Source organism: Prionailurus bengalensis, chromosome A1, assembly GCF_016509475.1.
Source record: "Prionailurus bengalensis isolate Pbe53 chromosome A1, Fcat_Pben_1.1_paternal_pri, whole genome shotgun sequence".
Taxonomy (NCBI): domain Eukaryota; kingdom Metazoa; phylum Chordata; class Mammalia; order Carnivora; family Felidae; genus Prionailurus; species Prionailurus bengalensis.
The window spans coordinates 54,295,607-54,367,695 of record NC_057343.1 but is presented as its reverse complement, the minus strand read 5'-3'; the positions used below and the strand labels follow the sequence as shown (position 1 = coordinate 54,367,695).

The following is a 72,089-nucleotide window of genomic DNA, read 5'->3' as shown; positions in this document are numbered from 1 at the left end:
CATTACACAAAAAAAGTAAGGCTTTTACTGTGAGAAGAGGGTATATGAATAACAATACTGATAGCTCAGAATGTTATGAACGTTGACATTTTAAGCAGTATTCTGTTTTCTTCTATTTTTTTATATCAGAAAAACTAAGAATTAGATATTTCAAAGAAACCTGAACTGATGATATATTTTAGCATAATGCTTTAAGATTTGCATTCCATTTAAGAAGTGAGGAATCCAATGGAATACAAATCAAAGGTAATATTCATAAACTCATGGCTCCCTCTCTTATAAATATTCGTAGCAAAGCTGGTTGAGAATTTGTAGTTGTAGCAATTGAATCCAGATTCAAGGAGAGGTGGCAAAAATCACTGTGCTGATAATCGAAACCCTCTTGCATAGTCTATTAAATAATGGACTGTTAAGAACTCTTCTTAAACTCTCTTGCTTCTCCAGGGGTTAATTAACCTTGCTCTCGTGTTATTTGTGAACAAGTGCATTGATGAGAATAGAGTTGGTGTGGTCTTTCAAGATGCCTGTAGGAGAAAGCATGGGCATCTTCTGGTCGTTTTTAGCTTGACCATATTTGTGTTTAATTTCCTTTTTTATCTCTTTGAAGCAGCCAAGCAGGAAATCCTTCTTTAACACCTATATCTTCAAAGAGTATAACTTCCAGCAAAAATTTTCAGTACTTTTCAGTGGCTCAGCTCCTTATAGAAGGGAATTGATTTTGTTTCCCTTTTGTGGTAGAGTCATTTATAAAGACCAGCAGCAGATCAAGTGCAAGGAGCCTGATTAGCAAGAATGCTTGGTGAAAACTTGGTGAAGGAGGTTCATTAGACAGAAATGTGGATCTGGCTTTGAATGTGCACTTACCTAGTTTACTGCAAAGAGGACTAAATCACAAGACAGGAGATCTTGTTCCTGGTTCTAGCCTTATTGATTGGTGAACACTATAGTTCTCCAGAACCAGACTGCCTGTCTTTGAATCCTGGCTCTGCCACTTACCAGCTGTGTGACTTGTGCTAGTTTCCTAACTTCTCTGAGCCTCACCTCTCTCATCTTAAAATTGGAATAACAAAGAATACTCTGGTCGTCAGACTGTAATTTATCTAGCACATAATAACACTACACAAGTGTTTGTTCAATGAACTAAATTATTCTGCTATTGATAACAAAGTTCAGTACTTGCAGGGTTTTTTTTGGTAAATAGAGATAATTGGTGCTTCTCACATCATAGAGGTCTCCAATAAGTAAATTATCTTATCTTTGCCCCATCCTGCTTCCAGATACAGGAAACACAGCCACGAAGGAAACACACTAAACATGGAATTTAAAGTGGTTGCAACAAAATTCTATCAGCAACTGCTTCAGATCATAGACAGTTGAGTATTATTTGCTGCTGACGAGAGGTTTGTACCTAAGAGAAAGAATTCATTAGAGGACCAAAGAAGCTTTCTCTCTAAATGCCCAAAAGATACATCATTAACCTCTTCCCTGTGGCAGATCAAGCAGTAGGGGCTAATGATGAGCATTTCAAAGAGAGTTTCTTATAAAGACTAACATCAAATCAAGTGTAGGAAGTTTAATTTGTGACTGCAGGTAGATAACTTCCTTTTGAAAGAAGATTGCTCTCTTTTTTTTATCATTTTTTTAAGTTTATTTATTCATTTTGAGATAGAGTGTGAGTGGGGGAGGAGCAGAGAGAGAGGGAGAGTCTCAAGCAGGCACCGTGCCACCAATGTAGAACCCGATGCGTGCCTCAAACCTACAAAACTGTGAGGTCATGACCTGAGCCAAGATCAAGAGTTGGACACTCAGCTGACTGAGCCACTCAGGTGCCCCAGAAGAAAACTGCTTTCTAATAAAAGAAATCATTCGTTTAGTGGGGTTTTTTCAAATTGCCTTCCATCACAATTCTCTGCTGTTACTCATTTGAACAGCAATGAAAAGTTTATTCTTCTTAAGAAATCTCCCATAAATAAAAAATAGACACATTTAAGTTCCCTTCTAAACTCACCTTTTTCCTGAACTTCAAATTTGAAAGAGGTCTTTCAAAATCTTGTTTTAATTTAAAAAAATTTTTTAAGTAATCTCTCTACTCAATATGGGGCTCAAACTCACACCCTGAGATCAAGTCGCATTTCCTCCTGCCTGAGCCAGGCAGGCAACCCCAAAAGAATTCTTAAAACATTTTCCAAATTCAACCCATTTGAAACTTGACATCTACAATAAGGCCAGTAGTCAGTATATGGTCCCCACTCTAGAAACAGCAAACCAGTACATTTCTAGACAGTTCTGATTATTATAAAAACCTTTCATAGTACTAATGGTTAAAAAATTTGGCAAAAAAAATGTATAAATATAGTTCACATTATGCAGAAAAGTATTTTCTGTTGGATCAGTACGTTGCTTTTTATAAATCTAGTCAAATCATGGAAAACCAAAAGAGAAATTCACATTTAACAATTCTTCAAGAAGGTGTTGACTTCTTACAGTTAACATATAATAGAAACAACAAAAGAAAATAATTAACAGATTTAACTACACAAAAACTTAATGACAAGGCAGTTAATTGACCAAAAATATGGATGAGCAATTAACATAAAAGTTAATACAATGAGGGGGCACCTGAGTGGCTCAGCTGATTAAGCATCCAACACTTGATTTCAGCTCAGGTCATGATCTCATGGTTTGTGAGTTCAAGCCCCACATCAGGCTCTGACATCACTGACATCACGGAGCCTCCTTGGGATTCTGTCTCCTTCTCTCTGCCCCTCCTCCTCTTGATCTCTATCTCTCTCTCAAAATAAATAATTTTTTATAAAGTTAATACAATGAGTACATAAATAAAATATTCAAGTCCTTACCAGTAACCAAAAAATATGCAATATTTTAAAGCAATAAGATATAATTTTATGCCCAATAATAATTGCCTTTAAAATTATATAATAGCTTTTGCCTAGTAATAATTATTAATTATTGCCTTTAAAATTAGGTAATGCAATGCTGACAAAATATATGCACACAGTGTTGCTGGCAACATACATTATACAGTCCTTTGGAGAGCAGTTTGCCAATACGCAGCAAAAAATATATATATTCATTATTATACCCGGTAGCCCCTCCTTGTGGGAATTTTATTCTATGTTAAAATACAAGAGAAAAAGGACCTATCCATATCTATATACTCATAACAGTATTATTTTAAATGGCTAAATATTAAAAACCACTCAGTACCCAACTACTTATCCTGTCAAAAGAAAAGTATGGGAGGGACGCCTGGGTGGCTCAGTCAGTTAAGCGTCCCACTCTTGGTTTCAGCTCAGGTCATGTTCTCATGGTTCATGAGATGGCGCCCCATGTCAGGTTCTGCACTAGCAGTGTGGATCCCGCTTGGGATTCTGTCTCTCTCTTCTCTCTCTCTCTCTCTCTCTGCCCCTCCCTACTTGTATTCTCTCTCTCTCTCAAAATAAATAAATAAACATTAAAAAATTTTTTTAAATGTTAAATGTGGGGACTATGTAACAATATAAAAAAGTGCTTGTGTTACTGATGAAGTAGAAAACAACTAATTTAAAGCTATAGCCACATAAAAAATATAAATCCACAAACAATGATAAGGAAAGGACTAAAACATTCCAATAACTGCCCTAAGGTTATAAGATTATGGCTAATTGTTTACTTTTCCATTTAATTTTTTTAAAATATTGTTATATGATTTTGTATAATATTGAGTAAAAAGCCATCTCCCTAGCTAGTGGCAGCCTGGTTCCCTACCTCATGGACATAGACTGAGTCCAGGATGTAGAAATGAGAGACAGAGATCTGCTCCCTGTTCTAACTATCCCCAAGGACAGTGTCAATACCACTCTCCCCACAGTTTGGGTGTGCATGCTAGTAAATTGTTGTTATTTTTCTTTAAGCTACTTTCTGTGCTTTGCCCCGAGGATACTGATTTCCATAAACTTTACCACCCTAAATACCAGGTTCATGATCTGATAGTTATAATGCTTCTTGTCTTCATGCTTTCTCCCTCTCTGACCTCAGCCACAACAATTTCTTACTTGACACATCTCCAAAGGCAAGGGAATTAAAAGCAAAAATGAACTCTTGGGACCTCATCAAGATAAAAAGCTTCTGCACTGCAAAGGAAACAATCAACAAAACTAAAAGGCAACCGACGGAATGGGAAAAGATATTTGTAAAAGACATGTCGACAAAGGGCTAGTATCCAAAATCTATAAAGAACTCACCAAACTCCACACCCGAAAAATAACCCAGTGAAGAAATGGGCAGAAAACATGAATCGACACTTCTCTAAAGAAGACATGCAGATCTCCAACAGGCACATGAAAAGATGCTCAACAACGCTCCTCATCATGGAAATACAAACCAAAACCACACTCAGATACCACCTCATGCCATCAGAGTGGCTAAAATGAACACATCAGGAGACTATAGATGCTGGCGAGGATGTGGAGAAATGGGAACCTTCTTGCACTGTTGGTGGGAATGCAAACTGGTGCAGCCACTCTGGAAAACAGTGTGGAGGTTCCTCAGAAAATTAAAAATAGATCTACCCTATGACCCAGCAATAGCACTGCTAGGAATTGACCCAAGGGATACAGGAATGCTGATGCATAGGGGCACTTGTACCCCAATATTTATAGCAGCACTTTCAACAATAGCCAAATTATGGAAAGAGCCTAAATGCCCATCAACTGACGAATGGATAAAGAAATTGTGGTTTATATACACAATGGAATACTACATGGCAATGAGAAAGAATGAAATCTGGCCTTTTGTAGCAACGTGGATGGAACTGGAGAGTGTTATGCTAAGTGAAATAAGTCATACAGAGAAAGACAGATACCATATGTTTTCACTTCTGTGTGGATCCTGAGAAACTTAACAGAAGACCATGGTGTAGGGGAAGGGGGAAAAAAAAGTTACAGAGAGAGAGGGAGGCAAACCATAAGAGACCCTTAAAAACTGAGAATAAACTGAAGGTTGATGGGGGCTGGGAGGGAGGGGAGGGTGGGTGATGGGCATTGAGGAAGGCACCTGTTGGGATGAGCACTGGGTGTTGTATGGAAACCAATTTGACAATAAATTTCATATTGAAAAAAAAACATTCAGTTTAACTAGCACTCTCTTATACATTGTCTTATTTTTGGAAATTGAAACTTATTTTCCCCATTTTGTAAATAGCCCTTAGAATCTAATATTAGCCTGCAATTCTAACACATGAGTGAATTATAGTTTTGTAGAGAGTACTGGATTGGCGGAGCTTGGAGTCATCCTTAGATTAGAAGAAGAGAGAGGGATTCCTTTTTCCTAAAATTCAGGATTCTAAAATCTGAGATAAATTTCTGAAACTCATTAAGTTCATCTTTGTCACTGTCCCAATCATTTTTTAGCACCCCTCCCTAACATGCTGGAGGCTGTGTCTTTAGAAATTCAGTGTTTACAGGCCTCCTAAGTCCCCCTCCCTCCCACTGAAGCTACACAGTCAGGTATGCCCTATGAAAATTCCTAACTGTTCAGGTCTGAGGTGTCACTGGCTAAAAAATCAGGTCCAATATGTAAAAGAAATTTATTTCTGGGGTCAATATTTTCCTCCTGCTGAAATCTCTGTATCAATGAACAGAACCACCCAGTTATTCAAGCCAGACATCTAGGAATTATCTTTATTCTTCTGTTTCCCTCATCTCCCCATTCAATTGATCAGGATCTACAGAAATGATCTCATCTCACTTCTATATCTGGACTGTACTCAAATATCAGCAAAACAACATACAAGAGGAGTCTGCAAAAAAATTAATTTAGTGCTAAAATAACATGATTATAGAACTAAAAAAATAGAAACAGAAATAGAAGCATGCTAAACATATAATTTCCAACATTAAGGAAAATCCTAAAAAATAATCATGAATGAAAAGGATAAAACAAACAGATCAGAGCAATTAGAGAAAAGAACATAAATACTGACGGTGAAGACATTCCAACAAGGCTAACTGGAATTTCTGAAATAGAAAACTCAACTGTTGAATTCTCTGAGAAAAACCTGCTTAATCATTCCCATCTGAAAAAACTGAGAAATAAAGTAGATCAGTGATAAAGAATCAAAATATCACCACCATTGTTTATAAAAGCTAAGTATATAGCTTAGCTGTGCAGCTAAATAGACCTGCTATCTAAATCACAGTGTTTGGCATCCTTACCTTATCCATTAGGCAATTCTGACTCAGAACAGACCATTTCTCCCAAAAGCTATGAGGATAGGGTACCTAATCAGGTGAATGGCTGCTCCCCAAAAGTATATTGTACCCACTCCCACAGGGAAGAGAGACAGAAGTGACATAAGCATCCCCAACTTATTTTCCAAAATTATCAATGATAAGTAATTCTATCTGAGGATAGAATGAGGCAAGAGGCGGACAGAGGATGTGAATTACACTAATGGAACACACACTACAAGAGGGACAGTGTTCGCCCACAGTGAACAGGCTCTCAAAATGTCTATGTCGTCGATTTTAGAATTCTTCTACTGTGTGTCTCCCAACTACTGTCTTTCTGAGTGGGAAAGTTTGTACGGTTTCTCCACCCAATACCATCATTGTACATTGGATATGTAGAGAAAACTTACCACATTAGCCCTAAAGTCTCTGGACCAAAAGGCACCATTTCTAGACCTGATGTAGAGACTACAGCACATCACCTGATAGCCTCAATATTGAATTTGGTGTCATTACTCTATGCGGCTTTGTATAGTTCCCCCCCCCCCTTAGGGTTGGAACAAGTGTATTTGCACATAAAAAGGAGCCTGAACCAAATATTTTGTTGCACAGAAAGATTGTAGGAGATATTAAGGTTATGTTCTGCTTCCCTCTCCTTCCAGGCAAACAGATGGATTGTATTTCCCTCTCTTACATGACTTGCTTAGACCAGTAAAATGTAAATAGAAGTGCCATATGTTTCTTCCAAGCAATAGCTTTAAGAACCAGTATGCAGAGGCACCTGGGTGGCTAGGTCAGTTGAGCATCTGACTCTTAGGTCATGATCTCATGGTTCGTGGGTGTGAGCCCCTCATCAGTCTCTGGTGCTGGCAATGTGGGGCCTGCTTGGGACTCTCTCTCCCTTTCTCTCTGCCCCTCCCCAGCTCATGCACTCTCTCTCTCTCAAAATAAATACATAAAAACTTAAAAACAAAAAAAAAAAAGCCAGTATGCAACTCACCACATTCCTCCTTTCATTTTTTTTGCCTTGGCAATTATGAAAGCATGGGTTGAGATGGGGTATCTATCAGCCTGTGTCCTTGAAAGACTACAATGAATAGAGGCCCTCCAACCAATGGAGAACACTGTCAAGTGAAAGCTATAAAGTTATATTGTGTTGTGCTAAGAGCCACTGAGATTTGGAAGTTGTTTATTACCGCAGCACCATCTAGTACATCCTGACATGTATGCTACTTTCTTGCAAAGATTAGAAATTTGTGGTGGAGGCAGCTCTGTTCACCTGGTCTTATTCAAGGGCCCCCTTTTTTTTCCTCCAAGATTTTTCCTCAAAATCTCTCTTTTATTCACTCCATTGTTCAACTTGATATGGCTTCTACCTGGTAACATAGCATCCACAAATTCCTATGACTGGGCATTTTCAGCACTATACCTCTATGGGTATTGTCTCTTGTTATAGAATGGCTTAGGTATTTAAAAAAGAAAAAAAGTCTCACAATTAAGTTTTCATCTTGTCTCCACATTTAACTGGAAAAATCATCTTTAACACATTCCTAATTGGAAGCAGATATTTCTTAAGACTGAGAGCCCAGGAAACCCCCAAAGGGCAACATCCATGCAATGTTCCAGATTCTGTGAGGCATTTCTTTCTTTATTATGTGGGGGTTTTTTTCAATTATATTTTTTCCCTCTACTCCTGTCAGGAAAATTCAGCTGTATTTGTGTCAGTCTATCTGGTATTGACTACTTGGGCCTGAGAGTAAGAATATAAAACCAAAATCTCAGCTGCCTTATAGTTCAAGTGAAGCGACTGCAGGGCAGAGAGATGGCCAAACATGCTTAAACGGCCTCTAAAGAATCTCTTTTCTCTATTTTCGGAACTTTGATTCCTGTATCAGTTAGTTATTGCTGTATAGCCAATCATCTTAAAACTTCAAGGCTTTTACTTGAAATACACAAAATACACAAAAATAAACTCAAAATGTGAGACTTGTAGCCATAAAAATCCTAGAGGAGAACACAGACAGTAATTTCTCTGACAACTCTGGAACAACATTTTTCTATATATGTCTCCTGAGGCAAGAAAAACAAAAGCAAAAACAAACTATTGGGACTGTATCAAAATAAAAAGCTTCTGCACAACAAAGGAAACAATCAAAAAACAAAAAGATGACCTACTGAATGGGAGAAGATGTTTGCAAATGATATACCCGATAGGGAGTTAGTATACAAAATAAAGAACTTACACAACTCAACACCAAAAACACAAATTAGCCAATTAAAAAATGGGCAGAAGACATGAACAGACAGTCTCCAAAGAAGACATATAGATGACCAACAGACACATGGAAAGATGCTCAATATCATTCATTATCAGAGAAATGCAAATCAAAACCATAATGAGATATCACCTCACACCCGTCAGAATGGCTAAAATCAAAAACACAAGAAATAAGTATTGGCAAGGATGTGGAGAAAAAGGAACCCTCATGTACTATCAGTGGGAATACAAACTGGTGCAGCCACTGTGGAAAACAGTATGGAGTTTCCTCGAGTAATTAAAAGTAGAATTACCATATGATCCAGTAATTCCACTACTGGGTATTTACCCAAAGAAAGCAAAAACACTAATTAAAAAAGATACATGCACCCCTATGTTTATTGTATCATTATTTACAAAAGCCAAAATAGGGAAGCAACCCAAACGACCATCAGTAGATGAATGCATAAAGATGTGGTATATATAAGCAAAGGAATATTAGCCATGAAAATGAATGAAATCTTGCCATTGGCAATGACATGGATGGACTTAGTATAAAGTTAAGTGAAATTAGAGAAAGACAAATACCATAAGATTTCACTCATTGTGGAATTTAAGAAACAAAACAAATGAACAAAGAGAAAAAGAAAGAAACCAAAAAACAGACTCTTAACTATAGTGAGCAAATTGGTGGTTACCAGAGTAGAGGTGGGTGGATGGAATGAGTGAAATAGGTGATGGGGATTAAAAGTACACTTATTGTGGGGAGCCTGGGTGGCTCAGTCAGTTAATGGTGTGACTCTTGGTTTCAGCTTGGGTCATGATCTCATGGTTCGTGGGTTCGAGCCCAGCATCAGGCTCTGCTGACAGAGTGGGGACTATTTGGGATTTCTCTCTTCCTCTCTCTGCCCCTTCTAAGCGTGCTCTCTCTCTCTCTCTCTCTCTCTCTCTCTTTCTCAAAAAATACATAAACATAAAACATTTTTTAAAACAAGAGTACATTTATCGTGATGAACGTTAAGTAATGCATAGACTTGTTGAATCACTGTATTGTACACCTGAAACTAATACAATGCTGCATATTAAGTCAGTGGAATTTTTAAAAAATTTAATTTTTTAAAAACTCTAAGGCTTAAGATATCAAGTATTTATTATTTCTTATGGGTCTAAATATCAGCTGGACCATTTTGTTGACCTGGGCTAGGTTTAGCTGCTCTCATTTGGGTTCTTCCATACATTTGTGGTCAGCTGAAGGAGTCGGTCAGGGACTCATGACCTTTTTTTGTTTCATGTGGTCTCTTCTCCTTCAGCAAACTATACAGGCTTGTTTTCATAGCAACGGCAGGATTCTATGAAGGGAGCAGAATCACCCAAGTACTTTTTCAAACTACTGCTTGTATCATGTCTGCTACTATTCCATTGGCCAAAGAAAATCATATGAGCAAGCCCAGAATTAGTATGGGAGAGCATTACCAAAAGGCATACATACAGATGGCATGAAAAATAGGGACCATCAGTGTACTTTATGCATTAATTGATTATTAAGTATTACTAATTATTAATGTAATGATTTAATCAGTGCAACCAATGTATTAGCTAATACGCTTAAGAAAAGTTAAGTTTGCATAACAAGCTATGTCACTTTGTACTTTCAAACCTTTCCTCTAGTGTTTGCTAGAAGGGTAAGGGACAAAAATAGGTGAAGGGAATTAAAAGGTACAAACTTCCAGATATAAAATAAATAAGCCATGGAGATGAAAAGTACAGCTTAGGAAATATAGTCAATAATATTATAATAACATTGTATGGTGACAGATTGATGACTACACTTATCATGATAAGCACTGAGTAATGTAGAGAATTGTCAAACCAGGGACATCTGTTCAGCTCAGTCAGAACAGCATGTGACTTTTGATCTCGGGGTCATGAGTTCAAGCCCCACACTAGGTATAGAGATTACTTAAAATAAATAAATAAAATTAAAAAGAAAAGGATTGTCAAATCATTATGCTATACATCTGAAACTAATATAACATTGTATATCTGGGGTGTCTGGGTGGCTCATTGGTTAAGCGTCTGACTTCGGCTCAGGTCATTATCTCGCGTTTCATGAGTTCAAGCCCCACATCGGGCTCTGTGCTGACAGCTCAGATCCTGGAGCCTGCTTCGGATTCTGTGTCTCCCCCTCTCTCTGCCCCTCCCCTGCTTGTGCTCTCTCTCCGTCTCTCAAAAAATGAATAAATGTTAAAAAAAAATTTTTTTTAAACATTGTTTATCAAGCATATTTCAATAATAAAAATTTAAAAAAATAGACTTTCCTAGAACCTGCTTACAGATGTGGTTCTGGCCCCCTACATGGTTGTTATTTGATGATGACAGTTTACACCCTACCTGCCAGGATCTGTGTACCCTTGTCAAGGCCCCATTTGCCTCTCTGCACTCCTGCCAAGAATCTCATTCCCACAAGCTTTTTAAAATGGTCTCATAGCCCTGTATACACTTGGCACCTAAAAAGATGTCTGTACACTCTTGATAAAGAAGCAGAGTCCATGGGCAGGTTTTTTTGTTTGTTTGTTTGTTTTTAATCCTTAAATGTTCCCTTAATATACAGAAACTGTTCCTTACCCGCGCATCAAGCCCCTATATACTACAGTTACAGGCTGTCGTGGACTGAATGCTTGTGTGCCCCCAAATTCATATGTTGAAGCCCTAACCCCCAGTGTGATGGTATAGGAAGTGGGGTCCTTGGGAGGTAATTAGGTTTAGAGGAGGGTATGATGAGATTAGTGTCCTTATTAGAAAAGGAAGACACCAGAGTTTTTTTCTCTCTGCCAGCGGGAAGGCAATCATCTGCAAGCCCTCACCAAGAACTAAGTCTTCTGACACCTCATTCTTTGGCTTCCCATCCTTCGGAATTGTGAAAAATAACTTTCTGTTGTTTAAGCCCCCCAGCCTATGGTATTTTGTTATAAAAGCTCAAGCTTATTAAGACACAGACCAAAGTCAAATACCATGTGCCATCAGATAGCTAGTATAATAGGGGAACCTGGGTGGCTCAGGTCATGATCTCGCGGTTTGTAGGTTCAAGCCTCGTGTCAGGCTCCGTGCCGACAGCTCAGAGCCTGGAGTCTGCTTCAGATTCTGTGTCTCCATCTCTCTCTGCCCCTCCCCTGCTCACAATGTGTCTCTTTCTCTTTCTCTCAAAACTAAATAAATATTTTTTTTAATTTTTAAATATATATATTACAAAGTGCCAAGACAAAACAATCTACACATACATTAAAATCAAATGTCCAGGAGTGACTGGCCGGCTCAGTCAGTGGAGCATGTGACTCTCGATCTCAGGGTTGTGAGTTACAGATCCATATTGGGTGTAGAGATTACTTAAAAATAAAATATTCAAAAATAAAAATCAAATGTCCAAAGCCGCATAAAGCTTCTTCCTGTATCAATTTTCATCTCCAAGTTCTATTCTTTGTTATATCATGCAATATTTCTGACCTATACAACAATGCTAGGACTTTCAAAGGGTTAATAAATACCACCCCTCTCTCCTGCTGAGATTATTTAGAAATTCAAAAAGGAGATATTTTAGCTGCTGGACAACCAAAATTTCACCTTTACAGTTGATAAAGCCCCAAGTAGAGGACACGATTTAGTGTGATGGCCAAATGTACCTGCTAACTGAACCCTAGAATCAAGCAGACTTATTTATTCAGGCGTAGGCAGCACTGATGAGAGTTGTGGTCTTTGTGATGGGACGTGGGTGGTCTGATCCAGTAAGAATTACTGCATGGAAGGTTGAAGTTATCCTGCTTCCTGGTTCTTGCTTCCCTCGGGCTTTTATTCTCCACAAGAAAAAGAGTGGAAACCAAGACAAGCAGGTTTAAGTTATTCATCTAAAATGCAGAGCTCAGATACATCATTGATTGCTCTCTGGGATAGATTAAGCAAAAGAAGTGAAATGACACTAATCAAGCTACCTCTACATTGAAGGATATATCTCTCTAAAATCAACAAATGGAAATGGAAAAATATTCAAAGGCATAATAGGAAAAAATTTCCTGCATTGAAGGAAAAAGAAAACATGCACATTAAAATGGAACGTTGTGAATTCCACTTCTACCCATGAAGAAATTCCGTGAAGCCTTTTCAATTGATGGTACTGGAACAATTGGATATCAATTGTTTGAAAGTGAAACTTGACCTAAATGTCACACCGTATATAAAAATTTACGCAAAATAAATCATGTACTTACATTATAAAAATTAAGGAGCTATTACCAAAAGACAAGGCAATGGTCAGTGAAGATCTTTAATGGCTAAAAAAAAGTGTCCTTAACTAGTAACTGATTTGAAAGTATCTTTTCCTGCCAGAAGTATCAGTGTTGTGTGGCACTGATCATCATTCATTCATTCATGTCACTCTTCTTGGGGGAGTTCGATACATGGGAAAATGAAGTATTTGTTCTTCTCCAGTCATTACAACTGCTGATTTGTGATCATGTTAATCTGCCAGAAGAGGTAACACAGAACCCACATGGGGTACCTACGCCTCTTCTGGGCACCCTGCAAGTGCACCAAGAACACTGCATTGGCTGGATTACGGCAAGCAAGTGGGGAAATCTGCTATCACCAGCTCCCCAGACACTTCATGTCCTCTTCTACACTGAGATTCAGAGACAGGACTTCCTTGGATCTTTTGGGTCCTTGGTAATTCTGCTCTCACTTTAGTAATTTTTTATCAGAAGCAGCACAGAGAGAGAAAAGGGGGAAAAAAGGCATTAGCAGTAGTATTTTCATAACCATAAAAGGCTATCTGGTTGAAGGTCTTCTGACTCCTTGCCTGCTTTCTATTGCCAAACACCACATTTATTAAAACATACCCAAAGCCAAATAGGCTGGTTGCTGGCAGCGAAGTTAATTTACAGAACTGAAGTAGGAAGATTACAGAACTGGAGAGCTAGGAGAACTGCTTTCGGAAGAAAACTAGACAGCCAGGATAGCACTGAAGTTTTTGTAACTGAAATGAGTGCTAATGTAGGGAGTTGCTCCAATATGTCTGAAACACCCTCCCTTTGAATGTGGCTGTATCAGAAGTAATATTATCAATGATTTACTAATATCAAACATTAACATGCGATATTAGCAATGATACACTAATTTTTAGACTTAGAAACTATGTTTATTTTTATTATCAAAAACTCCATTTCTATTTCCTGTAAATTACTTTTATTTACGTTCTTAAAGTCTGTATTTAGTAAATAATTAAGGGGAAGAAAGAAAGAGAAAAGGAAAGAGAGAGAGAGAGAAATAAAGAAAAGAAAAGAAAAGAAAGAAGAGAGAGGGAGAAGATAGGGAGGGGAGGGAGGGGAGGGGAGGGGAGGGGAGGGGAGGGGAGGGGAGGAGAGGAGAGGAGAGGAAGGAAAAGAAATTTCCACTTGTATGTTCTTTGTTTTCTAAATCATCTCTTAGTGAGCTGAATTTGACTCTTTCATGCAAAGAAATCTTAGATCTTTTTGCCTGACTTTCAATAGAGGGTCCCAGTAGCAGCACCAAAGTGAATTGGTGAGCTCCCAGTTAGGAGGGCTTTCTATCCTGTCCCTTGTTAAGGACCATGAACATTTGCTCACTCTCAGGTTCAGTCCTGTTGCTGAGTGCTGTTTCATACCAGTGCTGTTTCAAGCCCAGTCTTACTGCTAGTTCATCCTATGGAAAAATGTAGGCGCTGTCAGCAGGTGGATTTAAGATTTGCAAGGAGCTTTACAGTTTAAAAACACTTTCTTTTTACTGTTTTTTACGTTTTAAAAACTCTAACAACTTGCATATCACCTCTTACACAAATTCTTTCTTACTTTAATCGCATTTGTGACAATCTTCTATACAGGAACAAAACTAGATTACTTAGGATTTTACAGAGACTTTATATATTATATATGTGAAGTAGGTATTTTTACCCTTTTTTGTAGAGGCATGGAAAAAGATTCACCAACATGCTCAAGTCCCCCTAGTTAGTAAGTGGAAGAATGGGAACTTAGACTTGGGTTTTCAGAACAGGTTCATCAAGCATTTCCCTCTTTTCAGAAATAACAACAATCACTTATATTTTTATGACATTTGGAAATATCAAAGCGTTTCACATGCACCATCTCATCTGATCCTAGAAGTATGCTACAAAGTAAGCAGAACAAAGTATTGCATCTCCATTTTATAGATGTAAAAACAAAGGTCCTGGGCAGGGATGGAGATGGGGTTAAAAGATTTATCTAAGACCGAACAACTTTGAAGTGGCAAAGTGAGATGGAGAAGCCAGGCATCCGGACTCCTCACTCACAGTGTATCCCAGTCCCACTCCATCGGCTTGGACTTTGCCTCTCATTCAACCACTTTCTCAGTTCATCTAAGTAAATTTGTCGTAAACAGTTTTCCCTCCATACATGAAGAAAACCGGACTACTTGTATTTTAAGAGGATTGGGGGATATTTTTATAGGGTGAAAGCTTCTCTGGAAGAGTTCTGCTCACCAGGACCTAGAATGATTAGTGAAGAAGACGACAATGGTGATAAAGATAAAATAACCTGGTGATTATTTCCAGGGTGTTTGTAGCTTTCTGATCATGGAGATTATGCCCGATCTATTTAAAATACCATTAGTGTGGGACCCTCGGCTGGCTCAGTCCTTATGGCATGGGACTCTTGATCTTGGGGTTTTGAGTTCAAGCCTCACATTTGGCCTAGAGCTTACTCAAAAAAAAATGTTTTTTAAATTTAGGGACACCTGGGTGGATCAGTTGGTTAAGAGACCCAGTCTTGGTTTTGGCTCAGGTCATGATTTCATGTTTGTGAGATAGAGCCCTGCATCAGGCTCTTGGCTGACAGAACAAAGCATACTTGGGATTCTCCCTCTCTTCACCTCTTTCTGTCCCTCCCCCACTGTGTGTATGCACATGCACGTGCGCGCTCTCTCTCTCTCTTTCGAAATAAACTTTTTAAAAAATTTTAAAAATTTAAAAAATAAATAAAATGCATTAAAATACCATTAGTGTGATTTAAAAAAAAATTTTTTTCATAGAATTGATGACTGCATTGTGAGAAGTATGGATGAACATTTGAGAGGTGTCTTTAAATAATCTACTAAGCTTTTATTTAAAAATTCTTTTTTTACATGTTTTATATTTAAAAAATTAATTCTTAAGAAATTGTAATAAAATATTTGTAGGCATAGAAAAACTCCAACAACTGGTTTATGTGAGCTAGGATCATTTGATGTATACACTTATGTCTTTTTGACATGAAGAAGGTGAAATTACAGTTTTTTAAAAACAGAACTGTTTGGGCACCTGGGTGGTTCAGTCGTTTAAGCATCCAACTTCGGCCCAGGTCATGATCTCAGAGTTCGTGAGTTCAAGCCCTGCATCAGGCTCTGTGCTGACAGCTCAGAGGCTGTAGCCTGCTTCAGATTCTGTGTCTCCTTCTCTCTGTGTCCCCTCCCCTGCTTGCACTCTGTCTCTCTCAAAAATATATATACGTTAAAATAAAATTTAAAATAAATAAATAAAAATAGAACTGTTAAAGATTGTGTCAAAAGTTTCCTCCACTTGATTTTTTATTGTAACAAAAAAAAAATGTGGGCTTCAGCCCCATGTGGCATCACATGGAAATCTAAATGTCCTTGAAATGTTCTTGACTCAGTCCAAAGGTGCAGATAGCTGGCCTTCATTGAATAAGAGTACAACTGTGAAGGTTGTACTCAGAAGGTTTAAAAACTTTTCTCTAAACATTGCTATCAGTAAATATGAGGACATTTATAGAAAGAAGAGAATAACATTTCCTTCTTTTGTAAGAAGGTAAGCTTTATTCTTGCTAACATCAGTTCTTACTACTACCAAAAAGGTAGGGCACCTGAGTGTCAGTTAGTTAAGCTTCTGACTCTTGATCTCAGCTCAAGTCTTATCTCAGGGTCTTGAAGTCAAGCCCCACAGTGTGCTCTGAAGTGCTGGGCATGGAGCCTACTTAAAAAAAAAAAAAAAAAAATATATATATATATATATACACACACACACACACACACACACACACACACAAATAAGGTAGTGTGTGTGTGTGTGTGTGTATGTGTGTGTAAATTAAAATATTTTGCCAACTGCTGGGCACTATTCACATGTAGAGTATTTCTTTACCATTTCCCTATTTGGGAATTTAAAATATCTCATTTGTTTGGTTCCCGTTAGCCTTTAGTGTCTTATTACTAGGCAATAGAGCTTCATGGATAATAAAGGTGAAATATCAAATAAAACTTTTTTAAGGAAAAAAACCTCTAGCTATGCCAAAGTTCTGAGAGTTCCATGTTGTGCAACAAAGCCACTGGCTTTGAATCAGTGCCATGATTCTAGCACCTTGTGCCAGATACTACATTTACTCAGGGTCATTTGGGCAAAAGTAATGAAAAATATTAAAGCAATGTTTATGTAGCAGATATGCAATATCAATCATGTTACGTACATTGGTGGTATGAGTAAAGATTGGGTTGTTTGGGAGAAAAGTGACATTTTCTCTTCAGTAGTGGAAAATTACCAGTCCATAATGTGTTTGAGTTTTCTACTTAACCTTATTCCTTTATTCTTCCTTATCCAGCTCCACTGTGAATCATTATGATAGCAAAAAATTAAAAAGAATCATCAGAAATGTTTTCTAGAAGTGATCTGAAGGTCAAAGTAACATGGTGATAATTATACATTATCCAGTCTGTTATTTCTATGATTAGATAAATGGGCAAAGTGTCGGAGCAATAATTACACTCAGAAAATGCTTATTAGTTGTCATCTAATGGCAGACCACTGTCCAGATCCTACCTTCCCCAGACTTACTCTGATAAATTCTAAAGACTTACAATTGTGGCAAACAAGCTACTTAGCAATGTATCACAAGCCCTAGAACCACCAATAGGTTCAAGCTGAAAGTTGTTTTGTGGCCCCAAATGTGGTTTTCTTTGAAATCCACTCGTTTACTAGCTGCTCCTCAAACCCCTGCTGTTTGTTCCATCCCAGCAACTGAGTTTTCTGTATTGGTTTATTCAGTCAACATTTTGTTGGGTCCTTAATTCCCTACCCAACTTTTATAACTCCTGTCCAAAACACTAGCTCTTGAAACTGTTTTTTTTTTAATTTCCAAACTGAATGTCATTTCCCTAAAATACAGGGTTCTAATGATTATTAATCCCAAAAGCCTAAGTCGGTCCAACCCACAAAAGCCCAAGTCATCCATATACCTCTGGATGGTATACCTAAAATTGTATTTCAGGTACTTCCACCTATTTCCTTTGCCACGTCGTTTCCTTTGGAGAGAGGTACTGAATTCTCACTAGAGAAGCCACGGGAGAATATCTTTCCTTAAGCCACGGGAGAATATCTTTCCTTCAATGTAACAGAAACCTTTACCTATCCTTTAAGAGACAGAAGTGGAACTAAACTTACAGCCTGTATTGCTGCCCCAGGCACTTTACATAGGTTATCTCATCTAACCCTCAAGTAAAGAGTACACACATATTACAAATGGGGAAACTGAGGCCCAGAGACCCCAAAGTGAAAAAAGGAGCAAGTGATCAAATCAGGATTCACACTGCTGGTAGTTGAATTTCATAATTCATGCTCCTTCCAAGAACACCATCCTGCCTTTCAAAAGAAGAGGGTGAAGCCAAAGTCAACTACTGCTTGGGTGTTCTTAGGAGGAACAAAGGGAAATTATTCCTGTTGCGGGCTGATTTGTATCCCCCCAAATTCATATATTGAAGCTCTAACCCCCAGTGCTTCAGAATGTGACTGTATTTAGAGACAGAACTTTTAAAGAGGAAATTAAGTTAAAATGAGACCATCAGGGTCTGGTGTCCTTATAAGAAGAGGAGATTAGGACACACAGAGAGACACCAGAAATGCACATGCACACACACACAAAAGAAAGATCACATGGGAATAGAGCGAGAAGGAAATCATCTGCAAGCCACGGAGAGAGGACTCAAGGAAACCAACCCTGCCAACACCCTGATCTTGGACTTTCAGCCTCTGGAATTGTTAGAAATAAATTTCTGTTGTTTAAGGCACCCAGTCTGCAGAATTTTGCTATGGCAGCCTTAGCAAATGAAGTCAATTTGCATAGTAAGAAGTGCTGGGTCTCCTATCCATTCAAGTGGGATGAGTTACATATTTTTTTTACTTTTTTTTAAGTTTACTTATTTATTATGAGAGAGAGAGAGGGAGAGAGAGAGGGAGAGAGAGAGAGAGAGAGAGAGAGCATGCAAGCAGGAGAGGGGTAGAGAGAGAGGGAGAGTATTCCAAGCAGTGCAGAGCCCGATGTGGGGCTCAAAGCCACAAACCATGAGATCATGACCTGAGCCGAAATTGGAAGCTTAACCGACTGAGCCACCCAGGTGCCCCGTGGGATGATTATTTTGAGGCTATTGTTGAATGATCCAATTCATCTTTTTCTAGGCTTGAGGTCCAACTTCTGTGAGCTTCCTACAGGAACCAACTCAGTCTTATTCCTATTAGGTCTTCAAGTATTTTCTTTAGGCACAGAAGACCACATCAATGTATGGGACTGAGATAGAATAAACATGAAAAAGATGCCTAAATGTACCTAAATGACTGGCACCGTCCTGTTCTGTGGGAGAACTCAGCTTCACACCCCAAGGTGGTAATGAGGGTAGGTAGAGATTTAGCTCTATAAAAACTCTTAGACAACAGGATTTGATAAGCTTCGGAACTGGTGAGTACATGGAGGAACTGGAAGGGTAGCCACCTTAGGAAGGCATGGAAACTATGCCCCTTCCCCCATCCACATCTTGCCTCATTCATCTCTTCCATATGGTTGTTTCCAAGTTGTATCCTTTGATACTAAATCAGTAAATGTAAGTAGGCATTTGCCATTCTAGCAAATTCTTGAACCTAAGGAGGGGGTCACAGATTCCAGCCGGTAAATATAGGTGGCAATCTGGACTTGTAATTGGTATCTGAAGTGAGGGCGGTCTTACGGGACTGAGGCCTTGACCTGTGGGATCCAGTGATATCTCCAGATAGATAGTGTCAAAATTGAGTTAAATTTATAGGACACCCAGCCAGTGTCCACTGAAAGTTGGAGAATTACTTGGTGTGGGAAAAATTTGCAAAGCTGCTATTGGAACTATTGATAATAGAGGAGAAAAACAGTTTCCTTTTATAGTACTGTACGAAGTTCCTAAACCTTGGGCTCACCTCAGAACATCACTGGCCCCCCACTGTCCTTAGAAAGGGAATGACCTACACCTGAGCAAGGTTCCTGGCCTGCTTCCAGGATACACTCACGCTATCCAGGAAGAGGAGGAAGTACCAGGAGTACTGCTAAAGGCTGCACTTGCCACAATGTAGAGCCTCAGGATGTCGAACCTCAGAAACTTACTAACTTCTGCTTTTGTCTGAGAGCTTTAATAGTTACAATGCAGGATGAAATTGAGGCGCCTGGGGGGGCTCAGTCAGTTGAGTGTCCGACTTCTGTTCAGTTCGTGAATCTCACAGTTCGTGAGTTCGAGCCCCGTGTCGGGCTCTGTGCTGACGGCTCAGAGCCTGGAGCCTGCTTCAGATTCTGTGTCTCCTTCTCTCTCTGCCCCATCCCCACTCATGCTCTGTCTCTCTATCTTAAAAATAAATAAAACATTATTTTTTTTTAAATGCAGGATGAAATATTTAACCAGTACTGCAAGACACATTGCCTTCTTCCACATGACATGCCTTGATATGCCTGATGACTTTGAATTAGCACATGAGCTTTTTATTTTCCTTAGCATACACAGAAGTTGACTTGGACAACTATTTTTCCCTTCATCAATCCATTCCAATCCTCTGGTGTGGGTGGGAGGAGAATGGTGCTAGAATTATCACTGCATTTTTAAATTTTGTTTCCAAAAAATGCCATGGGCAATACATTATTGAAGGAGTTATAAGCTCCTCAGGAGCCTCCTGGGCGAAATCTGAAACCAGCTTCTGAATGCAGAGAGCAGGGAGAGACCAAAGGAAGGGGAGGGCCACTTGGGTTGGTAGATGGCAGTTTTAATAAGCAGAGGGAACTTACATACGAGGCTTGTCTTGGGCGGCAGCAAGATATGTGGATCCCTGCACCTGCCCACCATATCTTAAAAGTTTGTAGAGACCTTAACTAGGTTCAGTCACATATACCGTGCAGGCGTTGTCAATACCAAATCACTATCTCGAGGTTATGTGCTTGGAGCAGCCTCTGAGGGCAGGAAAGGAAGGAGCACCCACATTCCAAGGAGAGGGGAGAGGGTGAGAAGCTTCTGAGAGCCCCAGGGCCTGCTCAGGGATCAACCAGTGGCCATGTCTTTTTGATGACCTTCCCCAACAGAAGCCCCAATCTCCTTCATAGCTGTTAGTCATGAGGGCGAGTTGACTTGTAGGGAGGGACGCATGCTGGGATTCATGGGGCTTCCCCTGCCACACTCAGTGTGTTGCTCCCTGGTGCCCGAGGCACTCACCTTACTGTGACCATGGACTGGAGACTGTGGGAAGGCGGGAAGGACATAAGGGGAATAAGGAGGGAGGTCAGAGATGAAAACTCCATCCTCCAATACGATTATCAGCTTGTTTTCCCCTGTCAAAGAATAAGTTTAATTATGCACCATTTTCCTGGTGCCCTGGAAGAACTAATGGTAATGCCAAGGCAACCAAGACATGCCTCAATTCATGATCAAGGCTAGAGAAATAACAGCCTCTGAGGGAAATGCTAGCACTTGCCCAGACTCAAAGGAAAACTGCCAGCCTAATGTCCACTAGTCTGGCATCACAAATACATGGGCATCAATGTTATTTCACTAGAACTCAACCCTTTATCACAAATTCTTAGTATCGTATTTTTCAGGAAAGCATATTCCTTTATTAAAGGTTAGCTCCCGCCTGCCACTCTTTATTTTTCATCCACAGTATTCTGAGATGAACTAAGTCCTCTTTCGGCACTCAGGGCAGGAAGGTATCTCTGGGGTGGTGAAGGAGACACCCCCTGTTCTCTCTCCTTTGGCCCCTGGCCGGGGCTGCTGGCAGAAGTGCACGAGTTACACCATCTAAGAAGCCGTGTAGGAATATTCCCTTCGGGGAAGCCGAATGGGGGCCAGCACTGGAGGGGAGAGCAGCTGCACCGAACAGCTTCCCTGGAGCAGTCTCAGACACACCATCTTTCTGGGAAGTGCAGCCAAGAATGTCTGCGGAGCCAGGTAAGGAGATGAGGCAATGTGGGAGCAAACCAGGTATGCGGCTTTTCTCTGAGGAAACCTGAGGAGGGACAGGAGGAAGAGCGAGCATGCCTCACTGGTTACTCACCGTCCAATAACAGGAGAAAATGGGCTTCTGGAAGTCTCAAACAACAGCAGCACCAGCAATAAGAGTTCCTTAAGAAATTCCCTTTGCCGATGAGTGTTCCCATTTCCTCTCACACAGCAGAGAATGAAGAAGGGAGATTGTGACAGGACACGCTGCAAGTCATGTAACATCTGAAACTAGGGATTCTAAGAGGAAGAGAAGAGGGATAGTCTTTTACTCTCATTGCAAAAATCCCCCATTGCTGATCCACTAAAGAGAACTGATTATCTGGAGAAATAATGGATTAATAAAACTATTATTAATAATGTTATTTATTAATATATTTATTAATAGTCATCAATATTATTAATAAGGGGAAATAAAATGAGGCATTACCCTTGTTAATTGCGGGAAAATTTTTTCATTAAAAAAAAATAGGTTTAACTTAGGAGAGCCTGGGTGGCTTAGTCTGCAGAGTATGTGACTCTTTTTTCTTTTTTTTCTTTTCTTTTAAGCAGGTCTCACACCCAGCACAGGGCTTGAACTCTTAACTCTTGAACTTGAGACCCTTGAACTCAAGACCCTGAGATCAAGAGTCAGAGGCTTAACCACCTGAGCCACCCAGGCACCCCTAGAGCCTGTGACTCTTGATCTCAGGGCTGTAAGTTCAAGCCCCATGTGGGGTATAAAGATTACTTAAAAATAATATCTTTAAAGAAATTAGCTTTAGCTTAAATATGATATATCTCACCACGGACTTCTTATAAGTTAGAATCTAAGTAAAGGTCATAAATGGAAAATAATTTTAACAAACACGTAGAGTTTACAATAATATATTACCTTTGGTGCAGCATAACATCCTTGTAACACATACAAGAAAACTTAATTAGACATAGAAAAATGATTACTTTTCCCATTTATGAAAAATTATGAATGGCATTTGTTAATGCTTTAATAGCCTCATATTAAATATTTCTTCTGTAAAACCAAACAGCAATTTAAAATTGATTATATTGCCTACTGTTGCTATAATTTATGATTGGTATCCCTTATGCATCTGATGGCAAAGGGAGTTTGCTGAGGAGCCTATACATGGATAGACAGCCCCCTCCACACGTGTGTAAAATCAACATTTTCAAGTCATGCAACCCAAATACATGTGTTATTAAACGTTGAATATAGGGGTGTCTGGGTGGCTCAGTCAGTTAAGCGTCCGACTTTGGCTCAGGTCATGATCTCACAGTTTGTGAGTTCAAGCCCTGCATCAGGCTCTGTGCTGACAGCTCAGAGCCTGGAGCCTCCTTCGGATTCTGTGTCTCCCCCTCTCTCTGCTCCTCCCCCGCTCATGCTCTGTCTCTGTCTCTCTCTCCTTCAAAAATAAATAAAAACATTTAAAAAAAATTTTTTTTAAAATAAATAACATTGAATATAGAATTTAGAAGTTGATTTTCACTTCTTAAAATCCTTTTTACTGTATTCATTTTTTGTAGGTTTCCTCTTGTAAATCTTGGTGTGGGGTGGGGGGGTGTGGGTGTGTATATTTTTCTCCTGCTTTAAAAATAATACAGGCAAGGGGCACCTGGGTGGCTCAGTTGGTTAAGCATCTGACTCTCGATTTCGGCTCAGGTCGTGATCTTATGGGTTCATGAGTTCAAACCCCTCATCGGGCCCCTCGCACTGACAGCGCAGAGCCTGCTTGGCATTATTTCTCTCCCTCGTTCTCTGTCCCTCCCACACACATTCTCCCTCTCAAGATAAATAAATAAACCTTAAAATAATAATAATAGTAATACATGAATAAAATTCAATATAATTTAACTACACAAATTCAAATAGTACCAGAATATACAATAACAGACAATGAAAGGCCCCAACGATACCACTCATAAGGCCGAAGAGCCTGATGTTTTCCATGAAAACACTGGTTTTAGACTGCCTGCATTCAAGTCCCAAATTAGCTACTTGTTACCAATGGGCTGTTGGTTGACTTATTTCCATCCATGAAAAGAGGTAACAACAAAACCTACCCCCAAATGTTGTGAATAATCAACAAAATAAAACACATAAAACATAGTACAGTTCCCAGCACATACTAAGAACCCAATAAATAACAGCTCTGCCTCCTCTTCCCCCTCCTCCTCCTCCTCCCCCTCTTCCCCTCGTCCTCAAATCATGTTTGACAGGCAACCACCTTCAATGCTTTGATTTAATTTTAAGTTACTTCATTATTCTCAGTGACTTAAAGATCCTTTCAGTTCACTTCCCTTTAACAGATACTGAGGCCTATTTCTCTGAATTTACAGGAACCAAATTCTGTGGATTACAACTAAATCCTAGAATAAGTAGAAGCAGAAAATTAAGACAGCATCTGCCCTTTTTCTCTGCTACCTATTGGAATTTCCAATTACTCATTTACTATCACCAGGAACAAATGTGATAGGCCCATTCACAAATGGGTCTTCCTGACTTATTTGGGCATAGATTAGAAAAGACTTGTGCAGCTAAGTCATTGTGGTTGATATCTATAGGGACTCTACCTTCTCTGCCCTGTGAATCCAACATATCTCATCTACCTTCATGGATCCAGCCCAATTACACATTCATTCTCTATGGTCCACTCGGTCTCCACAAATTGCTCATCAGGCTGTCCATCTCACCCCTCATGGCTGTAGCCCCTTGAAAGAACCTAGTGTTGGCATTTCAGCTTTGATTCCTAATGCTTGGCATGCTCTAGCAGTCCTCCAGTCTGGAGGTCGCTGGCATGAGCTGTACGTAACAATCTATTGTGGTGTGCGGACCTACAGTCTGTTCCGCTATAATGCCTGTTTTGAAAATGAGAATTTATTCCGATGTGACTAAGTTAGGAGAAATTTTAGGACCATGCTAATTTTGCAATTGCTTGTGCCGGTTTCATCACCAGGCCCATACAAAAAACTGCACCCGGCTGAACTGGGCTGCACAGGAACCATCACAACGCATGCACACACTCATCTCTTGAGGACAGTGAGCTCTACATGTGCTGTTTCATTTACTGCTGCAACTTTCTACACCTGCAGCTTTCCATCTGACTTCAGGAAACCTCTTTCAATGACTCACAAGCTGCAACACTGGCCTACCAACCACTTGACCCTACTCCTCCCCTTGCATTGTTCCTCTCTTCTCACTCGGCCTATTTTGTATTTTTTCTTCTGTTCTCTGTTCTTTTTCTCTCTTTATTCTGCTTTCTCTCACTCCTATCTCCCTATTGTTCTCTTCCTCTGGCACATAGGGTGGGAGCCATGGGAACAAGGCGGGCATGCCTTGTGAGCAATTGTAGGAGTGCTCACTCTCATAGACAAATGAGACATTTTTCAAGGTAAAGTGACATATTTATTTCCGTTGATGTATTTCTTCACCATTTACCATGGATAAAACCATGCTACCTTTTCATTATGTTACTTTCTTTTTCATAATGTATCATTGATGAAATTTTTTTAAGTTTCTGTATTTATTTTGAGAGAGAGAGAGCACAAGTGGGGAGAGGCTGAGGGAGAGAGGAAGAGAGAGAATGCCAAGCAGGCTCTGCACTGTCATTACAGAGTTCGACATAGGGCTTGAACTCACGAACCCGCAAAATCATGACCTGAGCTGAAGTTGGATGCTTAACCTACTGAGCCACCCGGGTGCCCCATTTTTGAGTGTTTACCCCAATCCCAGCCCTATAGCTTCTACTGCATGATTTTTGCATAGCACAGTGAGACTTAGGAACACATATGTTAGGAATAGTAGAACTGACAATATCTACCATCTCTATAATTTATTGAATTTTAGCAGATTCTCAAGGGAATTCATTATTATTCAAAAAAAGTTTAAGAACTTTTGGTCTAGATGAGTTCTCTCCATTATAAATGTGAGCAGTTTATGTAACAAATAGTGTTAAGTAATGAAAAAGTAAAAAGAAACAGGTTAAATTAATGTTAACAATGTTTTATTTAACTCAACTATTGTCATTTAAACACATAGTCAGTATAAAGTATATAAATGAGATATTTCTCCTTTTTTGTACTACATCTTTGAAATATGGTGTACATTACAGTACAATTCAAGTACTCAGTAGTCACATATGGCTAATGGCTACTGTTAACAGTGTATCCCTAAAGGATTCCTGTCCTTTTGACCAGAAAAAGAAGCAGGGAAGAAGATAGCGGATCCACCTATATTTCTCAGATCATGTAAATAAAGCTAAAAGGTACTTTTGGTTAAAGAGGACCTGATATGCTTTCTAACCTGATTCAGATTAATGCCTTGCTTAGTGTTAGATTTGATATGGTCCAAAGGTGGGAAAAACGTGCACCCATCTAAATATATAATCTAATCTATTCCATGTGGAACTCCTGGGAATACAGAGGAACTCTTCTCTTTGCAAACTGCCATCTCTTAGACTATAAGACTTATGAGCAAACTTTTCACTAATAGTTCTTCTAACAGTAAGAAACATAATTTTAAAAATAGCTTTCATGGGGGTGCCTGGCTGGCTCAGTTGGAAGAGCATACAATTCTTGATCTTGGGGTCCTGAGTTCGAGCCCCACACTGGAGGTAGAGATCACTTAAATAAATAAATAAACTTTAAAAAATAGCTTTTGTGAACAAGATAAAGACACACATTTAAGTTGATTTACATAGGATGAAAAATTCATAAAGAATTTATTCATAAAGAAATTAATTCCTAAAGAACCCATCTTAGGAAAATGTAAGCTTTCAGTGAAAAGTTTCCAAGTTCAGTTGTTTCGAAGTATCAATTTGATCATCAGACGAACACCTTCATAGTTTTCTGAAATTTTTTAAGGTAATTCTTTCTTCATGAGAAATACTATGCAAATGCTAAATATGTAAAGTCCATTCCCTCCTCCTCAGCATTATGTGGATTGTTGCAGCTCTATAGAGCATCACTGAAAAAAAAAAAAAAGAAAAAAAAAACCCTAATAGCTCTATCATTAGAATAATCTGGGTAGAAAATTAAATTAAGCACTTAGGGAAATGCAAAAGATGTGAAAAGCAGTGCTGGACCTAACAAACTTAAAATATATCATCTGAAAAGACAGAACTAAAAACAAATACATAAAAAAAATTAGAGAACAATTATGTGAGTCCAATAGTAAATGTAAAAGTTGAAGAAGGGTGCTCTGGTCTCTTTAATTCCCACACTCTAATGCAGAGTGACTTTATAAGTAGGCTAAGTAAGCATTAGTCCACATATCTCAGTATGAGAGGCAAAGGGCATGACCCCCCTTCCAATAATATCTCCCAAAATTCCCACTTTGGGGCAGTTGTCTATGTGGCTCGTAGGTCCTAATTGAACATGCACTCATGTGTACAAACCCTCTCCAAACTCAGGATGAAGGAACATAGCAGCACAATGGGGTCAGTATCAAATCAGTCTTAGCCCTGACTGCTCCTACCCCATGATCCAGAATTGGGATCCTGCCATAAATCCTCCTGACCCCAGAGCCCTGCTTCAGGAACTGTGTCTTGTCTTTACTTCAATTCGTGCCTGGTACTCCGGGCCTTCCAGCACTGGAGTCCTAGAATATACACACACTTCAAACACTCACCCTCCCCGTTCTTTACAGAGCGTAGAAATCCCATACCTAAACTCCGCCGTAGCTATGGCTGGATCTCGGCCTCTCGCTAACATTGTCACTTGCCTACAACTTTACCTGGTGTTGTCTGGGGTGTTAGGATGATCTGACCCTCCAGCTTATCAAGGTTGGGTAAAGTTTGACTTAGGAGCTCTGGCTTTCTACCCTGTTATTTTTCCTTCACCATTCATGGAGCACTCCTCACAAAGATGCCTTTTTGAGAGGAAGTATTGTAATTTCTATCAAGGAAATGCAGCTCCTGTCTTCCCTGCTAAACAGCACCTCCCCCACTCTTTATTGTCTATTGCTTGGAGATTGCTTCATTCTCCACTCTATTCCCAAGGGCCTGTCCATTTTCTAGAAGCAACCCTTCTCCCGTCTGCTCTATCTTACTAGCAGCACTGTCTCTGAAACCTACCATTAGAAACACCTCCTTTGAAAGCTTAGAGATTCTCCAGAGCTCCTTATTAAATGCATATATCCCTAGGCGAAACAGAAAAAGTTGAATATGTATAGACAGAATCTTCACATTAAACACCTTTAAGACACAGAATATAGTACTATAATAAAGAATATAATAAAGATTTAGAAATGGTTTAATACAAGTATTTGATAAATGAATAATATATATGGCTCAACATACTCTACTCCGTGAAAGCCAGGATTCCCAGAAAACCAACTGATGAATTCAGTGAATTCTAAAAATCTTTAATTATAGTTCAGACAGCAATATTAACTAAATTAATGAATTTCCAAATATCTTCTATATAGGAAGGTATAGATTGCAGTACTGATACAACAAGGCATTTAATAAAAAAAGGTAATTGTCCAGTGATAATGTCACTCCGTCAATATTATTTACTAGCGTAAAGATGTTCAAATAGCCTACTGACTACTAGATCCGTTTACTGAGAATTAGTTATACAAGACTAATACTCACCCTAATAAATTAAGAATAGTTGTGTTTTATGTCCTCCTTTATGATATGAGAAAGGAAAAGTTCATTTAAAAAAAAAAGGATTATGGGGCACCTGGTTGGCTCAGTCAGAAGAGCATGGAACTTTGAACTCGGGGTCATAAGTTCAAGCCCCGCGCTGTGTGTGGAGACTATTAAAAAATAGTAATAATAATAAACTTGAAAAAATAAATTTAAAAAGAATTATAATTATCTAGATAGCCCAACTACAGTATCACTATTAAATGTTAGGAAAGAATCTATTTTCACAAACTACATTGACACATGTTTCCAATCAAGGAAAGACTTGTATGTAGAAAGGGTATTTAAAGATCAAACAATTATAATTTCTTCTGCTGTCTTTTCACTCTCAAGTTGGTGAGCTAACTATTGCAGGAAACCAGCAGAGGGAGCACCGACCATTGTTTTTTTGTATGTGTGCTCTAAAAACAAAGGGACTATCTTTTCTTTACACTTTAGACACTTTATCAAGATTGGCAAAACCTTCGTAAAATACAAATATGATTTGTGACTGATAAATTTTCTTTTCAATCGTTTTTATTAAATCAGTACTGAAACATTTTCTTTGTTAATATTTTAGTTAAGAAAGTAACACATTTTGTACAAAGTGAAACAAATCAGGAAAAGAAGTTTAAAAAGTTAATAATCTCTTACCTCCCCTTGAGATCCTCTGTGTTATAAACAGACTTGTATGTGTCTTTTCATATCCTCATTAAAACAAGGGGGAAAAAAGTTGTAGGAGTTCCTCACTTGTTTTTTTTAAGTGGGGTCCTACTAAAAAAAGCCTATCTGTAGGTAGCAAAATACCATGAAACATCCATGAATATGCAGTGGATTCAAGAGGAAGTATCAAATAAACACAATGTGAAGCCATATAGAAACCATGTGTGTACAGAGGGTCAAAAGCATAGAATACCAAAATGATATCAGTGCCTTCCACATGGAAAAAAAAAAAAAAAAAAAACCTAAACACATCTCAATGAATGTGTGGATCTGGAAAAACAAATAAACAAGCCAGAATGCTCAATGCCCTTTTAAAATGCCATGAGGAATACTAGGTGAGTTAATTTCTAGTATACAATTTATATTACCAAGCTCTTCACAAAACAAAAGGAAAACAAAACAACCATAATAAAACACAACCACTCAAACTTTTTAAAAAGCGGAATGTATTAAAATGGATTTTTTTTCAAATTCACAATATTTCACATATTTCAATTGAAGTAGTGGACCAAACCCTTTCCATTCAAAGCTGTGTTCCATTCATTTGCATAATTTAACTGGAAAAGAAAAAAGGATGTAGCCATAGATATGGCCAGAAGAGGCCCTCCATCCCATCCCATTGAGAGAATCCATGGATTTCTCTATAGGTTCCTACCCTCATCCAATCTCACCTCTTTGCAAAGAGAACCTTCTAAATAACTGGTTCCAGGTCCCAGAGAGACCTATCTAGCCGGCTGGTAGCTAACTTCTGAAGATTTATCTTTGTGAGCCCAGGAAAGTTGCAGAAGCTTCCATAGCCCTGGCTGTCTCCCCCCTTCCAGTTAACTCAAACAGCCTTCCTTATTTTCCTCTGTGTCTCTGAATACCCACTTTAGACAGAACCTACTAGAGGTTTCCCTCACCTTTGCCAGTTCCCTATGCACCTTGATCATATAGCATGTGGCTATGAAGGAAACATTGCAGGGGTGGAAGGAAAGGGAAAGAAAGGGATGAAAAGAGAGAAGGGAAGAGAAAGATAGAGCAAAAGAGCAAAAGAAAAGGCTGAGAGAAAGCTGACCAGCATAGGAAGGGAAATTCCCTACAGGGAGGATTATAGAAAGAATTCCTTCCGGAAGCGGGGAGTAATTAATCAGCCGTGATTTCCTTTCCATCTCCCCAAAGCAGAAAAAGTCATTTTATCTGATTTATTTTTCTCCTTTTTGCTAAGAGACTTAGGGATACCAAAATTTTTTCAATGACCGCGCCTTCGTGAGAAAATAAGAGAACACAGCATACTGATCCTCATTTGATAGATGAGGAAAACTGAGGAATGGAGAGGTCAAAAGCCTGGCTCAATGTCACAGGAAAGGCAGTCATAAAGTTAGGATAAGACCCTGGGTTCTTGACTCCAGCCCTTTACTTTATCCACAAAGTCAACACAAGCAGTCTAGATTTGTTATCTCACCCCCTTCTTTCTCAAAGGCTGAGTGACAAAGAGTGCTTAGTGTGATACTGAGTGTAAATGACAGCACAGGAAGTCCATTCTCAGGGCAAGCTGTGAGACTGGCAGCTGAACGGGAGGCTAGAAAGCAAGTCTGTGCAGAGCACTTTCAGTCTACACTCGCTATCTCACCCCTGCAGCAGCCAGAGTCTGCAGGACCATGGGAGGAGATGTGAGGCTGTCGGGAACATCAGCAGGTTCAGAGTCCACTTAACTCATCGAGTCCTGAGCATCTCTTAGCAAAATGAAAGGCTGTGACTTAACCAGGAGGGAAGGAGTCACCTACAGAAGTGGGTATTTCGTATCATTCAGAATACGTGATTTATATAACTCACATATGAATTCTGAATTGTATTCTGTAGTCATTTATATGATCGTATACATAATTATTGTGCAAATTTTCGAGGAACATTGTTTTCTGACATGCTATTAACCTCAGAATTGAATTCTTTGAAACCTGTTAATATGGTTCTCAAGGAAGTCTATCCAGTCACATATCACATGTTTGAAGTTAGAAATGCTGAAAGTAAAGAAATGTTACATCTAAACAGGTTCAGGATGTATCAACCATATATGCAAGAACATTTATACGGACACCACACCCACTGCTGCGTTCACAGGCTTCACCTGAGCCATGGCGTATGTACAAAGTAAAGTGTGCCGGTCTAGCTTACAGCTCAAAGACGGATTTATTGTGCTGTTATGGCACTGTCATTTACTCAAAACACAAAGAAAAAGAAGAAGATGAAGAAAAGAATAGAAACAGAAGCCTACAGTAGTTTAATTCTATGTAAATTCCATTATTATCTTCCTGTAAACATACTTTTTACTGTAATTGTTTTATTACAAATGAGTAATCTCTTTAACAAAATGAAGGAGAAAAATAAACTTATCATACAGATGAGAAAGCATCCCGAAATTTAATTAAGTAGTTTCTTATAAATGCTAAGCTATGATCAGTAATTCTTTTTGTAATTTTCAAGTAGTGGTCAAAATAGCATATGAAAGAGATGTGTTACCTAATCTTTATATCTAATCTTGACTGTTTAATTATATTTAAATTGATTAAAAGAGATGTAGTGCCCTAAAACTTGACAGATACTCAAATACATTTCCTTCCTAATTCTAAATGTCCACAAGTTGTGAAAAGCTAATCTCTGACACACACACTGACTAATCATACAATATTTCCATATAGAATGGATCTGTTCAAAGTAACAGTCATCTATGAAATAAAGAGTAATCATCACAGAAGGGAGTTGTTTTCTGTCACTTATTTATACTCAAATTTCTAATTATTCTTAAAGTCAATCAGAAGTTGGCAGATTTTTCCAGAATCCAGAGGGCAAACATATTCAACAAGGGAGACACACACAGAGACACAAAGAGACAAAAAGAGTCCACAATGTACTTTCTAAAAATACCAGACTACTTCAGTTACGACATATGTACTAGCTTGGGGTTTCTAAATCAACAGACTGAAGAAAAACTGCCTTGTCATCAGAACTTCGAAATATATGGATCTCACGAGAAACAAATACGCGAAGCTGTAGATCTACAACCAAACTCTGTCTGTAAAAGAAAACAAATTTGAGCTGTCCACGTTGAGCAACTTGACCAATACACTAGAAATTGCACCGAAACTATTCTGACAGGAGACTGGGCTCATTTTCCTTTCCAAAGTGAGAAGAGAATAGATAAGAGACGCGCATCGCAGCAAACAGAATGCAAAACTGAAAAGCCTAAATAAAAAAAGACCGATGAAAGCATAACATTAAAAAGAGAAGTGTTTAGCTGTTAAATCATCCAAATTGCTTTGCCAAATTTTGACATGCTTGACTTCCTGTAGTAAAAAAAAAAAAAAAAAAAAAAACCTCTTCTTTTTTTTGTTTTTGAAAAAAAAGAAAAAAGTGAGGAAAAATAACCAGCTGTTCCTTGTATAGTTCAGGAAACGAGTTTGATTTATTACTTTAAGGTTATTTTTGAATGAGCTGCTTGTGGCAGCCAGAGTGCAAGAAAAGTCACTGAGGCCTGTCCACTTGAAGGGCTCAAACTGTTTCCTGAACAGTCCTTCACTCTGCACCTCCGACGGCTATTATTGACAACGTGTGACTGGGGCCTTCCAGGATTTTAAAACAGCAGGGGTCCCGGCCAAACAATCGGGCTGTCAATTACCTTTTCCCCTGTTGTGAAAAAGGGACCCAAGACAATGCAACTTCTCAGCAGGGAGGTGTGCGGCTCCAGCACGTAACCCCCTCTCGCACCGTTCGGCATTCAAATCCAAGTAAATGCCTGGTGCCTTCACTTTTGTCTGCGTGTGTCAGCTCCAACCAGAATTACTGCAAGGTAGATGTCTCCATGGAAGGATTTTTACGTTCTTGCTAGGGCAAAATGGACTCTGGATATTGTTGTCTCTGGGCTCCGTGGACATTTTTTTCTGAGATCCATACAGACACAAAGAATGCCCCGCTCCCAGCCCCTTTCTGTAGGCTTGTCCTCCAGGAACGCCCAACCCTCTCTACCTATATTGTGGCTTAGAAACTTCCTGTGGGCATTGACGACTTGCTGTGAGGACTGTCCATCATCCCGCCCCTTTGTCTGGCAGTCACTGCCATCCGAATTTGACTGACTGAGGAAGCCTGAGTTATTTGTAAAGAACAACAAGGCTTTTCATTCATAATTTTAGTAGGGGGACGGGGTGCTAATGACTGAGCTTGAATAACTAGGGAATGTGGTATTCAAGGCAGGAAGAAGCCCAAACCGGCTGCCAAATGAGGGAAGGAGAGGATGTAGGTGAAAAGTTCCTGGGTAAAAAGCCAAACAATGACATGAGGATCACACATATATACAAATACAAATCAAGTTTTTAAAAGGTGAGACAATCGAAAAGGTGGAAGCAGGAAGGAGGGCAGGGAAAAATCTAACAGGATTTCATTAGCTTTGGGGTCAAGTTACATGGCAGAGTTTACAGAATCCGAAACCCATAAAGTGTCTACGGAGGAAGCGATCTTTTCTTCCACTGCTGGTTCTCCTACAAAAACAAAAAGTTAAAAAAAAAAAAAAAAGAAAGAAAGAAAAGAAAAAAAAAAGTAAAACTGGTTTTCACTCTCTTTTGGTACCTTTCATATGTTCAGACAAAGAGAGTTTGTTTTCCGAGGGTATTCAGCCTGGCAATCAAGTCTGGGTTCCAAAGAGCTTACTTTCGGGGTTTCTACTGAATTTTATGTGCATGCAGCATAAACACAATATGTAATAATTTTACATACCTGCTGCTTCCCAGGAGGAGAAATTATAAAAATGTAAATTTCTAGTTGAGTAACTGTATAACTCAGTATTAGGAGATTTATTTTTCTTGCTACAATAATAAAATCTTGGTTTGGATTTTCTTTATTAAGAAATTAAAAGTATCACATTGACATTTTTACATGCATGATTTTATACACAGATTCATAGGAAATAATCCAAAATAACAATGTTGCACATTTTAAATCTATTACGAAGTAGCAGAATGATGCAAGCTGCTTTTTAAAAAACCATTGTAATTCCCTAAGTGAAGAATGTTTCAGTCATTACTAGAAAATGTTTACTATGTCTCTTTTGTTAAAGCAAGTTAGCGAAAGGTAAAGTTGAACAATAAAAAAATGCTGATTTACGTGGAAAATAAATTTCCACATACAAGTTTTAGACAATGAGATTCTTTAGGTTTATCTAGCTCTACTGAGTCTATTAGGACTCATGGTCTTAAGGAGTACAGAGGGCTACTGAGGCCCGAAGTCAAAGTTCAGACTCTGGGCTGGGTGCCTTACCTTACCCTAAGTTCTTACATCATAAACTGACCCAACAAATATTCTTTAAAACTGAGGCGGTAACTACAAGTACTGTGCGATTATAATCCATTATCTCATTTCATTGTGACAAACATCCCATTCTGATCAATAAAGAAACTGAGGCACAGAGACCCTCCAGTACTTTTCAATACTTTCCAACTATTTCCACTGGAATACCCAACGAAGGCAAAGGACTGTAAATATGCTCCTGCAGCATTCCAAAATTAACCTTAAGTAGGTCTCAAGTGGGATTTCATCATCATCATCATCATCATCATCATCACCACCTCATCATCATCATGGTCATTATTAGCTGCTTGTGTTTTAAGAATTTAAGTGAATGAAACTACGCGCACCATGTTTATCTTATGGCTGCCTGTGTCCCCCGGTATATCCTGTGAATCCTTAGTGTTTCCCCCCCACTTTACTGAGGTATAATTTAAAAAATTGTAATATATTTAAAGTGTACAACGTGATGATTTGATATATGTATACATTGTGAAATAATTCCCACAAGCAAGTTAATTAACATGTCCATCACCTTACATAGCAACTGGTTTGTTTGGATTTTTTTCTTTTCTTTTGGTGAAAACACTTAAGATTTACTCTCTTAGCAAACTTCAAGTATACAATACACTATTTTTAACCATAGTCATCATGCTGTTAGAACCTCAGAACTTATTCATCCTATAACTGACAGTTCATACCCTTTGATCAACCTCTCCCAATTTTCTCCGTCCCCTAGCCTCTGACAACCACCATTCTACACTCTGTTTCTATGAGTTTAAATCCTTAGGTTGTTGAGAACAGGTTTAAGTAATTTACCTCAAAACTTAGAATTAATGATTAGGTAAGAGTTCAATCACAGTCTAATGACTCTCGATTCAAAACCAAGTGAAGACCACCATGCCCTTTCACTTAGAACCCTTTGGAACTCAAAGCTCAGGCCATGGAACCATGAATGGCATATGCCATGTTTGGCCAGGCCCCTGTAGTACGTATATTTTGTTTTTCACTCCAGACTTCCTTGTCAACTGCCTTGGCCCTCTCATGTAAGTATAAATGTTAATAACCAGATCTCTGGGGCACAAGAAAGAAAGAAAGAAAGAAAGAAAGAAAGAAAGAAAGAAAGAAAGAAAGAAAGAAAGAAAGAAAGAAAGAAAGAAGAAAGAAAGAACGAACGAACACCTTGATTTTAGCATTCAGTGATTTCTTTATTGTAAACATACCCATCTTGGCTGATTTTCAAACCTAATATTGCTAGGTGTAGAGACAAGAAGAGATATCCACAATCAGCCCTTGCAAGCAGGTATGAGCCTGTTCTAGCATCTTCATCTATCTATACTTTGTTTGATGTCTATTCTATTTTCTGTTCTTGTTCTTGGTGAGCTATGAATCTCTATTATAGTCTTGTTATAATAACACAATGACTTTCATTTATTGAAGAGTTATTGTAGGTCAGACTTCTAAAATTCCAATGCATTATCCCTCACAACGATGCTTGGACATAAGAATAGTTTTATCCTCACTTTTTACTACCACTGTGTGTGGGGGGTGAGGGTTGGGGGAAAGGAAACTAAGACAGTGGAAGATGGAGAAATTTATACAAGTCCTCCCTCTGAGATCAACCTAAATCAGACTATGTAAAAGATCTTATCATCTGATTTTTTTTTAAATCTCCAAGTGGAATTCTAATATGCAGTCAGGGCTGAGAATCACTGAATTTGAAAACAAAGCAAGGACTCTTGTTATTTGAAAAAAAATATTTAATAAGTTGCCAACTGAATGTGGCTAACTTTATGTTAGGTCTTGAATAAAGCTTAATTCACACTTCTATAAAGGATTTTTTAAATAAATATTCATCAAATATTAAGCATAAGTGGGATTTGATGGAAGTCATCAAAATATACTAGAGATTTTTGGTAAAATCCCCACTCTATTACTGAAGTACACTAAATCCCTCCCAATCCCAGCTGATTTGATTTATAATACATGCTGAGCAGGAATGCTGGTGACTACCACATGGAAGATGCCTTTTGCCACTTAAGTACCATGGACGCAGGATGTCTGACATTATATTAAATTTCAGAAGTATCATGATCCACTAATAACCGGAAAAGTGGTCAAGAAGATAGGGCATGAAAGCAACTTATTTTAACAATTCTATAAAGTTCTTGAGAAAAGCATGCCAAATACAGGAACACAATCATTTTTTGCCCCCAAACCTGGCACTGCCTGATTTTGAAATGCCCCTATGATGTCTTGAATATACTTACTTATAGGACTTTTTAATGCAATTAACATATTTCACCTTCTATCTAGAACTGTCTTAGTTGACCTCCACTATAAAGTTACAGTACTACAAACATAAGGGTCTTTTTTTTTTTTAAGTTTATTTATTTATTTGAGAGAGAGAGAGTAAGCAAGCAGGGGAAGCGCAAAGAGAGGGAGAGAGAGAATTCCAAGCAGGTTCCATGCTGTCAGTTGGGCTGCAGAGCCCAACGTGCGGCTCAATCTCACAAACTGTGAAATCATGACCTGAGCCGGGATCAAGAGTCAGATACTTAACCGACTGAGCCACCCAGGCGCCCCGTACAAACATAAGGGCCTTTTTCACCCACACTCTCTGTATATATTCAGAGAAATGTTAAATTCTTTAACAAAACACTTAAAATTTGTACTGCCAACCAACCAACCAACCAACCAAACAAAAACAAATGCTAGACCTGTAAACTGGAGACCAAAGAAATCAACTAGCCAACTGTCTTGTTCAGAGACTGCCTCCTTCATGAGCCTTGTTAAGCATTACCTCTATTGGCCCAATATACCCTCAAGCATCAGTAGAACCCAGATGAAAATTGGCTTAGTAGATTCCCTCAAATGGCTTTCTGGTACCTTCATGGCTATTTGCCTCATCTCCTCATTAGATTTCCTCTAAGAAAGTAGGTAATGCTCATCTCACATCCATTGATCAAAGTCATAGAGCCAGCAGCTCCCCAGGCCTAGGCCATGAAGACAGGAATTCTGCTCCTAGAAGGCCACACCACATTGATACTAAATAAGAGGACTCGATACGTACTTGCTGATATTAAATAAGAGAGAGCACTTGATATCTACTTGATTTCCCAAAATGCTGTAGAATAGGACTCCTTACATAGCGCAAGACTCTCAACCTAAGAATTGCATTTGACTGTTATTATTCTGAGTCATATGCAAATTCACCTTTACACAGTCACAATAATCTAAGGAATTTAGGACAGTGAAATAGAGCATTCTAATATACAACAAATATCTCTGCAGACAACGTTTAATGTAAGTGAACATACATCTTCCACCCAACAAGAGATGGGGCTTCAATACCATTTCAGACACAAGGCTCCATCCCCAAAATATACAGTGAAATTCAGTGTGGGACAAGAGCCCAAATGCTGAAGTCACTCTCAAATAAGAGGGAACTCACACTTCTCTAGCTTGCAGATTTCTTGAACAAGGAATTCAATGAGTACACATCCCAGTCTGAAACAACCACATCAGCTTAAATAGGTCCCTTTGTCCCTAAAGTACTTTATCTACCCTGAGGAGATCATACATGAAAACAAAACAAAACAACAACAACAAAAAATCAATGTAAGCTTAAAGCTTCTATAGAAATATTAATAGCTGAATATAGCTAAATACAGTCATTAAAACTTGTTCTAAACCTGGGTTCTTACTTCCACGTAAGTGCAAATAGGATACATAAAGTAAAGCAAATTGTGCTTAGTGATTTTAAAAAACTTTTTTTAAAATGTCAAGGCAAAACAGCTAATTTCATCAAATAAACCACCTAACCCAAGTTAATTGAAATTATCTTGGTGGCCCACTGAGAGCTCCCCATATGGTAGGCTTTATATCATCCGATCCTTATAGCAACCCCTTTACAAATGGGAGCTAAGGTTTATTACCTCATTTATTCTTTATTCATTCATTCATTGCATTTAAAAATAATGTTTGAGTTCCTTATTTGTGTCAGGCCCTTCAGTGCTGTGGGTAAAACGGTAGGCAAAAATCTAACTTGGATTCCTGACCTCATGGAGCTTAAAATACAGTGAAGGGGACAGTTACTAATTGATTACCTAATCACACGTATGCTTGTAGCAGAGAAGGTCAGGAGAGGAAAAAGGGAGATCTGACCTATTCAGAGAGGTCAGAAAAGCTTCCTGAGAACAAGGTAACTGCTAGGTGAAAGATTAGTAGGAATCAATTTGGGAAAGGCCAGAAAAGTGAATGGGGGAATAGCATATACAAAGGCCCCGTTGCAGGAGAGATGTACTTTGAGCACCCAAAAGGTAGTAGTTATAGCCATAGGGCAGACAACAGAGGAATGCGGTGTAACAGGATGCTGGGATGGGAAAGGGGCTGGCTGGATGGTAGGACCTTGAAGTTGGGTTAAGGACTTGGATCTTTATCCTAGGAGTAATGAGAAGCCAGGGTGGAACTTAAGAATTAGGGGATCGCATTGCCCAAAGTGACTCGAGACCAAATCTAAATCCAGGTCTTGAACTCCCAAAGCCTCCAAAACCTATTAGGACATTTGAGAATCCTACCTTCAGTATCATTTTCTTTTAGCAATTACAGCTAAAATTAAAAAATTAAAAAAAAAAAACAAGGAATAATAATTTTGAAGCCCTAATTTCTCATTTTTCAAATGCATGACTTTAGTATCTTTTAGGGTATAATGCAACTTTGTCTCTGCATGATGTCAAACTAGGGTGAGACGAATATTTAGCAAAATGGCAAGGAGATTTTCATATAGAACATGAAAGTCAAAATTGTTCACTATTTGGTGGCTTTCTTGCAACTGTGTATAAAATAAGTTCTTGAAAGTTAACAAGTGCTAACTCCTTTCTTCCCCCAAGTTTGTTTGTTTGTTTATTGTTGAGTAATCTCTACACCCAACATGGGGCTCAAACTGAGGATGCCAATATCAAGAGTCACATGCCCTTCTGACTAAGCCAGTCAGGTGCCCCAGTGCTAACTTCTTAATTTGACACTACAGATTAGTACTTAATTTTAATTATTAATATGGTCATATTTTTGCCAAATGTACTTTTCAAAGTAAGAAATTCACAAGGGTTTACTTTTACCTATATTCTCTAGCCACCCATCACCAGCCTGTTTATTAACTGCTTTATTATATACTTTAAGAATAGGTGTTGGGGCGCCTGGATGGCTCAGTTGGTTAAGCGTCCAACTCGTGATTTCCTCTCATGTCATGATGGGCTCTGTGTTGATGGCACAGAGCCTGCTTAGGATTCTCTCTCTCTCCCTCTCTCTCTCCTTCTCTCTCTCTCTCTCTCTCTCTCTCTCTCTCTCTACTCCTTCCACACTTGCACACTTTCTCTCTCTCTCAAAATAAATAAACTTAAAAAAAAAAAAAGAATAGGTGTTCTCTACAGGCTTCCTTCCTATTACACAAAACTTCCATAGGGATTTATTTATTTATTTCCATGTTTATTTATTTTTGAGAGAGACAGAGATACAGAGAGAGAGAAGGGGAGGGGCAGTGAGAAAGGGAGACACAGAATCTGAAGCAGGCTCCAGGCTCTGAGCTGTCAGCACAGAGCCCCATGGGGCTCGAGCTCATGAACTACTAGATGACCTGAGCTGAAGTTGGACACTTAAACTGACTGAGCCACCCAGGCGCCCCAGAATTTATTTTTTAATTTTATAATATTTGCTATTTCAGTGATTGAAAATCATGGTGTTAACAAACATGTTCCATTCACTTCCATGATAATGTCCAGGCTAGAGGAATGACTCTTAAATTCTGTCATTAAAAATTTCAGGGTGCTTGGATGGTTAGGTCAGTTGAGGGACCTACTCTCAATTTTGGCTCAGGACAGGATCCCAGTGTGGTGAGTTCAAGCCGTGTGTTGGGCTCTGCACTGAGCCTGGAGACTGCTTAGGATTCTTCCTCTCTCTCCCTCTGTCCCTCTCCCTTGCTCGTGCCATCTCTTTCTCTCGCTCTCTCGCTCTAAGAAAAAAAAAAATCTCTAAAAAAATTCAAAAAAACTTACCAAACTAAGAAAAAATATTTGCTTATATTAATTACACTCATTAATTTCATTCGTTAACTGAAAAGCACTACTGAGCGTCTAATGTTTACAAAGATCAGAGTGTGTGTTTTCTTTTTTTTAAGATTGAGAGGGTGAAGAATCTTTCTATTGTAGTTTCAGGCCCCTAACAAAGAAGTATATGGCAGCTCTTATATACATTCCCAAGATACCTGGGATAGTCTATCCTTTTGAAGAGTCATACTCAACACAGAGTGTGTACAGGAAAGCTGTTTTAGGGGCATCTGGGTGGCTCAGTCGGTTAAGCATCTGACTCTTGATTTAGGCTCAGGTCATGATCTCACAATATGTAGGTTCGAGCTCTGAGTGTGGAGGATTCTGTGCTGGCAGCACGGAGCCTGCTTGGAATTCTCTGTCTCTCGTTTTCTTTCTGCCCCTCCACCTTCTCAAAAATAAATTTCTCAAAAATAAATAAATAAATAAATAAATAAATAAATAAATAAATGAGAAAAGCAGTTTTATATAAACACCATAATATCCTCAAATGATTCACAACTCCCTGTAGCTTCAAAACACTTCCTGTCCAAAGAAGCAAACAAATTAAATTTGCATGCATTCTTACTCCATTTACCAAATTAAACATTTTTAGATTTGAGTTGTTAACTGATATTAAGTCAGGGCTTGCTGGCATCCTCGATATTGTGGCATCTGGTCCTTAAGAATGACTTTAGTGGAATCTGTTTGACTACATCTTCCTTAGAAAACAAGTTGAACTTTCTATGCTCTTTTGATCAAGTGTCCTCATAATGAAAAATATAAAACCCAAATCTCTTATTTATTCAGAGGCTAAAATCTTCCTACTGCTACTAAGCTTGGCCAGTAATATCCAAATACTCATTTTAATGTATGATTTTCACTTATATGAAGCTTTAGCATTGAGTTAAAAAGATTGCAGAACAAAGTGGATCAAATGTTAAAAACAAACAGAAAAACAAATAAACCTCAGGCTATTAGAGTAAAGGCAAAGCAACAATGCAGTGTTTACACTGATTAGAGTTTCTTTGCACATATCAGTCCTACAAAGGAAAAGGCTTAATCTTCAGGTCAAGGGACAAATATACTGTATTAAAAATATAATGAGAAAATCATGTTGGCCAGCAAAGAGATTCTGTTTTGCCTTGTTAGAGAACTTCAGTCCACATCTGACTTTGCATACATTGTAGTAATAACTTGCATGGTCATAGCTGGAAGATTGATTTACCAGTAGAAACCACTAGGTGGATTCAGGTTGGATATAAGGTCTCTGAAAAAGACAAGACTCCGGGAGCCTCCAGTTCAAAGTCAACTCATCAAGACCACCCTCTTAACCACTCCAGATCTTTCTCCCAGTTTGGTTAGGGATAAAGGACATCATCAAAGAAGGTTAGATGCAGAGATAAACTGTTTCCAGTTCTCCAGGCTATATAGATAAGAACTCTCCTGGTCTATTTTGAATTCCTTGGCATCTTTTAGTGTAGTCACTCCCAATCTCTCCTAGAGGCAGTATCAATGGAATTTGGAAAATCAAAGCAATTCAAAAGTTGAATGACCACAATCATGGCCACCAAATCTTTAAAAGGTCCATGATGGCAAAGCCCTTGAATTTAGGAAGGTCCCTCCTAGTAGAGACCATGCATAAATTAAGTTTTCTATTGCATTTGGGATGTGAGGAGAAAGACCTAAATAGTTTCCCTTGGAAGCAGTATACAGTATTGTGTTCCATGCCAGTTTTAATTGTGAATATATAAATAAATTGCCTTGATTATAAAACTAACAAAACAACCAAATAGTCAGTACCTATTAATTTTTCTTTCTCTCACATATCATATCACTGCAGAATTTCCCTGTAGGCATCAAAACTGGGTCTGAAGCCAGTAAGGCCAAGTGGTTTGTTCAATTTCACAAAGACACTGGAACTAGAGTTGTTTTAAAGCTACATTTTCCCATTACTACAACATAAATCACAAGCTTAGATGAGTAAATACAACCTTGAAAATACTGACTTAACTCAGCCAGCAAACCTACTGATAAAGAAGCATGTCTACACTGTCCCTATTGATGCCTTCTACTAAAACTTGGAGGCAAAATTCACAAAGGTTTATACAATGCCTCATCTAGAAAAAAAAGGTATTGAGGACAATTATACTTATAAAATGAAGTAAATCCAAACGAATACAGAAAATAAAATGAATGCAGAGATGAGATTCCAAATGTATGTCACACAATCCTGTTTAATAGCTAGGACTAAGAAAGCATGTTACTTGGTGCAACCTGAGAACTTAGAAGTGACTTTTGGTGCAGCAAGTGTTTCCATGGATTCAGTTTTTTTCAACATTAGGAAAATGGCAACACCTGTTCATGCATCAGGGTTGCTTCTCTGGAACTTTGCACAACACCTTTGAAAATGGGCTTCACTGTGAAATTTTACATTAACATTCTTTTGTAATTCTGAAATATCTTCCAAAAGTAATCCCAGTTATAACTTTGGAATGCAATGTGAGAATTAATTTGGGGATACTTTACAAGAGCTGCACCCAACATTGCATTCTGTATGTGTGTGTGTGTGTGTGTGTGTGTGTGTGTGTGTGTATGCACACATGCACATGCATACACATAAACATAATTCCTCTCTGGGGTTATAATCCACCAAGCAAATTTTGGGGACACAATATATTGTTCTATACATTACATCTAAAAAGAATAATAATTTCACTAAATAAAATAATAAAGAGTAAGTTAGAAAGAATCCACCAGGTTCTTGTTTTTACTCTGTGCTTAAGTTATAGGTTAAATGTTTTCCCAGTTAAATGCTGTGGGGGAAGGATGGGAAAGCTAGATAACATGGGATTCTTTATAGCTCATGAAAGAGAAATATTAATTCCTAGATTCTTCTCTATTGACTCAATAAAAATATAAGGTACTCTGACCAGCTGGAAGCTCCTAATTTAAATTCCATTTTATGCTTTGATCCAGAACAGTGTGTCTTCAAAAAGTTCCTGTAGTGCTGGGAGAATAACACGGGCACAAGTGTCTCCTAAAGAGCAGTCATTGGGTGCAGGGATTTGAGAAGACTAAGAGAAGGCGTATCTTCCACCTGTTCTGCCAGAGACTTGCTGCCCTCACACGGGAACAAGTACCCCACTAGCCTTGCACAACTTGCCTTTGGCCCCCAATTCCTTCTTCTCATTGATAAAAGCTGGAGCTCTTCAGAACCTTGGTACCTCATCTCGTATTCCAAACGGAATGTGTCCGAGGAGATGGTAGAGAAGGCTATCTGAATTTTATTCATTTTGAACCAGACTACAGGATATACATTTTGGACGGCAATCTCCCTCTCCTGCCCTAGTCTAGTGCCGGGGAAGAATATAGCCCCAGCCCTGCGCCGGTTGGGCGCCCCCTGGTGGCTGGATAGGCTGTAAACGCAGCGGCGCCTAAATTCACCCGGAGGCTCAAAGGACTTGGGCGTTGGACGAACAGCCAGGGCTGGGAAGACCCGACTCTCTCCTGCCCTTAGCCTCAGGGACACAGCGGAGCGGGCCGACCTAACCTTGTCCACCCTCACCGAGGGGTGGGGTGGGGGTAACGTAGGCCAGCACCCGGAAATAATGTATGCCACTTCCCCTGCCATCTCTTGTTCCAAACCCGGGACGAGTGGGGAGAGCCCTAGAGAAACATGGAGAATGAGGGCGAGAGCGCAGCGCAGTGGGGAGCGCGCCCGGGACATTCTAGAGCTAGAGCTCGGGAGAAGGCAGCGAGTGCCAGGGTAGCTACGAACGGATGTGAGCTGGAGCGGGAACCGGGGAATCAAGCACCACGTTTTCCTAGCATTATTTCAAGAATTCTAACCCCTCACGGGGGCAGGTGCTATTCGGGAGATTTAACCGTACTTCCCTGTAAAGTAAAAACAATCTGTAAATTATTAGAATCCAGTAACAGGAGTGTCTGGGGGGGGGGGCGGTAATTTCCCACCGGTGCTCCCACGTGCAAGCACGTTTCTTAGTAAATGAACGGCAGTTAGAGCAACGCTTATCTACGCGTTTTCTATCTTTATGTTTCTACTTTTTTAAGTGGGAAAATACAGACCACCTTCAAAATGTACAATAGGATCTTTTTGGGATACGTTCTAGGTGACAAAGAGGAGTCGGAAATGATGACTTCTGGTTGAGTGAAGGAAATCTGCAGTGGAACAGTGAGCCCCCTCCCGTTTCAGAAGCCCGTCATGTCGACCTTGAGTTATCCTGTATGTGTTATTGAATTAAATACTTTTTAAAAGGCATAGACTGTAGAATTTCCTTCACCTACTGCGTCAAACAAAACAAAGATCTTCAAAAAGCCTCCATCTATAGCTAATTCTTGAAAAAAAATCTAATATTAAAACAAAAACTACAGAGCGACACAATTAAAAGCAAATCTCGGCCACAGGATAAAGTACTTGAAACCCGAATCTGCATTCCGTTCCTCTCCTACAGGGCTGTGAGGTGGGGGAGGCGGTTTGTGCTGGTGCCTGGTGTATAATCGGGTTAATCCAGAAGACAAAGAATAAACCAATAGCCCTCCCACCTCACTTCCCGCTCCCCTTCCCCTCCCCCCTCTCCTCTCCCCGTCGCCCCCTCGAGGGGGAACAGAAAAGGGGAGAGGTGGGCTTGAAATGGATTCCGAATAAACCCTTAAAACCTGCAACTTGTTTTAATGCTAACACTGCGTGGCCCGGATTAGTTTTAAATGTTCATTCCCTTTTTTCCTAATGGCAAGGAAAAAGTTCCATAAGTCAGTCCGAGCCTAAAGCTCGTCCTCATGGCCTCTGGGGAACCTTAAGGTCAGTGTTTCCTTGAAACTAGATAAACTGACCCCGCCGTGCCCAGCCCGGCCCCGCGGGCGTCCCGCGTGACGGCGCCCGGGCTGCAGGACCGGCCCGGGGACGCGCGGGGCGGCGCGGTTGCCCTTTTGAATGCCTCCTGCGGCTCGGAGCGCTGGCGGGCGCTGAAGTGTGAGTGAATGTAGCCCCGCGGAGCCAATGAGCTGGGACCGGATGCGATATATCCTCTGGGACAACAACTGCTCTGTTCCGCCTCGGATCCACATGACGCCATTTACTGCTGCCGCGGCCGCCGCAGAGCTCCCTGCCTCCTCCGGAAAGGCGAGGGCGCAGGCCAACGGCGAGCCCCCCCGGCCGGGCCCCAGACCCTCCTCCTCCTCCTTCACCTCCTCCTCCGCACCCACCGCCCCCGCCTCGGCCTCTCCGCCGCGCCTCCACAACGCCCAGTCTGCACCGCCGAGAGCCGCGCGGCGCAGCGCGAGCGGAGGAGAGGGGCCGGCGGAGCGCGCAGCGCCCAGGCCCCCGCGCCCGCCCGGCCCGGCCCGCGCCCCCGCGCCACCTCCGCTCCGACGCGGCCGCGGCCGCACGACTTGGCCATCTGGCCTTAGATTCTGTGTAAGGCCGTTTTCTTTTTCTCCTTCGCTCATCTGCCAGGAAAGGAGACTCGCCGTTGGCGCTTCGGCCTCCAGTTCATTGAGAAAAAGGAAATACTCCGCGTGCGTTTCTAGAAGGGGGGTCGCCCCCAGCCCCGAACCCCGGAGTGTTCATCGGCTGGGGACTTGGCTCGGGATTTTCCTCGCCTTTTTTCCTCCCGCCGATCGCTCGGAACTTGGACTGAAGCAGAGTTAGGAAGAAGGGGGAAAAGTTTGCATCGGGGCTGGATTTTATTTGCACATCGCTTGGAAGAAGAGAATCCAACGGAGAGGGGTTGGTGCAAAGCCGCGATCACGGTGAGGCACGTTTGGCTCTTACCCTCCTGGCGCCGTGGCCGGCGCGTTGTGGGCAACATGGAGTAGATGCAGTCGGACCGGGAGTGGGGTCTGTCTTTCCTCAGGCCTCCCTTTCTCTAACCCCGCAGGTTCCCAGGGGGGATCCAGGGAGCTGCCTGTGGAACTGCCTCGCCCCAGGCTCGGCCTGCCTTGGCGGGGGCAGCAGTGCGCGCCGGGTACGGTGTCCCCAGCCCCAGGACCCCACGCGCCCGCGCTCTGGGGGGTTGGGGTGGCGGACCGCTCGTCGCGAGTCGGCTGCTGGCCCTACATTGACCGCGAATTCGGCGCTGAGAGCGGGAGAGGGAGGAGGAACACTTTGTGTTTTCCAGGTCCCCGTTGTAGGCGCCCGCATTTCTAACCTGTTCCGCTCCGGGGAAGGCAGGTCCTGGGTGAGGCTGTCCCGAGGCAGGGGCGCCAGCGGGACCGGGGACTCGCGGGTCGGGTCGCTCGCCTCACGGGGGCAGCGAGACCCCGCGAGTGAAAACTGGGCAGGGTGCCCGGCACCGAGGCTAGCCGGGTGCGGGTGGGAACGTCGCCCTGCCGGACGCCGGGGCTACGCTTCGGAAGTGGCAGCTCTTTCTTTTTTCCGTTCTCTGTGGTCGGCCTGGGTCACGCTTTTTTTATTTTTGGAAGATTGGGCTGACCGAGCACAGGAAGAAAGTCATCAAGCGGTCGCGATCGTTTTCCATTACCTGAAAATAGGTACCAAAAGAGGATAGTTTTATTTCCTTTGAAGGGCTGATTTACTTTTTAGTCGCTGCTGCTGCTTTGAATTCGGGATCTTGTGCGTTTTTACAAAGCCATTTCTGTGCTTGCCCCACCCTTGTGCTGAAGTCCTTTCCCCTTAATCCTTAGTCTGATCACACACAGTTCTTCATGGGGGTTTCTAAGCACTTTCGGAGTGGGGAGTGGGGGGTGGGTGGCGTGCGCTGCGAAGGAGGCCAGAAATGTGCAGCAGTCATTTTTGTTAAAAAAAAAAAAAAAAAAAAAAATCCCTCCCAACCCCCCTATCAAAGATGCTAAAACTGCAAGCAAATCTGCGCGAAAGTTTCCAGACCAGGGATCTGCGTCCTGCAGACCCGGTTTGTTCAGTGAGGCCCTGGGACTTGCCCTTCCTTTATAAAGCAATTTTCCTTTCACTTTTTCTCTCCACCCAAAAGGAGATGGGTGTGCGGATCGCAGGCAATGCCCCTTCGGTCAGTGCGTGGTGGAGTTGCCCAGTGTACGTGGGTTAGACCTGTCCGGGCAGCGGGTAAGTCAGGGCTTTCGGCGGCAGGGCTCGAAACCTGTGCCCGACACTCAAGGGCCTTAGCCAGAACGCCCTGCGGTGGGCTGCGTGACCCCTGCCTGGGGGCGGAGTGGCTCCCTCCAGTGCTCTGGGGTGGGGTATATTTTAGCCCGTAGGTCGGGAGGGGGAAGTGTGCTCCAGCGTTTCAAGGCACGTCCCCTAGGGAGGCGCCGGCACCCCCCCCCCGGCCCCTCCTGCTTGGCAGTCTTCGGATTGTGTGCAGGGGGAGGGCAGTTTAGCCCCTGGGCTGCGTTAGTCTCCCCGGAGAAAAGTCCCCCGGGGCTCCGACTGAGTCCCACCTGCTGGGGACGGTGTTGGGACGCCGATAGAGCCGATAAAACGGAGTGAAAGCAAAGATCAACGTTGTCTTGTCTGCCTTTCTGTTGGAAGTGAGATCCGGTTTCCAGCTCTGCCTTGTTCCGAGTTGGGAGGCGTGTGTCACCTGCCTGCGTCTCTCTTATAAAAATCGGAGAGTGGATGAAGGTCCACTTTTGCCCGTTTTTGTTCATTGTAGACTTGCCAGAGGGGATGATAGTTTTGAAATATACAGAGGGATTGCAATTACTTGTCAGAATGATAGATTTGAGACGTGACACCAATTTTTGAAACACTTCCTGTTATCACTAGTCGGTTTATGTCCTGAACTATTAAGGTTTTGGAAACGGGCAAAGCCATTAAGATTTTTGGCTGTAAAATATTTGATCCTCAAGTTGTTGAGAAGTTGAAAATAAATTCGGCTGCTGGTTGATGATTGTGTAAGTTTGCTTTCTTGTGTTGCTGGCGCTTAATAGGATTTGAATGGATTTGTTTTTAATTTATAACTTTTGCTACTGTATACTTAATAATGCATGACTGTTGTAAAATTTGTAACTTCCTTGGGGGGGTGACTATTTTCTTTTTTGCAAGTCACATTCATTCTACGGTATTCTAAAAAGTTCCTGAATACTGGATAAGTCATAGTTAAAGGTATCTGATGTAAAAACAGACAAAATAAGAACCAAGAAAGAATTTCTAGGCTGCATTTATTGATGTTTAAGGCAAAAATGACCACAACAAACTTAAAAACCTATTTCCAATTTTGAAAAAGTATTCAACTTTCATGTACATGTATGTCGGTGGCAATGTTATGGTCTAACGTTAGTTTCTTGCAATCTTTACTTTGAGCCTGAACCTTGCAATTTTATGTTCATTTGAATAAGGAATCTTATTCCTTGAATAAGGAACCTGTGTGATTGAAACAAAGATCAGCTTTGTGTAACTACACAACACAGGATTAGAGAATTGTCTAATCCTTCCATAACCTGCACTTTTTGATATGGTATTGGTCATATGGCTATTCTGGTAGCCTCCATAGCCACTCCATTTCAAATCCCGTTTCTCTAGGGGAGTGGAAAGCCAAGAGTTAATCCAGGTAGGCGGAGAGTGGGAAGTATCCTGGAGTGTAAACCAGCTTTTTCCTCTTGGTTTCCGCAGGAATTCAGATGTGTTCTAAGCCCGCTGGAGTGACCACACTTCCAAGACCTGATGGAGGCCAGAGCTCAGAGTGGCAGCGGGTCGCAGTCCTTGCTGCAGACACCCCGTGACGGTGGCAGGCAGCGCGGGGAGCCCGACCCCAGAGATGCCCTCACCCAGCAGGTACACGTGTTGTCTCTGGATCAGATCAGAGCCATCCGAAACACCAATGAGTACACAGAGGGGCCTACTGTGGTCCCGAGACCTGGGCTCAAGCCTGCTCCTCGCCCCTCCACTCAGCACAAACACGAGAGGCTCCATGGTCTGCCCGAGCACCGCCAGCCCCCCAGGCTCCAGCACCCACAGGTCCATTCTTCCGCACGAGCCTCTTTGTCCAGATCCATCAGCACAGTCAGTTCGGGGTCTCGGAGCAGTACGAGGACAAGTACCAGCAGCAGTTCCTCTGAACAGAGACTGTTGGGACCATCTTTCTCCTCGGGACCCGTCGCTGATGGGATAATCCGAGTGCAGCCCAAATCGGAGCTCAAGCCAGGTGAGCTTAAGCCACTGAGCAAGGAAGATTTGGGCCTGCATGCCTACAGGTGTGAGGACTGTGGCAAGTGCAAGTGTAAGGAGTGCACCTATCCTAGGCCTCTGCCATCAGACTGGATCTGCGACAAGCAGTGCCTTTGCTCAGCCCAAAACGTGATTGACTATGGGACTTGTGTGTGCTGTGTGAAAGGTCTCTTCTATCACTGTTCTAATGATGACGAGGATAACTGTGCGGACAACCCGTGTTCTTGCAGCCAGTCTCACTGTTGTACACGCTGGTCTGCCATGGGCGTCATGTCCCTCTTTTTGCCTTGTTTATGGTGTTACCTTCCAGCCAAGGGTTGCCTTAAATTGTGCCAGGGGTGTTATGACCGGGTTAACCGGCCTGGATGCCGCTGTAAAAACTCAAACACGGTTTGCTGCAAAGTTCCCACTGTCCCACCCAGGAACTTTGAAAAACCAACATAGCACCATTAATCAGGAATATGACAGTAATAAGGATTGTCTTTTTTTGTTGTTTGTTTTTTTTTTTTAAACGCATATGCAACCAACTAAACAGTTAGAATCTTGGCACTGTTAATAGAGGGTTGGGATAGCCTTCGCTGTTTGCAGTGAAATGCTTTTTGTCCATGTCCCGTTTTAACTGATACGCTTGTTAGAACTCAGCTAATGGAGCTCAAGGTATGGGATACAGAACTTGGGGACCCACGTGTTGCATAAGCTAAAACAACAGGCACTCCCAGGCAAAGTTTTTGTTTGTGAATAGTACTTGCAAAATTTGTAAATTAGCAGATGACTTTTTTTTCCCCATTGTTTTCTCCAGAGATAATGTGCTATATTTTTGTATATACAATAATATTTGCAACTGTGAAAAACACGTTGTGTCATGCTATATGGCACAGTCACAAAATATTATACTAATATGTTGTACATTCGGAAGAATGTGAATCAATCAGTATGTTTTTAGATTGTATTTTGCCTTACAGAAAAGCCTTTATTGTAAGACTCTGATTTCCCTTTGGACTTCATGTATATTGTACAGTTACAGTAAAATTCAACCTTTATTTTCTAATTTTTTCAACATATTGTTTAGTGTAAAGAATATTTATTTGAAGTTTTATTATTTTATAAAAAAGAATATTTATTTTAAGAGGCATCTTACAAATTTTGCCCCTTTTATGAGGATGTGATAGTTGCTGCAAATGAGGGGTTACAGATGCATATGTTCAATATAAAATAGAAAATATATTAACGTTTGAAATTAAACTGAGCTGTTTTGTCTTATTTTACCTTTGCTTTGTTTTTGTTTTTTGAAGTGAAAGAGACCACATTTTATGTTAAGGTTAGCATTTCCATGAAATAGTTTCACTTATCTATAAACTCTTCAAAGAGGAGATTCAGTGATTTTTTTTTCAGAGATAATTCTAGCAATCAGGAGGGAAATAACCGAGCATTTGACTCACCTGTATTAATCATGAGTGCTTGTTTTGGCCATATCGTTGTTACAGTTCTTGCCTTTTACAGATTTGTTGGCTTCCCTTTGTTTTCCTTGTTTTCTTTTTCTTTTAAATCTTAAACTCATTCAGGAGACTTCCCTAAAAGATTAACAATTAGATTTTTTTCTTTATATACAGAATTAAGTATTAAGAATAGCCATGAGGCTAATTCAAGACCAGAAAAACGAGTTTAGTTCAACTTTTATTGAATGTCCTCTGTGTCAGGCATGCAGCATACACAGATCAATGCTTGTAATTTGAGGCAAAAATGTTTTTTTTCACTTAGCCAATTATGGCTGTATTTTTTCGTCTTGGTTTCAGACTCAAGTTTATCACCATGATACCACAACTTTCTTATGTTAGGAAAGACACAGAAATCATAACTTGTTTTGATTCAGGTGTTGGATATCATGAAATTTCATCCAATCTAGGGCTCATAATTCAAGTCCAAGGAAGCCAGTTGAGAGGCCCTGTCTTATTTAATCAAATTATCCAGAGAATTGGTTAAATTGTACTTTGGGAAAAAGATGCGACCTGGCAAGAAGTCCCCGTGTTTGCATTTGTCTTTTGGTAGCAAATACACTGCAGGCTGCTATAGCCCATCTTAAGAAATACTAGGTTTTCTTACTTGGCAATAATTATGTCACTTCATTAATTAGTCACTTTGTGGATGAGGATTTTTTTTGTTTCTTCCAAGGCAAACCTCTTGCTGCCAAGAATCACCGGAAGTCTAGAAAATGATTTACCTGTCACTGTTTAATCTTGGGTCCTGTTTCTGAGGCTCCTCTTTAGGTCTTATCATAGTACAGGCTGTCTTGTTTTGTTTTTTAAAATCTGCTTTCAAGGAAATATGCAGCCTTCTAAACCAAGACCTTGCTGTAAGGACCTTCATAGTCCTATGAACTTTCTCCAGAAAACACTAGGTTAAATTAATTTAGAAATGGTTTACTCTAAACTTCAACTTTGGGATTCTGAGTGTTGCAATTCTAATACTCTTAGATTTAATCCTGATAGTCTAAGAGAAATTACAACGTTGAAAGTTGGGCAGAGTTTCTTGTTCATTGTATGGTTTTCAGGATTTGTAAAGCACAAAAACTTTGACTAATTAGCTTTACTCATCAAAAACTGCCATACGCGCTGATAGGATTTATTTGGAATAGAAATTGAGTCATTTTTTCTTCAGCATGCAAGCAGCTTTCCACGTGTTCTACAGACACATCGCATCAGATACAGTTGGGTGTTTATTGAAAAAGTAAATTAAGACCCCTCCCTCATGGTTACTCAGAGTCATAAAGTATTGCCTAGGAATTTGCATTTTTAATCACTAGTCATATACAGTTTGAGAAATTACTGACCCGAGGAACTGCTTCTTAATTTAGCGCCTTTTTTTTTTAATGGAGTGGATATAAAGCATAATTCACTAGCTTAAATGCACAATCTAGTGATAACCAACTGAAATTCGAAGAGACTGTATAAGTACATGTTAAGTCCTGATGAAAACTATTTAAAGATACACAGGAAAACTGGATTCCTCAAGATGCTTCCAATGAAACTGTTAAATGTTTAGAATATATAACAATATAAAATTCATGTTCAGAATATGGAAAATTAAATTTCTATCTAAACAGATTGAGAGCAGCTGGTACTCTAACTTGAGTGAGTGAGTTTTTAAATGTTGTAGGTCATCTTGAGATGGAGGAATAACCACCCCAGGTTCTTAATCTCTATAAAGTTTACGAAAAGTCCTATATAAATATAAGGAGTTTATAATCCAGCAGCCATTATTTTGATATTGTGAGAGGTTAAAAGTATGATGCAGCAAACCTGTCAACTGACTGCTAAGCAGTTAGGGAGATCTTAGCTATATTTCTGGTTTCTTGCCTTTCAATTTTTTTTCTTTTAAGAAACCTGTATGTTCTCTCTATTGAGATTCATTTAAGAATGACAAGATGACAGTTGTTACTTTGGTTGTTACTTTAAACATTCATTTATATGCACTGAGTCTTTAAGGCCTTGTCAAATTTCTGCCATGTTGGAGCAGGCTCTGGGGATTGTGGGTGAAAGAAAGACAAAACCAAGTACCCAAACTTTTCGCGTAACTTCTTTCTCCAATACACTTTGTCTCCAGGATTATTTGCCTCCAGGATGTATCAGTTAAGATACTGATGATGCCAGAGAAATGAATTTGATCTTTGCACAGTGTTGTGAAGTAACTGATGGGTTTTGATGTAATTTATTAACTTGAGCATATAGGTCAAACTCTTCAAAGGTTTAATGGGTTTAGAGTTTCACTAGCATTTATACCCACAATTGGCCATTTGCCTCCCTCTCTTAAGTGTGCCCAAGGACCCAGATACAGATGCAAAAGTCTCAACTTTGAAAACTGATTAAACTATAGATCAAGAACAGTTTGTCATCTTGTGCAGAATATTTCCCACTATTTTAGTAAAGAAAAATAAAAATGGGGGAGGAGCGCTTGGGTGGTTCAGTTATTTGAGAGTCTGACTCTTGATTTTGGCTCAGGTCGTGATCTGAATCCTGGGATCAAGCCCCCCTACCCCATCAGGCTCCATGCTAAGCCAGGATGAAATGGAGCCTGCTTGAGATTCTTCCCTCTGCTCCTCTCCCCTGCTCACACACTCTCCCTAAAATAAATAATTTTTAAAAAAGAAAAATATGGCATTAACTTGTTATATCAATACTGTATCATGAACTAACTACATCAATATTGTATCAATATTGGTTTTCAATATTCATTAAGGTAAAAGTTATGTTAATTTCTATTCTAATTAAGACAGTTGCCTTATTTTTCTGTGACCTACCAAGGGTGGGTAGGTTTCCACTGATAGAAGACCAGAGCAGAATTTTAAAATAAGGACCAACTGATTATCAGAATGATTATACATCTGGAACATTTAATCACTGGTTTGGTCATTCCTAGGAGGATAAAGCTGTCAGACTATATACATCCTATACTTGGATTTCATTTGGCTGCCACACCATCACCCTCCGTACAACACGAGAGACAACCATGTGAATGAGAGACAAATGTGAACACCACTAATGAGAGTGCATCTCTGGTCAAATTAAACTCGAAATATTCACTTAGAGTCAAAAAAAAAGGGGGGGATAGAAATACAGCAAACAAAAAAAAGGTTAGCATTGAAATATCTATGGCTAGAAAATGTTTTACATTTTTATCTAAAACTGCATTCTGATTGGCCTAAATAATTTTTACAAGCCAGGTTTATTTGGCAACTTTAAAACAATAAACTATTAAAGGAGATTAGAAAGAAGCTTTTTTCTCAAAACAATCCTAATGTACAGAGAAGAATAAATGATTTGGCTTAATACAAGGACCCACTTGGAATGGAATTTAGGCACCGAAATAACTTGGCATTTCAATTCATTTGGATGTCTACACTTTACAAATCATAGAGCTAGTTGATGCAATACAAAAGGAGAGTGTTAGTGACTTTAATGCAAGACAGGACTTTCATAGCAAAGGCACAAGCAAAGTGCTGTGAGAGTACAGAAATTGGAAAAGCATGGACGCATTCTCAATAGCGGGTTTGGTCTCCAGGACTTTGCAACGGTAATGGTTATGGCTACCAAAATAGCCAAAGAGTTCTGCTAAGAGAGATGCAACAGAATTAATGTTACTCATTAAATAAAACTATGTTCACCATGCTCATATCCCAAATCCTAAATGAAATGTAGAGATATTTGATTAATAGTTAAGCAGCTATATCCTGCTATGTTTAGTCTTAATTTTAAGATTCATGATTCACTAAAACCTTTCCCTAAAAAAAAAAAGTAAAAAATACATTTTTAAGATATAGAACTAAGAAAAAAGTTGAAACAATTCATCAATTCTTGTTCTTCCAGTTTTTGCTGGAATTTACCTCTTGCCCTTAGCTCATAATTTTTGTTTGCTTTTGTACCTAGAAAAGGATAATTACTTATTAAGAGCAAATTGAGGATAATCAAGTAGAGGGGGAAAAAAGAGCATATGTCATAGTGTGAAGGGAAGTGGTTGAGCTTTGGAACAAAAAACAATACCTGAGGCCGGGCTGCTCAGATTCATGTGACTCTCAAACCTAGGTGACCATCTCTAGCACTTAAGGTAACACAATTACACATTTTGACATGGTTTTGTGCTCCAAGTAGCATCTGGTTTATTGACTTGCATCAGTGGGGCTTACAGTCAAGCAGGGCTCTGGTAAATACCATACTTATCATCTCTCATTACTCCAAGCTCTTGACAGGCTCAGTGAACTCTTTGTAGCCCAAACCTGGTTTTCCTGCTCGAAAGTAGGCACAAAGTAGTCATAATATCTAGCTGGTCATACCAGAAAACTGTTCCTGAGACTCTTGTTAGAAAGTCATCTTTGTAAGTTCAGAACAGCATTTAAGGATGCATATCTAATGGTCACTGTGAACATTATAAAGCCTAGTAACCAAGAGGCCTAGCATGCATCAAAGCCTTAGGGCATACAGAGCCTTGGGATACATTTAGTACCCACTATGTTGTTGAGCTAATGGCTAGGATGTCCCACGGGATGTATGTTTCCAACCTGTCACTGTGCTAGTGAGGAACTGTCCGGAGGCAGGAGCAACCATACAGTCAACATCTGCATCAGGTCTAGATATCACCTGGATTCTCACCTACCCAATTAGGATAGAGCCTAATTGATTTAGTTCATTCACTAGCACTCTACCTTTAAGCTTAAACTTTGGAAATGGATTCTTTTACAGACTATTGGTCTGATTGTAATCATCTGCCCTGCCACCTGAGCAATCAAAACTACAAGCCTAGGGTGCAATCGCTTGTTACTGAGTTAATGTTCATTGTGTATCTTCAGTGTAAAGGATGTTACAGTAAGTGGAGAGGAAAGCATTCACTAGGTCTGTGATTGTGGACTAGTGGATTAAGAATGATGTTCATAGCCCTTTGGAAGCTAATTATCTAGGATTTAGATTCTAAGTCACAGAAAATGACTGGTAGCATTACCGACTCGCTCTCCTAGGCAATTTGATCCCCGAAGGGACATTTGGCAAGATCTGGAGATATTTATGTTTTTCACTACTGGGGGTGCAAGGGAGGGAACTAGGGAACTATTGGTAGAGGTAGAGGCCAAGGATGCCACTAAGCAACTAACTATGCCCAGTACAGTCCTCTATCACAAAGAATTATTTAGCCCTAACTGCCAATAATGCTGAGTTTCAGAAATCTTGCTATAGAGGAATCTGGGGGAGTAGTGGAAAACGTACTATATCCTGACACAGCAAGGAAAGCTGTCAGCTGTGTGAGGGAGGGTGAGGTCAAAGGACTTGGGGAGATTGCTGGGACCACAACTTTGGAATTTCCATTCTGAGTGCTAAGCCTCTGAAATTCTTATAATGGAAAAATGCCCTACATTCGTAAATATCTATATATGTCCAATATACCTACTTTTCTGTAATACTTTAAGTTCACGCGCTTTGGAGATAAGCCTATATGCAAATGCCCTCTTCTGTTACTTATTAGCTGTGCAGCTACAGGCAAGTTACTTAACTTCCCTAAGCCTAATGCCTTCTCTGAGAGATAGTAACTCTTGACCCAAAGGTTTTTGTGAAGGTTGAAGAGATATGTGTAAAATATTAACCCTTGAGATTGGTTCAAAGTAAGTACTAAAGAAGTATTTATTATTATTTTGTATTTCAGTTGAATTTTTTTACATGAAGCCCAATGGATTGATAAATTTCACACAAATATTTCTTTATAAAAGATTTGGTCCTGATAATTAGCTTCTAATCAATATGTATGTATATACATGTATGTGTATATATACATGTACTCAAGAGATGCGCATCTTTAGAATTTATTGATGTTGTAATTGCCTCTGACATTTCTTAATGGACATAAGTTTGTTTCAAGTAGCAAACTTAGTTAACTATCCCATAAAATTCACAAGATCCCTTTGTCACCAAAAAAGTATACCAAATGAAAACCTTATGTTAGGATGATTCTGTAAATGAAATTATTAGCTATCCTACTCCAGTTTTAATTAATTTGTGGTGTGAATACTATCTTTTATCTTAAGCTATTCGAAAGCTCTTGGAAAAAAGGTAGATTATCAATCATTTTAAATAATATTCTAGTTAAAAGAAAGATGTTGTGTTGTTAAGATTAAAGATCTTTTCAGAAGCCCCTTCTTTATAGACTTATCTTTGATTGTTGCTAGGCACTACCATGTTATTTTCTTCTTGCTCACCTATGTAGTTGACAAATTGAAGCATACATTTAAAACAAAGTTCTACTGCAAAAAAACCACAGGTAAGTCCCTTTGTGAAGCAATGAAAGTTTTCATATAACATAATTAAGATAAAAGTCTGAAAAGAAAAATTGTGTGAAACTGTTACTGTTGGATATTAACTACCTATAAGATATTAAAAGTGGCTTAATAGAAGGAACATTGGCCATATATCTTGAGCAAGTTGTTTAACCTCTGTGGGGCTGTTTCTTCCCTGCAAATAGTGGGTGATAATACACACCTCATGAGGGGCCTGACAGTGAAATGAGATACTTCCCTTTAAATACAGTACCTGTTAACAGGGAAACGTTAAATAGGTATGGCTAATAATGTAGTTATATGTTCAATAGACTATAATTTCTCCACAGAGAATGTGTATATGCATGTATGTGCGTACATCTGTGTTCATGCGTTTGTGTGCATATATAGACTCATAAGATTTCGACTAAAACAAACAGCTTTGCCAATGGATTTATATACTTTAGTTTTATCCAATGTTAATTTGAGAGCACTATCAGAAAAAAAAAAATCAGAAGAAGAAATTTAGGAATCCATTCATAGTCCCAAGTACTGTATCTTTACATTAATAACTTCATGATTGGATTTATGGCAATGCTATGGATTTAGGTGTGTTTTGGCAGGGTGGGGATGGTGGTGGTAAGGGTGGTGGGGCTAGTGATGGTTGTCCATTTGGGGAGAGTCCAACACTGGCATATAGGAGATACTCAATAAAGATTTTTGATGAGTGGATGACTAGATGAATGAACTCAATGGAAAGTAAAAGTATACTGGAGCTAAGAAAGAAAAGGTATGAATAATAATACATGGTAGAATGTAAGTATCAATTGAATGGTATAAATATAATATAGGTCTTCAATTCTAAGGTGAACATTGGTATTCTCACTTACACATCTCTGAAACCAGGATGCATCTCACAATGAATGATGTTTTACAATTGTCGTTGGCTAGGCAGCAGTCATGGCATACTTATCATTCATTGTTTGCAGTGTTTAACCTTGATCATTGCTATTCATATTATTCCACTCCAATTGAATTAATATGCATTGTTGCTTCTACACATTTTAAGGGTTTTTTTTTTTAATTTTTTTTTTAACGTTTATTTATTTTTGAGACAGAGAGAGACAGAGCATGAATGGGGGAGGGTCAGAGAGAGAAAGAGACACAGAATCCGAAACAGGCTCCAGGCTCTGAGCTGTCAGCACAGAGCCCGATGCGGGGCTTGAACTCACGGACTGTGAGATCGTGACCTGAGCTGAAGCCGGTGCTCAACCGACTGAGCCACCCAGGCGCCCCTTTAAGGTTTTTTTAATTAATTTATTTATTTTGAGAGAGAGAGAGAGAGAGAGATCATGTGTGAGAGTGGGGGAGGGGCATAGAGAGAGGGAGAGAGAGAATCCTAAGCAGTCTCTGCACTGTCGTCACAAAGCCCAATGTGGGTCTTCAACTCACAAACCATGAGATAATGACCTGAACTGAAATCAAGAGGTAGACGCTTAACTCTGCCACCCAGATGAACCAAAGAAAGATTTTTTTTTAAGTAATTTCTACACCCAATGTGGGGGTCAAACTCCCAACACCAAGATCAAAAGTCACATGCTTTACCAACTGAATCAGCCAGACACCCCTATTTTAATTGTTGTTTAAAATGTCTTCATGAAACAGCATGGAAATGAAAAGTTATCATGTATCCAATAAGAAAGGATATTAAATATTGTGCTATTGGCCTTAAACTTAATGGTAAGGAAAAAACATGTCCCTGGACAAACTACTGTGATCAAACTTTTCTTGAAAAAACAATTAAGTGCTTTATAGAACCTAAGAAAGGGAGAAACCCATACGTACTTGAATAGATGGGAGAAATTTCAAAGCAATGCTAAACTAAAATGACCACTTTACATATCTCAGCAGTCTAATGTTAAGATTTTGTCATGAATTTTTCAGCAGTACATTCACTTTATTCATGATTCAAAATATTGGTGTTTGTTATAATCCATGGTATCTTAAATTTTCAACCTTGTAGCCATTTGAGATATTTACAGAAATGAGCAATGTTCAACCAGGGTACTGAGGACAGATGAAATTTTGTCTGGTTCTTGAAAAAAATACGTAGTGAAGAGGTGTTCTGGAAAGCCAAAAATCAGGAGTGAGCAAATCCTGTTCAGGGGAGAGAGAATGGATGGGTCTGGCTGAAATGCACATTCATGTGAGAGAGAAGTGATAACGAAGACTGGAAACAGATTTGGCCTCAACTCTGAGAAATTTGAATGTCAAACTAGAGAACCTGGATTTTGTCCTAACATGTCTCCCAAAATCTATTTTTGGCCATTCCATAACATTTTCCAATGGACAGTAAAAATGATCCTTCAAAAGTGTATTCTAAACATTTGATCCCTTTTTAAACAGATGTGATGACTTCCTTTTGCTCTTTGAACAAAGTTCCAGTTTTTTCAAGACTCTGAATGATCTGGTTCTTTCCATTCTGATACCTGTTCCTTTGTCCCTTTACACCCCAGCCATCAAGGTCCACCTTCTCTCTTTTTCCAGTATCAGTTTCTTTTCTTCCCTCAACACATCTTTCACAAATAGTATTTCTTTTACATGGAATCTTCTCTATGCTTAACCCTCATCCTACATCCATTCACCTGGGAAACTCTTACTCCTCCTTTAAGAGTTAGTGAAAGGGGCGCCTGGGTGGCTCAGTCGGTTGAGCGTCCAACTTTGGCTCAGGTCATGATCTCACGGTCCGTGAGTTCAAGCCCCGCATTGGGCTCTGTGCTGATGGCTCAGAGCCTGGAGCCTGTTTCTGATTCTGTGTCTCCCTCTCTCTCTGCCCTTCCCCCGTTCATGCTCTGTCTCTCTCTGTCTCAAAAATAAATAAACGTTAAAAAAAAAAAAGAGTTAGTGAAAATGACACCTCCCAGGAAAGCTTCTTCTAATCCCTCATCTAAATAACATTCCCTTGTAACTGGCTGTCATATTAAGTCTTTTTCTTTCATAGCACATAATACAAATGTAGCTATATAATTATTTGTGTGGTTACTTGTGGACTATTTCTCTCCATTAGACATTTTTTTATTTGGTTTACAGCTGGATTTCCAGGGCCAAGCTCAGCACCCAGTACATAGGAAGTGCTCAATAAGTATTTGATGAGAAATGAATGAATGAATTCAATCGAGAGTAAAGATATACTCATGGTTCCTAAGAAAGGAAAGGTATGAAGAAGTAGCCATTTTAGAAAACTCCGCTGATTATTTTAGGTGGAATAAATTACAAGAGTAAGAATTTAGCTGAAGAAAACTTGACTTCCTCCTTTCATGGCAATTTATGGGGGCAGCTGTTCTATGTTACTGCTCTTCCTTATTTACACATCTATCCTTCTACTGAACTGATTGTAAAGTTTTTAAAGACAGAAATGAATACAGCGTGTGACTTTTGATCTCAGGATCATGAGTTCAAGCCCTTTCAGTGCAGAGCCTACTTAAAAAAATAAATAAATAAAAGTAAAAAGACAAATGAAAATTTCTGTCTCTTGTGCTTATCACATGCCTAGCATAAAATAGGTGCTCTCCAAATATCATTTGAATGAGTTTTTTAGTTTATATTTATTTTTTTTAGTAGTCTCTATACCCAATGTGGGGCTCAAACCCATGATCTGAGATCAAGAGTCGAAATCTCTTCCAACTGAGTGAGCTAAGCACTCTCTGCATGGGATTTTATTAACACAATCCAACAATTATAGAGATGAGTCTATTATGATTTTATATGTATACATTTCTTATCTCAGATACTCATGACCCTTTAAAATATATTTGTGTTTTCCTTAGCTGAGCAGTTCCTGCCTCTATTTCATCAACCCAAAGAGAAATGAACAAGCTTTCCTAGTGGCAATAAGTTAGATTACAGAACTGGAAAGAGTTTTATTACTTTTTTTGAAACTTTGGTAGTAGTCAAATAGAACCAGCAAAAATTTACCTCATTAACCTTTTCCTTGCCCCAGAGCAATCAACCAACCTGAAATCAAAAGACCCTCACATGCTATGAAGACACGTGCCAAGTCTAGCAGAGATATAAGCATAAAAAGAAAAGGAAAAAGAAGGAGATAAAAAGCATCTTGAATTTCTGATCATCCTGGGTAGGACTTCTCCAACTTAGCTCTGCACACCATCACCTGGAGACACTGTTAAAATGCAGATTCTAAAAAATAGGTCAAGGAGGGAAGGATCTGAGATTCTGCATTCTAACAAACTCTCAATGATGCTGGTTATACAGATCCTGCAGGTCTGCTCATCACACTTTGGACAGTGTATTAGTTAGGGTTCTCCAGAGAAACAGAATTAATAGGATACACACACACACACACACACACACACACACACACACACACAGAGATTTATTTTAAGGAACTCACTAATGAGTATGGAGGCTGGCAAGTCCAAAAGCTGTAAGATAGGCCAGCAGGCTACAGACCCAGGGAAGAGCCAATATTACAATTCGAGTCCAAAGGCATCTGCTATGAGAATTCCTTCTTTCTTTTTTGGAGGTCAGCCTATTGAGGCCACTAACTGATTAGATGAGGCTCACCCACATTATGGAAGCCAAACTAGTTCACTCAAAATCTGCCAATTTAGGAATACCTAAGTGGGTCAGTTGGTTAAGTGTCTGACCTCAGCTCAGGTCATGATCTCACGGTTCGTGGGTTCAAGCCCCATGTCAGTCTCTCCACTGACAGCTCAGAGTCTGGAGCCTGCTTTGGATTCTGTGCTCCCTCTCTTTTTCTGCCCCTCCTCCACTCATGCTCTGTCTCTTTCTCTCTCTCAAGAATAGATAAACATTAAAAAAATTTTTTTTAGTAAGTAAATCTGCTGATTTAAATGTTAATTATCCCATACAAATAAAACCCTCCAGAAACACCCAAAATAATGTTTGACCAAATATCTAGGTAACATGGCCTAGACAAGATGACACATAAAACTAACCATCACAAACAACAAGGATCTAGGAAAACACTTAGTTCTTAATTAAAATAGTTATGCCTAATTGGCTCTGCCTTTAGGACTTTAGCAATGCATCATACATTAACTGCTTGATGACAAAAAAAAAATGGGGCTTTAAAAAATGAGACTTTAAAGGGCACCTGGGTGGCTCAGACAGTTGAATGTCCAACTCTTGATTTTGGCTCAGGTCATGATCTCACGGTTCATGGGGTCGAGCCCCGTGACAGGCTCCACACTGACAACATGAACCCTGCTTGGGATTCTCTCTCCCTCTCTCTCTGCCCCTCTGATGCTCGTGCTCTCTCTCTCTCTCTCTCAAAATAAATAAATAAACATTAAAATATATACTTAAAAAATTTTAATGAGAGCTTAAGACTGCTGTATTAAGCAGAAAGTCATATTAAAGAATATAAAATATATTTCTCTTCTGAAAACTTACATTTCAAACATCATTGTGTACATAAATAACTTTACAAAGGAATAGTTTAATGTCCAAACTACCTTTTATTTTTTTTTTTTATTTTTATTTTCCAAACTACATTTTAGAGCTCTTAGTGGGTCCCTAGGAAAGCACCCAAAAAATTATTTTGATGCAATACAAATGTACAGTCAAAATTATTGGCTTTGGAACTTGATGGATGGTATCTCACATTGGTGCTCCCACCTGCTGGCTGAATGGCCTTGGGGTGGTTACTTAATATCCCTGAGATCAATTTACTCATATATAAAGAAGGATTAAGATTATTCTTTTTTTAAAAATATTTATTTATTTATTTTGAGAGGGAGAGAGAGTAAGCATGAGTGGAAGAGTGGCAGAGAGAAAAAGAGCTGTCAGCACCACGGAGCCCAGCATAGGGCTCGATCCCACAAACTGTGAGATCATTGCCTAAGCCAAAGTCAAGAGTCAGATGCTTAACCTACTGAGCCACTCAGGTGCCCCAAGACTATTCTTTTTGTGAACTGTTTCATTATTAACACTATACTGCATCACCACTGTCTTCTTTAAGCTTCTTGAATTTGGACAGGGCAAAGGATATTGTATTCTCAGTATCTAGCATGTGCTTTAGTTTTGCAATGTTTGCAGCGCAAACACATGGCAATAAACAAAGTACTTAATAAAGGGCAGCTTTTGCTGTTAGACCACCACTTCCCTTCTTTTGCAGGGTTAAGTAGGATAGAAATAAAACCATTTTAAATTAAATATCATTATGTACCAATGTTCCTTACCTTTGTTTTTCCCCTTGAGTTCTAGATCCAAACCTCAATATGGAAACTGAGGCCACATCTGTGCAAAACATAACTGAACAGAACTCTACTGTTGCTTTCACATGCAATATCTCATTTTGATTTTTGATCCTCACTGCTAACCTGGAGATGCTTATAGGGCAGATATTCATATTCCTATTTTACATAAGAGGAAATTGAAATTTCTGTAGATGAGAGAATTGTTCCAAATCAAACAGTAAGCAAGTGAAAACACCTCCAAGCCCAGACTTTCGACCCCAAGTCTCATGTTTTGATCATATCCTAGCTGCTTCTTCCTATCAATGTTTGCAGAGAAACATCTCTTAAACGCATTTTGCACTGATGACATTTTTCTTCTAGCGTCTTCATACACAGGTAACAAATTATCATTCAAAATTAAGATATTACAAGGACCTAAATGTGAGACAGGAAACCATCAAAACCTTAGAGGAGAAAGCAGGAAAAGACCTCTCTGACCTCAGCCGTAGCAATCTCTTACTCGACACATCCCCAAAGGCAAGGGAATTAAAAGCAAAAGTGAATTACTGGGACCTTATGAAGATAAAAAGCTTCTGCACAGCAAAGGAAACAACCAACAAAACTCAAAGGCAACCAACGGAATGGGAAAAGATATTCGCAAATGACATATCGGACAAAGGGCTAGTATCCAAAATCTATAAAGAGCTCACCAAACTCCACACCCGAAAAACAAATAACCCAGTGAAGAAATGGGCAGAAAACATGAATAGACACTTCTCTAAAGAAGACATCCGGATGGCCAACAGGCACATGAAAAGATGTTCAGCGTCGCTCCTTATCAGGGAAATACAAATCAAAACCACACTCAGGTATCACCTCACGCCAGTCAGAGTGGCTAAAATGAACAAATCAGGAGACTATAGATGCTGGAGAGGATGTGGAGAAACGGGAACCCTCTTGCACTGTTGGTGGGAATGCAAATTGGTGCAGCCGCTCTGGAAAGCAGTGTGGAGGTTCCTCAGAAAATTAAAAATAGACCTACCCTATGACCTAGCAATAGCACTGCTAGGAATTTATCCAAGGGATACAGGAGTACTGATGCATAGGGCCACTTGTACCCCAATGTTCATAGCAGCACTCTCAACAATAGCCAAATTATGGAAAGAGCCTAAATGTCCATCAACTGATGAATGGATAAAGAAATTGTGGTTTATATACACAATGGAATATTACGTGGCAATGAGAAAAAATGAAATATGGCCTTTTGTAGCAACGTGGAGGGAACTGGAGAGTGTGATGCTAAGTGAAATAAGCCATACAGAGAAAGACAGATACCATATGGTTTCACTCTTATGTGGATCCTGAGAAACTTAACAGGAACCCATGGGGGAGGGGAAGGAAAAAAAATAAAGAGGTTAGAATGGAAGAGAGCCAAAGCATAAGAGACTGTTAAAAACTGAGAACAAACTGAGGGTTTATGGGGGGTGGGAGGGAGGAGAGGGTGGGTGATGGGTATTGAGGAGGGCACCTTTTGGGATGAGCACTGGGTGTTGTATGGAAACCAATTTGTCAATAAATTTCATAAAAAAAAATTAAAAAAAAATTAAGATATTACAAATTATATTCTTATATGGTGTCTCATACTATTTTAATTATAATTGCTATCAACATTGCTACTATTCCTTCAGTGATTAGTGATCAATTTGGAAACATATCGGAAGAGAAAGTTATAAAAATACATTTTCTATCCTATGTGTTGCATTTTAATGAACCATAATTGAAAAAGTTGTTGAACAATTTAAAAGAATGTTCTCATGGTCCTTGAGTTTAAGAACAATTTATCTAATAGTTTACTCAAAATTTGCCATTCAATTCCCTGTTTAGTTATCATTTGGAAACATACCATTTTATTGATATTCTTAGCCCTCATAACTATAGAACGCAATTGTGATTGTTCTAATCAGACTCATCTAAAAATGGACAAAATATTAAAATTTAGAAACTAAAACACTAAATTTCATATCCTATTTGAATTTGGTAAAATGCTAGATAAGGTCTGTCCAAGGAATGTACTAGAGTTATAATTACAAGCTTCCTAAATTCTAGGATGGTTACTACTGTGGTTTTTTTTTTTTTCTCTCCTGTGTAGGAAATGAAAAGATGTTGACCTATTGAGTGTGGCAGATCCATTTTTATTGTTTTAATTTGTCAGTCTCATACATTTTTAAACTCTAAGATTCACATCTGCAAATGTGCTTATTCAAAAGAACAAAAGAATCTAAACTTTTGCCAAGTTCAACAGATTTGCAGGTATTTAGATACATATAATTATCTGCTTATCTTGTAACCCACCCACCCCCCAAAAAAACAAGTCTTTCCTAGGACTTCAAGTTTATTTTTTTACAAGAAAAGTCCTTGTGTACACATTGAAGGGAGAGATGAGGCAAGGATTTGACTTAAAAGGCCAAGCCTTCTATTAGTTACCTGACGAAATCCTTGCTACAAAGCCTAAACTTTAAGTAGCAATTTAAACAGTAAATAAATTCTGTTAATGGTTATTAGATTGCTAGCTGGGGAGGTTCATATAGGAAGCAATTATAATTAAACAGAGAACACTGAAGAAAGTTGAAATGTTTCAAGAGCAGATTTTGTCTCCCATGCCTCATTTAGGAATATAAAATCAGTTTCTATTGTGAGGACAACCTTTCGAAAAAAAGATTGCTCTTTTGCTGTAAAGAGGTTGTATAACCTTCATGTTCAAGTTTTGCATTCTTTTTTCAGTAGCAAAGGGTATTTTTATTGCCCAAATCCAATTAAAGCCATGCTAAATCACCACGTCCTATTTTAAGTGAACAATAACTTGTCTCCCACTTAAGATACAAAAAAGGCTGACTTCAGCCATTATAGCAGAAAGTAAGAATTCCTGGTGGTTCTTATATAGGGCTTGGAGGAGTGGGTGTCAGGCTGATTCACCTTCTTCACCTCCTTTCTGTACCCAGAGCTGACGTGCCTTGCAGCCCACTAAGTATAACTGGTAAACAAAAGCAGAGATGAAAATGGAGGTAGAGTCACTAAGCAATTGGTTTGGTCAGCCTGATGGTCAGTCTTATCAATTCTAAGTTTAATTGCATCTTATCAATTCTAAGTTTAATTGAATAATTCACGAATTAAAAAAAAAAACAGGTGTGAGTTTTGTGGTAAAGCTAAGCTATGAAAGTTTACAGATAAAAATTGTGGACTTGCATTTGTTGTGTTCCTTTCTCCACTAATTTAAATGAGTTAGCACTGGTTTGATAGCCCTTGCCGGGATTCTTTGACCTGTGTTTGTTTTGCAGGTGTTGAAAATATGAGAGCATTTAATATAGGAGAGACTGTAGTGTATTCATTTAAAAAAATTTTTTTAATGTTTATTTATTTTTGAGAGAGAGAGAGAGACAGAGCACGAGCGGGCAGGGGCAGAGAGAGATGGAGACATGGAACCTGAAGCAGGGTCCAGGCTCTGAGCTGTCAGCCTAGAGCTCGACAGGAGGCTCAAAACTATGAACCAGGAGATCGTGACCTGACCTGAGCCAAAGTCAGATGCTTAATCAACTGAGCCACCCAGGCGTCCCTATTCATTTTTAAATGAAAAGAAAAGCTTAGACATTCAGAGAGAAACAAACCACTTTCTAATTTTTGAAATAGATTTTTAGGGTAGCTCTCTGAGTGTGGAAGATACAGGAAAATACCCTGTGTTACTCTCTGCTCTGAGTGTCAGGTAACGAAATCTATCAGGTATCACGGCCAGAAGGAAGGACCCAGAGCCTGGTTCCACCTCCCTCCTTCTTCATTCAGTTATTCTCCACTCCAGTTGCTCCATGTGGAACCAGAACAAATTACACTACAGTTCTGTCACAGATTATGTCAACATCTTCAAGGTAGGTTAATCCATCGCAGGGATACCTGTGCTGGTAGGGAGCACATCTGATAGACTCCTGTGAGTCATCTTGTTTATTAGTTTATTTGCTTATTTTACTAACAGATTAATTTCCTACAAAAATAAATAGTCCAATGATTTCTTTATTCTATTTGTTTATTGGTACAGGGTCCCAGAAAGAGCATGAGCTTTTTAGTCTGTGATACCCTAATTGGATCCTTTTTCTACCAGTAGAAAACCACATAGCCTTCAGCAGCTCTCAGGCTCTCTGAGTTGCTTCATCCTTATTAAGGAAAAAAGTAATACTTACCTGTCACGTTTTATAAGAATTCATGGTAAGGTTTTGCATTTCCAAGTCCAGCACCTAGCTCATGGTGGATGGTGGATAAGTGTTAGTTCCTTTTTATCTCCAATTCTCTATATCTCCCAATCCGATCAATCTCTGATGTGACAGCCTGTGTCTCTCCTGTTAACCATGGTTTTGGTGTTTCAGCTTTAGATTTGTAGTTAAGCAAGACACACAGGCTGAATACTGTGAATAATTCTCTTCCTACAATAGTGCCCTTCTCATCCTGTTCTGAAGGATTACACTGAAAAGTCCTTTAGAGGAGTCACGTTGTTTCTCTCTTTAACAGAGTGACCAGCATTTCCTGGAGTTGCTCAGATATCAGTTATCTGAACCATGATCCTGCAGTAAAGATTCTCCAAGTTCAACCAACCCTAAGGTCCTACATAGTGTCTGCAAAATACAACTGATGGGAGTCCTTTGTAATTACACTATTATGGCCTTAGGGACAATACACCTATACCAAGGGACAGGACCTTGTCTTGGACTGTGAAAAGGAGTTCCAGAGATCTAGCACGACCACATTCACATGCCATATGTCCAAAACCACCAGGTGGACACATTTCATCCTACAGACAACCTAAAATGAAGCTGCAATAACTGCACTGGCTTCTGTTTCCTTACATCCTCCCGTATGCGTTGTTCCCGCTGCTGTGAACTCAGTCTGTCAAAATAACACAAGCAAAGGGAGTAACCAGATAACACTTCCTTGAATGTGTCCTATCTCAAGGTCATTATACTGCTTGCATTATCCCAGATTTGCTTCCTCTGCCCTCACTCTTTTTATCACCTCTAAGAGTCTGAAGCTTGTGAGTGTAAATTGTTCATTGAAAAACAATGATAAGGATGCTGTATGTCATGGAAACTCAGAGTTTCATGAAGCAGTTCAGCAGAGGCATCCTACAGACAAGATTCCAGGACAACAAATGCCAAATCAAGGAAGCATGCTTTATAAAACAACGATTTAATTGCTTGATTGCCCCAAGAAAGGCTTTGTTCATCTGTATAAGACAGTAAATTACTGGCAGTAAATAATCTGCACAAGGGCTCTGCACCTTGGGTGTGGGCTATTCCTCTACAAAAGGCATTTGTAGTGTATTCTTCCTAAGTCAGAAAATGCAGAGTAAATGGAGCAACAGTGAGGAGAACCAGATTCTGATCCCGATTCTTTCACCAACTGAGTAACAGCAGGCAAGTCATTCAATTCATTTTTGCCTCCTGTGAAGTAGGATAACTGGATTAATACTACATGGTCACCAAAACCCTTTATCGAAATAATCAGTTTTGATCTTAACAAAGGGAAATCTAGAAACTGGGAATAGCTAAACTCTTCCATTGTTTTCCTATCTAGTCACCAAGAAGCAATTCGCCTTCAGTTTCTTTAACCACTCCTAGCATCCCCAAAGTGGACTCTCAACCTCCATGTCCTCTGTCCCCCTCTCTCTACCCCTCCCCTGCTTGTGCTCTCTCTTTCTCAAAAATAAATAAACATAAAAAATCAATCAGTCAATCAATCAATAAAAAGTGTTTGGCAAATACCATGCACAGTACAGTGTTAATGTGTTAGACATTCATTCATTAATTCATTCACTCATTCATTCATGTTGTTACTGCAACATTTCCTAAACTTTGTTCTAATATACTTTTCTGGAAAAGTGTGTAAATTTGAGCAATGCTGCATAGTCATCTTGGAGATTTGCAAAACACATTACTATGTTAATATTTTTGAGACTTCCTAAAGTAAAGGAACCTGTTTAATTTTATTTAATTCTTCATTTTTCAGAAGTATTTTCCCCAGAAGTCATTTTTTTTAAGGAATGTATGAATATGTCTCCAAACACAGTTTGGAAAAACTGCCTTCCTGATCATTTATGTCTTGTCTTAATACTGTTCTGCTATCTATATGTTATGAATATTAAAGTTCAAATTGGTTGATACCAACCCTCAGTGTCTAAGATCTGGGTCTGGAGAAAACTCATGTTTATGAGTTCTGATTCTGATCATGGCATCTCTACTTATTGTAGTGGTTCACAGAAAATCAAATCAGATATCTGGGCAACTCACTCAAATAATAATGAATAGCACAGTGGATACTGTAAGAGAAATCAGAAAGAAAGAGAGGAAGGAAGGAAGGAAGGAAGGAAGGAAGAGGGAGGTAGAGAGAGAGGGAAAAAAAAGAGAGAAAAAGAAAGAAAGAAAGAAAGAGAGAGAGAAAGAAAGAAAGAAAGAAAGAAAGAAAGAAAGAAAGAAAGAGAAAGAGAAAGAAAAAGAAAGAAAGAAAGATCAAAATAACAATAAAAATAGTAGTAGTACAGCACAGTGGCTTCATTAGGGAGGTGAGGGGGGATTCTAATCTCATTGGACTGAAATTCTTAGGCTGTTAAAATAAACGAATTTAAACATCCCTTGACCTCTCTTTTATAGAGCATGAATCAGGTATGAACATTGCTGAGCACGAATTTAGCAACAGTCTCTCCAGGGAGAGTTTGCAAAGTATAGTACACCGCTTGTTAACTCTCTCAGAAGAATGAATTTCCATTTCCGTCTCTGGTGCTTAAAGTCAGCCCAGCAGAATCCTAGTTCCCTTCCCTCATGGGAAAGTCACATTTCCTTGCAATCTCCTGTAAAAACTTTTCTAAACAACTGCCGACATTAGCTAGTGAAACTTCTAAACCTTCCTGAAAATAGCAGAGGACATGGAGAAGCTTTTGGACATGCTTACTTAAAATGTCACTGGAATCTTTCCAGTTTTTTCTATTCATTGTGTGTGTGTGTGTGTGTGCTTTTTTGGATAATATTTCCCTGGAAATTCTCAATGAAAAGCATTTTTAGTAATAGTTGTTGAATGTCAGTTTTGGAATCTCTTTATTTAAGGCTATTAAGTTTTCTTAAAGCAGTTAAAAGAGATTCTTGCATTATATTTTGCTTTTCACATAAAATATTACACATTTTTTTCAGAAACACTAATATTAAAATGCTTTTCCGTTTACTCCACTCATACATGGTCAGACACCAGACTTTTTTTCATTTCTTGCCTGGAATATTGCACTAAGCTCCTGGCTTGTTTTCTCTTTCCAGTTAGCCTGTGTCTGTTTTGCCTTTCAATTATTGCTAGTTATCTTTCTAAAACAATAATATCACTGAGAATGTCTTTCTGAAAGACAGGTAGAATTCAAGACCTGGATATGCAAGTAAGGATTTACAATCAAGTGTATGTCCTTGGGAGAGATACATATCTCTTCAGGCTTCAGTTTCTTCAAGGCTCAATGGAATAAAAATGGTACCCATCTCATAGGAGTTTTGTGATAACTGAGCAGTGTAATGCACATAATTTCAAAACAAAATTCATTCTACAAAAACGCTCTGTCAAAATGCTTGAAATATAAGCTCCTATTACATTATTACCATCATTATCCTCACTTTCATACTGGCTAAACTCCTCAGAGTTGAAAGGGTGAATTATTAGCCATCATTAAATAAAGAAGAATTTTATGAAATAAATGAACTCTAATAATAAGCAGGTTGATTGCAAATCAATGTCTGCAATTTGGAACATTTGCTCTTAGAGCTCATAGTTGAAACCACTATTTATTCCTTTGTCCACAGTATTTTAATTTGTTGTTAGTCCTCTCCCAATGGGCTTCACACAAGCCTCTTTTAGCTATACTGGAAGACATATTCTCCTATGGCCCCCAATTTAAATCCAACATATGCCAAGAACTTTATGTTTTAGGGCTCATCAATCCAAATAGAAGTTCCAAATTTGACAAAGCAAATTCAACTCTTTTGCTGTGGTGAGATAAAGGGCACTCAGAGCATTTAATGTATATTGCTCTGCTGCTTTAAAAATTTAAGTTCTTTATTACCATATTCAAAAAGTCAAGATACTTCATAACTGACTTCAATGTACGTTTGCAGGGTTATCACTTTCCACTACCCCAGGTCCCCTGTCCAGTATAAACACACTTTAACAGGTCAGCTATACTTGTAAGAGCATATGTTCTCTTAATGTCTTTCCTTATGAGCCTTTATGAGTCCAGAATCATCATCTTCCCTTCCTTTGCCTAGTACCACATTGTCTTATTCTCCTAGGTCCATCTTAAATATTAGCACTACAATAAGACCATTCCCATGACTGATTTCTTTACCTATCCAC

At 39.4% G+C, this 72,089-nt stretch overlaps 1 protein-coding gene across 1 annotated transcript; it reads left to right on the top strand.

Moving 5' to 3' along the window:
- Window positions 1-45,804: 45,804 nt before the first annotated feature.
- Window positions 45,805-50,906, top strand: SPRY2 (sprouty RTK signaling antagonist 2). The gene is made up of 2 exons (XM_043581418.1): window positions 45,805-46,309; window positions 49,110-50,906. Exon 2 carries the CDS (start codon window positions 49,161-49,163, stop codon window positions 50,106-50,108), a length of 948 nt encoding a protein of 315 aa, XP_043437353.1. The 5' UTR covers window positions 45,805-46,309; window positions 49,110-49,160; the 3' UTR covers window positions 50,109-50,906.
- The last annotated feature ends 21,183 nt before the right edge of the window (window positions 50,907-72,089 follow it).

Coding starts and splice junctions, on each gene's coding strand:
- SPRY2 (XM_043581418.1), top strand. CDS start 49,161: ATGGAGGCCAGAGCTCAGAGTGGCAGCGGGTCGCAGTCCTTGCTGCAG.